At 45.7% G+C, this 72,089-nt stretch overlaps 2 protein-coding genes and 1 long non-coding RNA gene across 16 annotated transcripts; 2 read left to right on the forward strand and 1 right to left on the reverse strand.

The window, feature by feature from the left end:
• The first annotated feature begins 2,193 nt into the window (after positions 1-2,193).
• LOC135368014 (uncharacterized) lies at positions 2,194-15,733 on the forward strand. 14 transcript variants are annotated; one of them, XR_010414622.1, is made up of 10 exons: positions 2,234-2,548; positions 2,618-2,685; positions 2,758-2,795; positions 2,847-3,016; positions 3,075-3,145; positions 4,009-4,207; positions 5,448-5,648; positions 6,224-6,366; positions 12,441-12,536; positions 12,942-15,733. It is a non-coding gene; the product is annotated as an uncharacterized LOC135368014 (long non-coding RNA). The 14 variants fall into 14 exon arrangements; XR_010414625.1 differs by lacking the exon at positions 2,234-2,548 and having other exon boundaries at positions 2,563-2,685; positions 12,942-13,043; positions 15,218-15,733; XR_010414624.1 differs by lacking the exon at positions 2,234-2,548 and having other exon boundaries at positions 2,562-2,685; positions 3,075-3,182; positions 3,971-4,207.
• Positions 15,734-20,332: 4,599 nt separating this feature from the next.
• On the reverse strand, positions 20,333-23,432 carry LOC135368015 (protein RFT1 homolog). The gene has a single exon (XM_064601098.1). The coding sequence runs from the start codon at positions 23,191-23,193 to the stop codon at positions 21,559-21,561; it is 1,635 nt and encodes a 544-aa protein (XP_064457168.1). The 5' UTR covers positions 23,194-23,432; the 3' UTR covers positions 20,333-21,558.
• A 17,899-nt stretch (positions 23,433-41,331) lies between these two features.
• On the forward strand, positions 41,332-46,833 carry LOC135369174 (glycogenin-1-like). The gene is made up of 2 exons (XM_064602823.1): positions 41,332-41,698; positions 45,717-46,833. Exons 1-2 carry the CDS (start codon positions 41,484-41,486, stop codon positions 46,705-46,707), a joined length of 1,206 nt encoding a protein of 401 aa, XP_064458893.1. The 5' UTR covers positions 41,332-41,483; the 3' UTR covers positions 46,708-46,833.
• The last annotated feature ends 25,256 nt before the right edge of the window (positions 46,834-72,089 follow it).

Here is a 72,089-nt window from a genome sequence, read left to right on the forward strand (position 1 = left end):
GCATTTTGAAGCGTCGTGCTCACTGCCCGTTGTGGGAAATATGAGCAACAAACAAATCGTGATATATCGTTACCTTACGCCGCGTGACAATTTAGTATGAAAAAATAAGCGACGCTGCAGGAATGCTTTGGTCTGTATCTTGGCACAAGCTTGGCACAGCGTAGGCTGGCCAATGCGTGGCAAACCATTGGCCAAGGTACAGATCCGTATCAAGAAACAAGCTTGTTCGCGGATGATGTACCAAGCAAGGCCAGGTAGGCCAGCCTAACTATAGCCAAGCTTGGCCCAACCTTTGTTCGTTGCTTGGGGGGGAGCTCAGCGTCGTGCAGTTTCGTTTCTACTCTTCGTAGCGCTAGTTTCTATGAGCTGCTTGCAGTTTGCCCCTTTTCTGACGCGCCGCTTTGACTAGACGCAAGTTCCAAAACGCGTCCTGAGCGAGACCAGAAGTATTCCGCAAGAGCTTGGTGATGCTGCAAGTATTCAATGGCCAGCTGAGTCCAGTCAGACTGTAATACAAGGGCCCAGTGCATCTATTGCAAGTGTGAGATTTATGCGACGTTGTCATACGTAAAGCAGCTAGGTCACAAAATAGACGAGAAGGCATTGGAACCTTTTGCAAGCAATAAACAAACCACGTTCGGTGTTCCCGATGACAAAACCAGAAAAAGTTCTGCAAAAGATGTTCAAGGTTCCGAATTTCATTTACTTTCTCTCCTTCTTATCCACTCAGACTCATTTTATTATGTCCTATCTTGGCCATCGAGCATACTCATTCGCTGAAACATCCTGGTAGGTCTGTCACCACATTGTTACATTACGTGCAACGAACAAAAAGGGCATAGTAGCAGCAGCGACTTCTTTAGCGACTTTCTGTTTAAAGGGACGGTCTCGTACACCCTGGCCCATCCACAAAGCGTACCATTCGATTCCTCATTGCTGAAAACGTAATACTGTGAATTCGCTCGTCCAGAATCGTCACGGTTATTAAATAAACGAATTAAGTTGATAAGAACAGTGCCAGCACATTGCGATTTCTGTTGGCAACAGCGATATCCGCTACGATGGCAGACCGCCTATTGGATCAGCGCCTCCTCGTCTGCTCTCGCGCCTTTTTGCAGCGGTGAGAGCAGACGACTTCCAAAAGGTGCTCGAGGATCACGGCGACGGCAATAAATTTGCTGCATGTGATCTGGTCAAACGAAAGACGCGTATTGTAAAATGTGGCCGAACAACAATGTCAATACGTCTCGCATCTTCATTTCGAGCGGGAGTTTACGTGGATGACTCCACGTAATAAAGGCAGTTGACGCTTATTTACTAACTTGTCTCGTATCGTTCGGTATTTTGAGCACTTCTAGTTCGTCTTACCTGCGAAAAGAATATTCCGTATGGAAGTGGTGGAAACGTAACCCGGTTGTATAACAACTCTTTTGTCGACGACAATGTGACGAAAGTGGATATAGAAAAGCACCTGTTTGGAGTCACATACTCGAAGCATCTTCAACAAAAGGTCTGATTGTCACACGCGTGCGTGTACTCCGCACGTTTCGTTCACGATGCATATGAGGTAAAAGACGTTCTGCAAACACGATATGTACGGACGCAGCTCAAACTAAAAGATGTCGACCGTCACGCAGTCAACTGTTAGCGGCAACGGTGTCCAAAGAACTGGATACGCGCAGTATTGAAATGTAGGTATTACTTTGTTGATAATAGCCAAAAGTGATGTGTACAGAAATTGTCGGCACCGCACGAAACGGCAGTCCCGCGTACCTCGGTAGTATTGCGAGAAGGAAGTGCTTGATCCAGCAGGCTACATCAGTTTGTTTTGCATATAGCCTCTCTAAGGTATTCTCCCTACCGGAGCAGTATATCGCCAAACTATGCTCAATAATGTTGTCTTGTACCCCTTCAGTAGCTAGTAGCGACTTTTCGGGTCGCTACTAGCGACTTCCTGCGAATGAGATTTGGCAACACTGATCCATATCCATCCCAGCGAGTCGTATGGTGGACCAACGGTGATGTGAAGTGCGAACGTTTCCTTTTATTAACCGTACTCTTTTACTAACGTTAGGTGATCTGATGTTTATTTTTTTTTGGCTAGGAAGCGCGTGGTCAAACGCGCTATCCGCCCGATACAAAGGGTATAGCCCCCACTATCATCATCATCATCATCATCATCAATCCATCCAGCATCTTTCAAAATGGCAGCTCCCGTTAAAAAAAGGTATTGTTTTCACGGGAGGCGCTAAATCCTGAGGGGTATCATTCGTTGTGTTCGTACGCCTCGGCGGCGGTGGCTATGAATGTAGTGCCCTGGTCAGCGCATGAAGACATCAATTGTTCTCAGTCGTCGGTTTCACGCTGTCGTAGGTGGACGTGTGTGTGTTGTGCTCTTGTGTTTGCAGGCGCACTGTCAATAAAGGATCATCATCATCATTATTATTATTATTTATAATATTATATATATATATTGCATGTTATGAAAGTAAAATAATAAAATGTGGACGACAGATTACAAGAAAGTTAAGAAAAACTAGTTTATTTGGTGGGTAATCTAACACAAAGATTATAATATGCTATGAAGAGTTTAAAAGAATGGTCGACGTTTTGACAGTGGCACAGTCTGCATCCGGACAAAAAGGACCTTTTTGTCCTGAGCTGTGAGCTCGTCAAGTCACCAAGGTGACTTTTTTTCGTAGTTCCCGCCACATGTTATGCTATGTTGAAATTAATTATTATTATTATTATTAAAAGGCAGCAGGCAGGAAAAAAAATTGTTTCCTAACACTAAGGTACGCCTTTCCAGTCTACATTTTGAAATCTTTTGGCATTCAGTCAATCAGTTTTTCAGGTTTCAGGTTTACTGCTCTATCATCAATTGGGAATAAGCCAGTCAAGCAAAGAGCAAACAGGTGATGCTTGCACTATAGCTGCACCTGCGTACGATACTACAAGTCAGGTTGAACCAAAGTCTGATGCCATTCAGTGCACTGGCGTGATAAAAACCGAGCAGGTACGTGTGTAAGCGTCCTAGGTAATGTGTCACTAATATTCTAGAACATGTTCAGCAGGTTGAATGCATTGACGGCACTGAAGCGTATGGTTGTCCAAAAGATGAGGTTCCATCACCTGAAACAAAATGGTCAGGGCTCCAAGTCTCGTGTTTACCTTTTAGTAATGTATGTTTCACATTGAACCAATCTTGTATGGCATTGCACTAAATGGAGGAGAGCCAGCAGCGGTGGCATTTTCGGAGTATTTAACCAGGAATATTCGATATGTAGCATTTAATTTCAAAGGAAATAGTGTCTCGTTCTTGACGATCCCTTCGACGTAGTTTCCACTGATATGTCTAAAAATTTATCAGTTTACAAATCACGTCTGCGAGGATTTAGGGGAAAAGTGATTTCTGACGTAATATTGTTTTTGTATACAATATGCAACAAGCACGTAGCGCCGCTACGCATACGAGTGTTCCCGCAACATACAAGTTCGCCAAACCACATGTCAGAAGACAGATCTGTGTCATAAATTTTGCTTACACCCACGAGGGTCTGTACGTGTAATAACCAAGATGAAAGACAAAATTCTAAGCATGGCAGAAATGTTAACAAGAACAAGTGGCAGCACCACGTCCTGCATCACATGGGAGTGTGGGCAGTTGCACAGTAAAAGTATAAAAGGAAAAAAAAAAGTGTATGTGTGCAATGGGTAACACATTGAGTCGTGTATAGTGTATGTTGTTGGGTATGCATACATGTACAGCTCCCGTCAACCTTAATATTAACACTGAAAAAGTTCAGTCTCATTTCCAGGCGGGATTACAGCCGCACTGGGGAAATTAACACTAATTTTGTTCAACTGAGATTTCCTTATGTCCCCAAGGGTTGCTAGAATAGCACCCGGTAGCTTGACTATATTGTTTCCAGTGTTATTATTAAGGTTGACGAGAGCTGTACGTCTGCAGATGCAATGCTGTATTTCTCAGCCTGGGGATCCAAACAGGTTTACGGCACAAAGCACATTCCTGGTGCAAGAAGGAAGACCTCACAGGTGACAGATCGCACATGCAGCTATTGTGCAGCAGCTGTCTCCAATCTGTGGCTGAGCACTAGTTCTGGACCCCAAGGTGTGTCTCCACACGTCTACCTTTGATCTCACTGCGCTTGGAAAAAAATCCCGCAAGTCATCTCTTGGAACCAGTGTGAGCTGACTGTTGTAGTTTTTGTGACTTTTGTGAGGCAGCAGCCGAGACAATTAAAACGAGGGATGTGCCAACCGATTCGGCGAATCTACGAATCCTAGGCAGGGATTCGAGATTCAGGAACCCCAATCCGAGTGCAAACCCCAATCCAAGTGCCCAAAACGGCGAATCGAATCTTTGGAATCCACCAACCATGCTTGTTCCTTTCTTTTTTCAAATTGGCGCCACTGGAGTACGTCGAAAGCCTCATTGGCTGGTGGGTGTTTTCTTGTTTGTTAATTTACATTATCTGAACCGCAAGAGTTCAGGCAGGAACTGTTACATTAGAAGTTTAAAAGTAATATTGTTTTGCTTTTGATTGTCGCTTTACCTTTCTCGAAATAATTCAGACTTAACGTATTTCTTGTCGTCGATGAACAATATGGTAAATAGGTTCAGTAAACCGTATGGGTTTACTTTCTCCCGAAAACCCCAAAACTGAGCTTTTTCTCATTTTTTCATTAAACGAATGTATATCATATTCTGCTTCAAGACACTTTACAGTAGGAGTTTTTTTTTTTTTTTCTTGGCTTTTCAAACTCTTTTTAAGGAATGGATTCGAAAGATTCGAAATTCGTAAGATTCGTGGATTCGCAGAACCTTCCTTGGATTTGGATTCGGATTCGCAAAATTCTGGATTCGTCCTATCTCTAATTAAAACATAGGATGATGAACATTACAACAGAGTGACAGTGCGGGATAAAGCAATGCTGTTTCTTTTATGTTGTATTATAAATGAACCTCCCTCAAAGTCTCGCCATGCAAGACAGAATGTGAATAGAGCCTGAAGTTTCTGTGAAGTATACATATTTTTTTCTAAATTTGGGGGGTAAGAATTGGGTAACTAGATGTGTGCACTAAATTTGTGCGAATTCGCGTGAGAAAACCTCCAGTATGCTAAATTCGAGGATAAATCTGGCTCGGTTACTCAAACTAACTGTAGTGGACTTGTACAAACGGTGATATAACTGCATTTGCAGACAAACAAGTAAGTTCCCTTCAGTCATTCCTACAGGCATCCCAGTGAGGGCAATTCGCCGGGTAAAAATTGGGTTTCACACTGAAGAAGCAACCTTCAATTCGGGGTGCAAATTCGGTGAAGAGGCGGGTAAAATCCTAAAACTTCAGGCTCTAATTGTGAATGTCACGTGAACATTACTCCTTTCCACGAATTCTCGAAACAACTCTCAAAACTTGATAGTTTCAGATTCTCAAGGAGTAGATGCTGCCATCGCGAGTCCATCCATTTTTCTCCCAGGAACAGTGAGCACACCTTCCCGGTGTCTGTTACACTTGGAAGACTGCCGGCAGCTGTGCTGAGGAGCAAGGTTGCGAGATGAGAGACAGATTGAGGATTCCATCACACCATACTTCTCAGGACTATAAATAGGGCTGAGTGCTGGTAAGTACATTTGTACCTGCAGATGTTCCTCTGTGAACCTGTGGTGTGCGGTGCAGGTATATGTAATATCTTCGAAAGCTCCGCGTGTCACTGTAGCTGTTCAAGTATTCATGTTCGTCAGTGTTGCCTCAACATAAAAATTGTAGCGTGCACAACCCGCAACCGCTTGGTGATAACTTATTTTGATGTTGGGAAAAATTCCAATATTTGAAAAATGTCGAATATCGGCTTTTGAATATGAATCAAATACTGGAATATTGTACTAGTATTAGTATTTGAAATTTCAAATATTTGCCCTTATTTTGATGTTTGGAAAAATTCCAATATTCGAAAAGCGTCGAATATTGGCTTTCGAACGCGAATCAATATACTGGAATATTCTACTATTTGTATTTGAAATTTCAAATATTTGCACACCTCTGCTATAATTTAATTTGATGACAGTTCTGCATCACGTAAAGAAACAATATTTTCGATAATACAGACACATGGATGAGACACAGTGAGGCACATGGATTCTAATGTGGTTGTGGCCACACTGGGATAAGAACAATTTTTTTTTTACTCTACCGTAGATAAACATCGTATAACTGGCCACAACATCTGGGTATCGGCTGTTGCTTGTAGCTACACATCCTGAAGATTACATCGTCAACTTGACTACCAGGGCACCTCCCAGCAAGCTCTGATGTCCAGTGTTCAGCTGCCACTTACGAAGGTAGCTCAAGGCCTCATTCTTGCAAGACCCAAAATTGTGGTCTCGGAAGCACGCTCTTTTGCCCTATAAATAGGCTTGCCGTAGTTCCTATGAGGACGCCCACAAATGTGTGCACATGTTCATTTCGTGGATACGGAAATGTTTTAAAATAAAGAGCCACGTGCTGTTCATTGGACCGGCACAAACTTGCAGGGATGACACGAGCTCAAGTTCATATCGGCACTTTAATGAGAAAAAGGTCCTCAAAACATCTGTAACCATATGCAATGCATTCCTGGCTACCAGTACATTCACCAAAGCTGGCTGGAGTAATTGAAATATGAAAGGGCCACTAATACACAAAAACAACTTGCTCTCAAATGAAAGTCCGTGTTTCAATTAGTATAATGTAAGCAAAATTAGTTCACATGGCGCTACCATTTAGAAGAAAAACACAATGAAAACAGAGCTATCTGTGGCGGCAATGAGTGGTATCCCCAAGAGGCAAAGATTGGCAGCATCCAATGACACAGCAGGAGAAGCGCGCGCATGCGTATCGTGGGCATGTAGATTTGGAACGGGTCCGACCATTGTGTTTCGTATATGCGTGCAGCATAATGCGCACTGCTGATTTTTCAATACCAATTCACTGAATTGTTGCGCACAACAGTTTTCGCGAATGTTCCACTGAAAACATTTATCTTGACATCCTTCGGACGGTGATGCCAGTCCGCTTCGCAAAGAGCACATGTTTTTCACAGCGACTGCTCCACGGCATCGCACGCGCAGTATGGACTTAAAACATGGATGCACGAGCTGAAACGACATTCACTGCTTGGCACCGAAGCGAGAAAGAGTCCGGTATAATTTCGATTGTTTCTCAGTAACGGAACCAAAGTTACGAATTATGATAACGAGTACGAAATTAACACAGTGTGTAGCGTATTTTCAGGTGAACTTGTTTCTGCATTTTAGTGCCCCAGTAAGTCCATATCGGTAGTTTAACGGGAAACAGGTTCTCAAACATCTGTAGCCATATGAAATGTACCTCATACCTCGTACCTCATTTGTCATAAAAAACAACTCCAGAGCGTGCAGAGAAAAGCAGCTCGATTCATTTGCAACGACTTCCATTCAACAGCATCTGCAACGAGTTTGTTTCACAGATTGAGGTTGCTCCCACTTGAAGAACATTTTAAGGTACTCCGTCTAAAACAGCTTTTTCACTTATTTCATTCTCATTATCCATTCCTGGTGGATGATGCCTTAGACTCAAGACATAAACATAACTTTGCGTTGCAACCCTTTTTAGTTCACACAGAAATTTTTAAATTCTCATTCCTTCCACGTACAGTTGAGGACTCGAATGGTCTCCCAACTGCGATCACAACAGAACAAGACTGCAAAATTTTGGGACGCGAAAGACAAGGACTGAAGGGAGCACACAAACACAAGCGTCACTCACAACTGAAATGTATTGCAGGTAAAGAATGCATAAATACACAACCGGTATCAGGCAACACGTGCCGAGTAGCAGAGCTTAATACATGCTGATGGACGCATGGCTCCCATTAGATAATAAGGTGCGTAAATTAGGTATTCAGGAAGGCAAGTTCTTTACCGAGGCGCCCTTGCAGCAACGATCGCGGCTTCAAATCCACCAACATTACTGGCGAACTGTTCAGGAAGTCCCTGTTTTCTGGCAAACTAATCGATGGTATGGATGACGTCCAGTTTCTCCTTGGTGTTCAGGACACGGTGGCATGGCACTCTCCCACAAGCCAACACAAGTGACAAAGAACTGAGAAACAAAACAAAACTATAGAAGGGGGAGGGGGTTCGGAGCCTACTTACCCTCTCCACTCTGCGGGAGAATGACCTCTCCTCCTCGCAGGAGTGACGTATTGGCGTCGCCCCGTCTCTGGAGGAGCCACGGGCTTCCAAATCTTTGTTTCTGGGTACGGGAGGAGCAAGTTTTTTTTGTTCTGCACGTTCTGTTTCAGGACGAAAAGTACGCATTAACCGATATTGAGGCTGCGAGCAGCTACGGCTTAGCGGGTAGCAAATACATTGGTTTCAATGGGAGTCGTGACGGGGATTCAGCGCAACTATTGCTTAAGCGGGTACGTATTAACGAGGTTTCACTGTACCAATAAACATGACACCCCTCGGCTTTTGGACTATGTTCAATTCAACAGTAACAAACAAAGGCAGGGCAATCTTACAGAAATCAAAGAATGTATACGGACATTAATATTGGGAAAGGTCATAAGCGGAATGACGATAAGTAAATATTGAGCTTTGTAAAAGCAAGCCCTTGTCCCAACTGGATTACTTTACCCCTTTATGACTTCTGGTTCTGGTACAGTAGACCGCAAATGCTCGGGATACTGGTTATTCAAGAGGTTATTTGGCATTGTTGCAACTGTATCACCCATGTTGATGGTGCTCAGTTTCAAGGATTTGTCCTGGTCATCTTAATTTGATGTTACCACACTGTCAAGAGTAGAAGGAAGCTTTAGTGGCACTAGGATTGGTTACTAATTTTTGCCGAACCGTGCACTTGGGGAAAATGAATAAATGTTTCCGGTGGCTAGATTGAGGACATCCTTTTTTGTGTGTTGTGTGTGTCTGCGAGGCATGACCTGATGATGGTCGAACATAAAAATGCGCCTGTTACAGAACGCCAGTAACAAGTTTGCTACAGGGTTTGAAGTTGGGCTAGTTGTTTGTTGTACATTGGGGGTGCCGAAGTGAGATTGCTATGTGGTCTATGTGGGCCCTGAGTAAAAAATTTAAAAATATTTGGCCCAAGTCTCATGAACTGTCGTGGTATCGATACAGCAACGCAACGAGGACAAGAAGGATCAGACAAATACAGGTGCTGACGAACAACTGAAGTTTAATCTGCAACTTCAGTTGTTAGTCAGTGCCTGTGTTTATCCGGTCCTTCTTGTCCTCGTTGTTGCGCCGTATCGATTTGATTATCATTGGGCTCTGTAGTCATGCAGTTTATCTTGCGTTACTTAATGATAGGAAACTGTTACTGCTGACCTGTGTAACAGCCTAGGAGTCACTCATTAAGAGGCGAGCGCAGCCGATTGGCACATGACGACAGCGAAGACAACAAAAGCAACACGGACAAACGGAGGTGGTCAGATTTTCAGCTTTTAGTCATAATTAGGGTGTAAGATTTTCAGGTTTTACCCAATTCCCCGAATTGCATATTCAGTGATTTGGGTAAATCCCGAAACACATGGGACGCGAACAAAGCGAGCGACACACGCCAATGTTGCCACATTCGTCAACTGCAAGCTGTTGCACGCGAATATCAGTAGTCGGCAGACTCCGGCGTACAGTCGTTGTGCGTGGTTTTGCAAGGTCACACGCATGCCGAGCAGTGTGATATTGTCTGAAACATGTGAATGGCTTCCAGTAGTTCCGCATCTGTCGCGCCTGTTCGGAATGAATGCGGCGGCCGAAACAGTACCCAGCACCAAGTTATACAGTTGAAAGAAGTCGGGAGTCAAAATAAACGGAATTGCCAATGAATCTCCTAAAGTAACGAAACTTCAACTCTCTTTTCTCCTGCTAAACGGGGAAATGAAAACAAAAAGTGTTTCTCATATGAAGACTCGTAACAGCATCTTGTTATGCGAAGTAACCCATTAATCCATGTGCAGGTTTTCATTACCATGCAGATTTGAATTGCCATTCAATTCAGTGCAGTGGCCTAGCCAGGGGGGTTAGGGTGTTCAAACCACTCCCCCCTCGAGATCATACCTTTGGTAGTGCATTTAGGAGAGGGAAACAAGGGTGGAATCATCCTTCCCAATCTAAAGTACCCATGGAACCCCCCAAAATACCCCATTGATTCAGTGCAAGTTTGAATTGCTGTTTACCATCATCGTCATTTTGTCACAGACAGTGGTATTACTCAGTTTGGTAGATGTTTTCATTTACATTCGTGATAAGTGTAACAAGTGTGATAAACCTGATTTTTTGCCTGTGTCACATCATTCCAGAAACTTCACACCCAAATTCACCCGAATTGGGTGCCGCTGTTTTCCACCTGGCTTTTAGCCCCCAAATGTGGCAAAAAGTATTTCCCGAAAACCTCAGACCCTAATCATAAGCAAGCTTTAAAGGGACGGTCTCGAAGAGCCAGAGTGATTCAGAAGCTAACCCAAAACTATCTTCATGAGTACTGTCGTGGACAAAAAGCCGGTGCTTGAATAACAAGTTCTTTGTTGAAAGCACTCTTGTAGGAGTCATCACTATGCCGTGGGATCTTCTGTCGTAGTAATCTATTCCACGGGAAAGCAATCGTTGCAAGTCGCAGCTCAAACTTGCCATAATAGTACACAATACCCAAAACCGAACGCAACAGTTGCTTGTGTTTTCGGCCTAGGAGCGTCCGCAACTTCTCTAACTTTAAGTGGTGAAATATGTACTCCAGCTGTACTGATCAAGTGACCCAAGTAATGCAAACTGTCCTCGAAAAGGTCTCACTTTTCTCGTTTAACACGCACACCATGTTCCACCAGTCTTTCTTACACTGCACCAAGGTTCACTAGATGTTCCTCAGGTGCTGCACCTGCTACTAAGATGCCATCCAGATAACACAAACCTTTTGGTAAACCTTTCAAAATTCAAACACCTCCATTCATAATGTTCTTTCCACACCGAGTCTGGGAGGTCTGGGAGGTTGCCACCTGCTGATCATGCTTGACATGCATGCGAATGACGCCTTCTGGTACCGCGGACTGGCCCGTGTAACTCTGTAATGTTAAAGTTGTGGATCCCAGGGTCTGCAAACAAAATGCGTCTTCAAAAGCCTTGTCTCCTAAAGCTTGTGCTTTATCAACTGCTTTTTTAAATGTCACGTTCTTGTCTTCCATAAATAGCTCTTTCTGAGCATCCACTCGTTGCGAGCTGCAAACAGATCTGTTGTGCCACGTCTCGTCCAGAAATGTGCTGAAATCGCGAGTCTCGGCAAGCTTTCGTAATGTGGTGGCCAAGTCTTTGATACTTTCACTGTCCGTCTGGGTATGCCTGTGAAATTTTGCTCATTTTCCTATTAGTAGGATAGATAATTTTGGTGCATAATAGTCACGAAGTAACTTCTCTGAACGACTTTGATGAGGGTGCATCAGGGCTTGCGAGTGATTTCAGGATTGCGTACATCTTGGCTTATATTATATGAGAGCATGCACCTTCTCTGCATCTTGGATGCGATTTACTTTCAGGTAAGATTGGAGTCGATCTTCATATGCCGGCCAATCACTAACGGAGTTGTCGAAAGGTTCCAAGTAACTTACTCGAATGCGTGTTTCCATATCCTTAAGCCATTGTCTGTGCCCCAATGTCCTCCTTTTGCTCTGCTGTCGTAGGATTGGTCGTACATCTTTCTTCCTGTCTTTATTTATTTTCGAAAGCACATTTACAGAAGGGACACAGATCTATAACAGGACTGTGAGGGCAAAGCCCTGTGGTACAGTCCAAAATGAACAATCAGTTAACTAGAGCAGTTACAATAAGAGTAAGTAGAGTGGAACCAGAACACTGAATCCCCCCCAAAAAAGAAGGGTAACAGTACGACATTGGGGTTGAAGTGAAAGAAGCAAATGCAGTCAAAACATCGCAACAGGACGCTAGTATCATGTACAAAAATACATTTTAACATTCCTCGTGAAGCAAGCATGGCTAGCAGTAGAGCGTAGCTCAAATGGTAGTCCATTCCAGAGTAGTCTTTTGTTATAAGCAGTGAGATTATCGCAAAAGAAGACAAGTCTCGTATATTTAGAGCTGTCAAGCGATTTCAGCCTCTCCTTCCTACCAAGCCAGGAGTCTCTTGTGAACCTTTCCTTAAACCTGATCTAGCTCGTCGCCACTATGTTACATCTCAGACATAGCACATGTAGGCTGTATCGTAGAAGGATCTTTATTCTACAAAGAGCGTGGTGCCCTCCTTTCACGGGATTACCATCAACCTGCGTTTGGTATCCCGTCAGCACATGTTTTTGAGGGATTTTCCAGTCAGTCTCGTGCTTGCTACATGACATGTCTGTAACCCCAACACTATTTTCCTGAAGAATGCTGGACCAAGAAGAGCAATGAGATCTACAATAACAACGGAGGGATCATGGGAAAGTTTTGGATAGTCTTGGTGAACTACGAGTCAATCAAAGGTCAGTTGCTGTAGATCATGTAGGGGAGAGGGAAACCTTTGTGATGTGGTACGTACGCACATCGTCAAAACAAAGTTCATCGTTTCCACGCTTTACTATTCAGACATTATAAAAGCAGAACTGGCCCCAAGAACATGGAACAGATACTGAAATAACAGAATATGCGGTGTTAGTACTTTTTGTCGCTTTGTGCCGACTCGACGGAGTGTGTCTGGACAATACAGTGCCTCTTTATTTGCACGTACAATTTTTCGCGATTTTTTAGCGGTCGCGAAATAAATTCGTGAATGTTAATGCGTCGCAAATAAAAATATGTTGACAGTAATGTCAGAAGTACAAACTCTCCTTCGAGTCCTTTGTTGAAATGTCATAATTAATCCACAAGTGCTCTTTTCTTTCTTATAGGCTTCATAGGCACCGGAAGCAACCTTCTCATCGCTGACTAAACAGGAATTGCAGTGGCCATCCACGGAGGCAACGTCCAAAAGAGGCTGGAGCAGTATTTTTGTATTTATTTATTTATTTTACCCTCAAGGCCCGACGGGCAATACAGAAGGGAGTGGTTAAAAATAAACAATAAATACAATGTGGAACATTAAGAAATTACAGGAACGATTAGTATATCAGTAACACCAGAAAGCTAGGTTACATAATAACAAACTAAAAAAACAACATGATATTACACGTGATAATACAGCTTACAATGAAGAAAAACCTGCTTTGCATTATGGTGCAGTGTTAGATATGGCACGATAAAATTGAGAGTGATCCCTGATGTCCGTACGCGATTCGGAAAGGCGGTTCCACTCTCCTGATGTGCGAAAAATTAAATGACTGATGACGCGCTTCCGTTTGACGTGATGTAATTCCAACCTGTGCAGGATGATATGTATGATGGTGAAAGTAGTAGATCATTGCTTAAGTATGGTATGTGATGAAAGATTTTGTGAAACAACGAAAGACTCAGAATCTTACAGCGAGTTGCGAGAGGGGGAAATTGTCTTTCATTGATGTCACGCTTGCTGCGCGATTATAATTTCGGTGGATGAAATGCGCTGCATTATTTTGGATGAGCTCGATTGAGTTAATAAGAGAAATGGAGCAGGGGTCCCATATTGATGCAGCGTAGTCAAGCTTACTGCGTGTCTTACACAGTGTTAGTTTTATAGAACTGAGGGCGTTTGAGAAGTTGCGACAGAGGTAACCTAGCATACAGTTGGCATTACTAATTATTGTACTTGTGTGTTGTGACCAGGTAAGAGATGAATTTATATTGACACCAAGGTGCCGATATGATGAAACAGGTTCAAGTATGGTATTGTTAAGGTAGTAGGAAGGTGCTAAAGTATTAGTTTGAGAGACACTTAAAGCTTTACATTTGCTAGTATTTAGTTCCATTAGCCACGTGTTACATCAGTTGGAGACTGCTGTTAGGTCATTCTGCAGCATAACAGAGTTCTGACTGTTGTTAATTTCACGGAAATTACGCAGTCATCAGCAAATAGGTGGGCGTTACGGGAGACACAATCCGAGAGATCATTAATATACAGTAAAACCTCCGAAGCCAGATACCTCCCTATGTCAGACAAGATTTTATTGCATCGGCGGGCTCCCATTGAAAATACATGAAATTCTCTATGTCGGACACCTCCCTATCCCAGAAGTAGCACAGGGTTTTCCCTGTTAAATCGAACGGAAGCCTCGCCCAATCATATCAATCAATCTTTGCACCGAAAAGACCCAAAATGAGCGTGTGCCCTAGATTTTCACCTTTTTTTTCTTTCCTATACTGGTCTCAGCATTTTGTTGTTTTAGTTTTTGGTGTCCAAAAAGGGATACTGTCAGTCTACATTCTAACTATTCTTTAGTAGTGCGAGCACTTGTCTTGGGTTTGTCTAGAGCCTTTGCACGTGCAATGCACTAATCAAAAGTGAGCTGACATTTCAGAGACAAGTCTTTGAGCTTCGTTCCAAGTGGGTTTAGACTCTCAAGCAAGTTACACGCTGCTCGAAAAGCTCCAAAGGTAATGCCATTGAGTGCAATACGCCTGGAATTGAATCTACCAAAATTAGCAATAATTATCAATGAAGAGTGGGTAGAGAGGTACCAGGTACCACTAACGACCGTAAATTGAAGAAGGGGGACATTTCTGGCAACACAGCGGTGGTCTTTTCCATTTTTTGTTTCCCTCGTATTCTGTAACTCGGACACCTCTCTAAGTAGGACACAATTCGGCTGCACCACGGGTGTCCAGGATAGGGAGGTTTCACTGTATATTAGGAAAAGAACAGGGACGGAGCCTTGTGGCACACCGGAGCAAACAGGAGGTAACGAGGACGCGTAGCTATTAGCGCTGACAAAGTGGGAATGATTATAAAGAAAGTGTTCAATTCACGCTACAAGATTGAGATCTACATTTAGGTTACTGAGTTTTAGAAGTAAGAGTTTGTGACATACCTTGTCAAAGGCTTTTAAGAAGTCAAGCCTTCAAGCCATCTGCATATGAGCAACGGCCCAGAATCAGGTGCAGAACACATGTTGTACGTGAGAAAAAAAAAGAGAAAAAGAGTTTGCTTCAGGGAAACTGGCTAGATGTGAATAAAGTATGTGTTCAAGTATTTTGCAGGGAACGCTAGTAAGCGATATGGGTCTGTAATTGTTGGGTGAATCTTTGTTACCAGATTTGTCAACTGGGACCACATTTCCCGTCTTCCAGTCCTCAGGAACTGTGTGAGTGTCGAGTGATTGCTGGAAGAGGTTTCCAGAATAATTGAGGAGTGCAAAGTGGTGCTTTTCAAGAACTTTGAAGTGATAAGATCAGCGCCAAGGCTTGATGACAGCTTCAGTGATTCAATTATATTAATTACGCCAGTGAGCTTGATTTGTATGGGACCCATTGGAAAGTAGATCCGAGGCTACATAACTGGAAGTGGCGAGTTAGCGGTGGTGATGAAATTGTTACAAAAATACAAAAACAGAATTCAGCACAAATGGACAGTCACTGTCGGGTACTGTTGACCCATCAAGTGAGGCTCAAGCTGTAAAGAACACCTGCACTATATCAGCTCCAGCAGAAAAGGAACAACAATTGTTTGTGTACATATACACAAACGGTATATCCCTAAAGCTGTTGACTTAGGATCTGCTTTCTGGTTCGCAAAATCGTTGCTGTCATCAATAAAAACTAATTTCTAGTACCGGAGATGTCAGCACCATCACATGTATGCTATTCCCCACAGTACAAATATGGACTTTGCCAGCATAAAGTACTTTATTTCTCCCACCATGTAAAACACACTGGTAAAACACGCTGGTACAACAAACCAAGTAAATTACGTATGAAGTGTGAAAAAATTGTGTTTGAATTTTTTAGTTTCCAAGTTTGTAAAAATATATGTAGATGGTAAGTACCACATCTCATGGTTCAAACCAATAGAGAACTATGCAAACCCTGATACACACGAGGGAGGCAGTAGTGCCAGGTGGTAGGGGTTCCAGGGTTCTGAGTAGTGGGGAAAATCTGCATCTGTGAGGTGCCTCATGTGGATGGAAGAAAGTCTGCTATAATGTCTAGATACTCATCACAGTACGAGGTGCACAGTTTGCTGTGAGCTATCTATCTTTTTCTTTTTGTAGTAGCACAGATGTTGTACCTACTATTTATAAAAATTACCTAATCTAAGTAATTTTTAAATCCATTCTTTAAGCTGTAAGTCTAGCACTGCATAGCAAACCATATATATATATCTTCAGAATTGTTAAAAGAGCAATGAGGGGATGTTTAACATGGCTTGAAACCCTGCCTCATTCATCAAGCTGTGCATCAGGGGCCACCGTGCAAAATATTTTCGCTGTGCTGTGTATTCTAACTGGAGTCTGACATTTTCAGGTTAAATGTCTTTACTGGATTTGGGAGAGAAAAACTGCGTGCTATCTTTGAATCTGCAGTGTGGGGTGAAATCTGGTGCAACAGCATTCGGGCGTTACCGGGTTATTATGGTGCTGCTTTCTGTCCACCAAGCCGTGCAGGGTTAAAGTGCATATGTTGGTGAAACATACAGGGTGCCCCAGAAAACGTGTCATTGAATTATAATTAAAAAAACAGGGATCGGAACCGGAACTGAACACGAACTGAAAACCGGAAAAAAACGTTATTTTCTAACGAACACGAACCGAACCAGAACAATTTTTTTGCTTGTCCCGAACCAAACCGGACCTGAACTGAAAAAAATTCATGTCGTTACCAGTTCGGGAATCGGTTCAGAGGTGAAATAATTGTACTACCGACCGACCTTTTTTTGACTCACCTGAAACGGTTATCTCACACCTTTCTCAACCGGGTACGGGGAGCGTAAGCTCGCTTTCATGGAGCAAAATTACTGCCCATGAACCGGTTAAACAGAGACCGAAAAAGCAACGGTTCCAATCCCTGTAAATATCCCGACCGCTGACCAATGTTTTTTTTTGTCTGTGTACGTGCGGGGGGTGTTCTCCCTGACCCGAACCAAACCGATATACCTGAACCGGTTCAAGCTGATAAATTAGGTTCAGGTTTAGCTCCGCTGAACCTGAACTGAACCAATATGCCCGAACCCGAACCGAAAAAAATACCACCACCTTGAGTCATGCGGTCAACGGCATTTGTTCCTACTAGGTTTTTGCCACCTCCTGATGTAAATATCATGTAACCTAAGCTTAATTTTTGCAAACTGAAGTAGGAAATTTGCCAAGTACGGGTCACTTTTTTACGTCATCACTGTGAAGAGCGTGTCCAATTTACTCAAATTAATGATAATTGACAGGGATATTCAGGAGCTATCGCATCGGAAAAAATAGCCGAACATCATGATCTACGGAGCTCCGACAAGACTGCGCGCGCCAAATTTTTTCAGCACAATCGTCGTCAGTTCGAAGAAAGGAGGTTGGAAACCTAGACCACCCCGGCATTGCAGAAAGAGATAACACAGGAATGGCTTATCGCATCCGACTTTCGCTGGGATAATGCTTTCCCTCACCCAATTTCAGGAACTGTTACTTTTTCTACAATCACACTGTGGACTGCGTTTGGAACCTCCTTTCGTTGGACTGAGAGCGATCGCGTTCAAAAAGTTATGGTGCGTTATTGTCCGGTGCCCCGAAAAGCATGATGTTTGACTATTTTTTCCAATAGGATAGCTCGTGAATAGCCCTGTCAATTATCATTCATTTGAGTAAATTAGACACGCGGTAACACGAGGTAACGGGACACTGGAAACAGCACTATTTACGGAAGTGCGCCTCTAGGTTTCCGATATGACACGGCGTGGTGCCATCTTCGGTCTGGGCTCGATGGGCATCCATGTAAACGGTGGTGTATAGTTGGTATGGTCTGCTCTCCGGTTTCGACTCGATGCGATACGCTTGTGTCGTATTCACGTCAACGTGGCGCTATGCAAACTAAAGTTGCAGTGTTGAAGGGGGAAAACAGAGGACAAACAAAGACAGGAAAGCTGCAACTTGCAATGTACGTGCAAGTGCAAAAAAAAGAAAGAAATGAAACAGGACTAAGGAAGCGTACATCTCTCGCTTAGTCCTGTTTTTCTTTGGACTTGAACGTACATTGCAAGTTTTTCATCCTCAAAATGGTGGGATTACTGCCCTAACTCACGTACCATGTACTTGACAAGTACAGTAGAACCTCTGTCTAGTGAACCTGACGATAACTCTAAATTCTTAATAATAATAATAAGCCTCCCGAAACACTGATTATGCCCAAAAAGAAACTAAAAAAACCAGGACCCCTAGTTATTTGTAAGGGCAATTCGAGGCCATATTCGTATATTCTGTTTTTGGCACTTGCCAATTGGGGTGCTGCCCTTTTTGTATTTCGTCCGAAACTGTGCAAACTGAGTACAGCCCCCAAAATGTTGCATTTGCTGCTACGTACAACTCACGCAGTATGTGTTCCAAAAACACTATTTTAACTGCTCCAGAGTCCAACTTTTTCTGCTCAAAGTGCAAAAGCTCAGACCCCACTTTCACCCTTGCAGGTACACTGTTTTCACAAGTGGAGTGTGTTTCACACATGCTCTGCAGGTCACTTGTGCCCATTGTTCTTTCACAGGGGCTCATTTTATTTGTTGCAGAACACATCACGGGAATACACAAAGGAAAAATATGAATGTCACCTCAGTGCTCGTTTAAGCTGTATTTTAAAAGTTCACGTGTCTTTGAAATCCAGTAGACCTAAGGAACATCGTGAAATCGACAGATGGAGAATGTCGCCATTTCTCTAGTGGAATTCCTCCACGTAGGTTATGGGTTGCTTGTTTGTATTGACAGTACTCACAAATAAGTTGGCAGTTGTAGTTGCTTGGTGTCTTCGAGAACATGCGCGTCACATTCCCAGTCCACCACTCAAACAAAAGACAGCTTCCACTTAAGGGTTGCATCATCTTGGAAGTCAGTGTCATAATCCCATGCGGAATGTAGTTTGTGAGTAAGACATAGTTTTGTGTAAGCCTTATGGAGAAACACCACATGTACTTCCCGTGCTCATGAACGCGGAAGAGTTCAGTAGCTGTCCTTGGAAAAAGCGTCAGAAAATATATGGGCTGACCGGTAGACTGGAGTTTAAGAAGGCCATACGACTACCAAGCAGGTGTGTCTGATACAACAAAAATTTGTGACTGAAAAACAACTTGACGAGTCATGAAATTTGAACCACGACAAGAACACTGCTCTCAACGGCCACTACTGTCATCCCTGAGGAAGGAGACGAACTGACTCCAAAAAGTCTGACATCCCCTTGTGAACCTTGGTCGGAGATTTTCACTACTTGACTACGACTTAATAGTTGTAGTAACGAAAATCTATAAGAATAAATCTGTAATATGTAAGCAGTTATACAAAACTCTTAAGATATGAAATGCTGTCATTGTTGTTACTTTGATTTTGTTACTCTCTTAGTTGCTACTGGGTGGTTTCACAGGACATAAAAAAAAAATTTGCTTCAGAGATGGTCGAAATTACGTATCGAACGACACTGAGTTACGAACGTAACTTCAACCATCTCTGAAGCAAATTTTTTTTTATGTGCTGTTTTGAGTCGTCATGAAGAACGTTTGTGAGTAAAATGAACGATGTCATGAGTGGGAATATATGGGACACACGCTGTCGAATTTACGCATTTTCCGTAGATACCCTTCACAAAAAGACCGTTGGGGGCGTTGCCCTAATTCACAATACGATGTACTCGCTATGCGGAGAAAGGACATTTCGAGCCAAACACAATGATGTAGCCTACGTTCGAGTATCACAACTGGGGGCCCGAGTTGTGAGGTTCCCAAAATGTACCATATTTTACAAATGAGACAACTTAGCAATTTTTTATCTCCTCAAAGGCAAACTTAGGATCCTCAGAACATAGGGTGCAATGCAACCCACACCAGACAATATGTGAAAAAAAATTCAGCTGAATATGTCGAATAGTTATGAAGATACGTGGCGTCAAACTGTGCAGGAAGTGCAATGGTTGAAATGCCCACATCTAAATGATAATTCATTAAAAAATAACCACCAATTATTTTGAAGTACTTTCAGTGCCAATATACCTCCTAGGGACAGGCTTTAATATGTGTTTGAAAGAAACAAGTTGGAGAGGTCGACCGGAACCACCCTGCCTGATCTGGTGTGAGATAACCCTACTCTATTCTCAAGTCCTTTACTCCACTGCTGTTGTTGCTTGCAGCGCCGGTGTACCCAAACGTCTGCATTATTGATTGCACCAAAAAATAATTTGTGGCCCTGGAGTGCAGTGGAGTAGAGTGTGTACAATATAATTAAACAGATATTGGAGTAACACATAATGATCCTAATAACTGCTTTGTATACACAACAGACAAACACACAACAGTCCCTAACAGAACATTCTTGCAGGCCAACCAGGGAGATGCATTTCGTCACTTTTGAAATTGTGATTTAATAACCAGAGAAGGCAACATGGAATGTAGTTTACTGACTGAATAGGTGTCGATTGTGTGGGGGAGGCTGGAGCATCACAGGGGTGGATGAGAAATCTGCCCAGCTGAAACTCAAGATGAACGTTTCAATTGATATCCTAAGAACCATAAATCGAGAAGTTACCCATCAAAAAGAACTCGTTACGAACTAAGCTACCGTGTGAAAAATATAAGTAAGTAACGAAGTTCTTCAGCCTGAAACGTAACTCGCAGTTACGAAGTTACTTGAAAAAAAGAACGAGTTACTTCCAAGTTACTTCGGACACAAAATAGCACTACACAGGTGCAGCGCGCATGAGCAGTTGAGTTCAACGTCAAGTTGCCAGTGGAGGAGTGCAACACTCTTAGATCGTTTTCGTTGATGTCCAACAATTCGAACGCTTTGCATCTTACTCCCTGTGGGTGCAAAATGATTCAGCTTCTGAATAGAACACTGTCATTGATTGACATCACATCTTATAGCATAAAATGCCATGACAGATCCATAGAGAAAGCAAGAAAATATGTGGACGTGAGTGAAAAGCGAATTAAAAGTAACTTGGAACTTAGCTCAAGATACTTTGGCAAAGTTACCTGAAAAAGAAGAGAGTCCTTTCATGTTACCACGGTGCGGAAATATCGAGGTAAGTTACAGAAAAAAGAAACTTAGTTACAGTAACGAGTTACGTCGAACTCTGCTAAGAACTGACAAGATGGTGTATATGCAGGCCAGTTGGTGGGTCAACTCCATAATGTAAAATAAATGTAATAAAATGTTACGATAATATAAAATGTAATAACATAAGAGCTTTTTCGTGTCTTCCCTCTGTGTGCCCAGGCTCGGGCTTTTACATTGTGGAAGCCTAAGAACTGCATATTTCGTGCGTATGAACGTCGAAATCCTTCAAAAATTTGTCTCACCATCACAACATGCAATGCCCGACACACTACTCCATTCAGCAGATTGGAAACTCACCACCTATGCTGATCAGTTTATTTTGTGAAGTCAGTTTAATATCGTGGCTGTCATGAACAACAGCATATCACTTCATTTTTGCCTCCCTCTGATCTTTCGCTCTACCTCGATAAAATGTACTTAAGAACGTAATCAGAGGCCTTTCTTTTATAAAGATACTGAACATAACCAGCAGAAAGCAAATCGCTCCGAATGCCACGTGGATCACCCACATTAACGCGCCTTTGCTGCAACAGAACAAGAGCTGCGATACTGAAGTTACAACGAAAGCTAAGGCGCACGTCAGCAACACAGCTCGATGTGGAAATATCCCTCTCAGCGGCCTGTGGGCAGTCTGTTTGTAATAACCTTTGATGAACAACAAACCATGCACGATGCGTGCAGCCATATTGAGGCAGTTTGCCATTATAAATCCCACGCTTCCAAAATACAAAGTGAAGCAATAGGAGGCTGCGAGAAACAACACAGAAAACATTGCCAGTCTGCGGCTGTGCCTGTCTAGGTCGTTTTTTGTCATGGCTGCAAACACAAAACACTCCACGATGCCGTTCAACGCCAGGAACAGCACGTAACCGCAGTGCCACCTCATCAACGATGGCCCGACTCCTTCGCTGAGGACGGTGCCTCCGTACAGGTGCAGCAGCAGCGTGGAGTAGGACTGCCCAAAGGTTAGGATGATGGTCCCAAGAAGGGTCATCAATTTGAGCAGCTGCTCGAGGACGCTCGCGCTCAGCGTGACATCTTCCGCCTCTTGGTTCGATACGTCCACATCCCGTTTCAGGACCTGGGCAAAGAACAGGTAACCGCTCTCTTCGATGGGTTGAAATATAAACCTCGCTGCTAGAGATCCAAGGTTGTTGACGGCGTCATATACTCCTTCCTCTGCAAACGTGAGCACATTGAAAAGGGTCATCACGTATCTCTCGCCTTCGGTGAGCACTTGCTTGATGACAGTTTGCTTCATGAAGCTCCAGGTAAGTCGTGCAGTTGACGACTCTATCTTGTATTTACTCGGACGATACACAGGTACAAGGCTGGCGAGCGACTTGATTGGTAACGGGTTCGCCTTTTTCTGTGCCGACGAGCCAATTTCGACGTAAAAGTACACGTAAAATGCGCACGTGTAGAACATCGACGCTGCTATTTGTGAAACACTAAAAACCTTGATAGCTGAGCTCGGGTATAATGTTATAAGAACGGACATTAGGATGCAGCGTAACGCTAGAGAACCGCCTTCTATGAACACCTTGAGCCTGACGTAATGGAACGCTTGGCCAATAATATAGAGCGGCTCGGCAAGCAGCTCGATCATAACACATGTCACAGTCGTGCACACTCCCATAGTGTAGTTAGGCATAACTTCAGGGTCCGGAGTACGAAGCACGAATATCCACAGGCAGCCCAGCGGAACCCCGATGACGGCGGACACTGGCAGGCACAGCCAGACGAGGTTTATCACCGCGGACCAGTCGTGTGCTTTACTGTTGCTAAGGCAAGCTCGTCGGAATCCTTCTCTGCTGAGGAATTGCACGGTAGTGTAGAGAAGTACGAGGCGGACGTTTATAACGCCCAGGACATTTTTGCTTATGTGACGCAAAATATAGGCGTTGAGAACGAACGTCAATATCCTCGTAGCCACCTGCAGTATGATATTGTACGACGCTGATTTCGCAGCAGTAGTAGCAAGGTTTTTCGCTGACATTGTCACATTCGCAAGAGCGACACTTGAGCACAAGGGTGAGTCGACGTCAGCGTAATACTCGTCGTATTTGTAGGCTCGTCAGCATTTCCTACGAATGTTTCATGGTGTGGACAGAAGAGGACGATTGCTTCAAAATGCACAGCAAAATTTCCAACTCATGTATCTCAAGTTCTGAAAATATTTGTTATAAAAAGTGGAAATGAAAAACCCGGTAAAAACACACGATGGGTGCCGCCATGTTAGCACCAATGTTATCAGCAAGGTTTCAACAGGTAGCTACATCTAGCGGATTATGAGTGGCGGGGGCGGAAGATCGGAACCGAAACTGAACCTGAACCGAAAACTGCTAAAAACCCGTATTTTTCGCTAAACCGGAACTGAACCGAACGAAAATATCATTTTTCTCGCCTCGAACCGAACCGGAACTGAATCGAAATAAATTTAAGCGGTTACCGGTTCACGAAACGGTTCAGACCACTGATCTCTATGGTTCAGACGTAATGTGCTTTGCGAGAGTTCGGAAGTACGACTTACACAGCGGATTGAGCCGCGTTGCCAAACAAATACGAAACCGGAATTGAAGAAAACAAAACTGCAACCGAAGTGCGCGAGGTATTTCCTCCTTGGAGCTATGGCGTTCATTCGGTTGCGTAAAGGCCTGTTCTGACATATTCGCTCCGAGATCGAACGGTGTCGGCACGCTGCGGAGAACGGGTAGTGTGGACGCGTCGTCTGCTTTAACACGTTTATTCCGCATTAACTGCAGTAGGTGGAACATTGGGAAACCGAACAGTATCGTACCATCGCGGCACAAGCGATGTTCCGATGAATATACACAAGAATGACGGAAAAGAACACTAAACTTCAAACATCGGCCTGTTACGGAATGCTGGTTCCATTCGTTGCGTTAGTATAGCCCAGATATAGAAACACAACTACGTCTGCTCGGTATGAAGGTGAGAAACACACTCTGACTTTACTGGATACAGAACCAGAAACTCTCACAAGGAGAGAGAGAGAGAAAGGAGGGGGGAAAGGAAACGCCAGACTAAACAAAACACGAAGCAGAGATATTCTTCGACTCCGATCCGATTTGGCATTGGCGTGATGGGTCTCGGGGTCATGCACACAAACTCGGTGCGAGATATATGGTGTCATCGTTCGCAGTCCCCTGAAGGGGCCTCACACAACAGGCCCACGTGTTATCCACACTAGAAAGGTGTCAGTGTCTCCCCCTATAGGCCGATCTCGCAGGGAATAGCAGCGCGCTAAATAGCGCTACAAAACAGCGCGCAAAAACAGCGCTCGCTGTTATCGGACAGTTCACACTTGCAAAGTGGCGGAGATTACTGAGTGCAAGTTCGGCGGTCGTTTATGGTCACTCCCATCATGGCGTCTCCAGAGTTCGACAGCATATGGACGAACAAGTTCGACCAACTCACTGAACGAAAAATTACCAGAGATTTTGGATGATAGACTCGCCGGTTCCAATGTGGTCGCCGTGCCGTGAAATGCGGAAGCAAAACAACTCCACGACTTCCTCGAAGTCATCGATGAAAGGTCTCCCCATTGACCAACAGGAATATAGTGCTAATATTAGTGCTGAAAATGTTGACACGAGTTCAACTCCAGCGGACGCTAATTTTTAGCGGTTTGGAGCACTGCGAGGAGGAAAATATCGCGCTATATGGAAAATCGCTTTATGTCTGAACTGGCCTTTAGGTCTTCCTTCTGGCAGTTGCAGGCTTTCCTTCAGTCATCACCACCACCGCCACCTTGTACGCCAAGTTTTTATTTTGGGCTGTGAAAATAATGACCAGTCCCTGAGCAAGTTGTAAGAGGGTGTATACGATGAGTGAACATGAGAGCATGCAAGAGTATGCTAGCGGTGGCGTCGCTATAGGGTACGCGTCAACCGATGCGGGGGCGTCACCCCCGACCCCCATGCCTCCATTAACGGATCCCTTTCCGTGCCAGGCGATTCACGATAAATAAATATATTACACAACACTCAGAAAAAAAAAATAATGTGCCTCGTAGAGGGCTCCTCATGTTGTTTTTGGCGTCATCGTGCCGCAGAGAACGGGAGGAAGCGGCAGTATTGGTGCGGCGCGTCACCCCTTCCGTCGCTTCACCCGGTGCGGACCGCACCCCCCGCACCCCCCTTGTGACGCCACTGTGCTACCGTAACGTTGCACCTGAAATGCAGGTCTGTAATACGGAGTGTTGCTGTGACCCACTGCTGTGCCGGCAGCAACAATAAGGAAAAGTACATTTGTGTTGCTTATGAATCGTAAGTATGTGCTTGCTTTTAAACCATGGTAATCTGCTCAAAATTAACTTTCCTGAGACGGTTAGAACAGGTATTTTGCGGTGCTGCGGAGCGGAACTGGAAACGAACCATTGTACCCGAACTCGAACCCGAACCGAACCGAAAAAAATAACGGTTCCGATCCCTGCAGGGAACCACTTTCTTCTGTACGATGATGGCAGTGATTTATACAGACCCCCCTATACTCCTAACCCCCCCCCCCCCCCAAATCTAGAGAAAACCCCCTAAAATTTTGTGAGATTGCAAAATATTTTGTCAAAAGCATGTAAATACATCCCACTGTAAAGCTCCCCCTCCCCCCCCCCCCCCCCCGCCCTAAGGAAAACCGCTTCTGGGTAAATTACTGGCGGTGATAGGGACAACCAAATCGGCAAAAATGGGAAGTTAAAAATTGTCTAGTGACAATAATGGAACAGTCTTTGTAAAATTCAGGGAGACTACCGGGTATAACGATTTCCTTTTGCCTGTTGTCATTTTGCGGGGGAGGGGGGGGGGGGCGAAGCGGGCTTCGGTCCAAGAGCAAATGTCTGAGTGTGTGGGGGGGGGGGGGGAGGACATGAGCACGGTTGCCCCGATGAGCTCATCCATGTTATGCCTGTACACGGCACTGTCGGGTCATGATCCGTCTTCCTTCTTGCAGGGCGACTTTTACGCCTTTTACTTTTGCCGTGCGTGGAATTTCTGACAACTGCGCAAGCAAAATTTTCTTGCATACGTTTTCTAGCGTTTTTGTTACGCTCATTGAGTACACTCATTCTAATACTCACAGTGATCTGTGTCTGATTGACATGGGCCAGAAAGAATAGATGTAATTATTGTATAGGCAGGTTGTATAAAGTAACTGTCCCTTGAAAGACTAGAGACTGTTGTGTGTGCGTCTCACATTTTTTATTCGATTTCGACTCTGAAATCACGAGTGAAACAAAATCAGATTGAGAACAATTCCTACGCCGTGGTAAAAAATATGTCATTTCGCACTGCGGACCGTGTTATGAACTCTTCTGCAATGGCATCAAGGTGTAATTTGTGGGCGAGCTCTTTGTGGCCGTGCAGAAACGTCACATGGTTCAGTCGGGCTTGGGCCATTGTTGATCTCAAATATGTTTTGATGCGACGGAAGGCAGGAGAACGATCTTTCTGACGTGCACGACGTCAGTGGGTCAGTGCGACTTTTAATGGTTCTGTCAATTCTGGTAAAAAGGTGTCTCATATGGCAGCCGAGAAGAGTTCAGCAACATCTTAAAGTGTTTTCAAGGGCACGACGCAACGCTGCTTAGCAATATCGATCGCCATGTCCCGGTGTAACTCAAGACGTCCCGCATGAAAATCTGCACCGTAAAAGTTAGATATGTACGTATGATATATGAACGATAACGTATGAACGATATTAGATATGATGAAAAGTTAGATATGTACATATGATATTAGATATATGTGTCGTTTCTTCCTATGACGAAGCTCTCAACGCGAACCATATGTTGCCACAGAGCTGGTGGGTATCTATCAACTACCCATGATTGCACGATGCCAACTACATCGTAGTAGCGCTGTCGATACGTGTCTTCCGCTGGCTGGAACGCGTGAGCGTCCGCTCCCGCATCATACTGCCATGGCACCTTTCTTTGCCTCGAAACCGCAACACGTAACTCTTCAATGTCAAACTTCTTCGCCTCCGTTGGCGTTTCGTTACAGAAGCGCGAGAAGCCGTGCCTAAGTTCAGTAATACTCCCTTTGACACTTTTCACCATTTGTTCTGCTTAGTAAAATCTCAATCCCGGTTCCTGTCAAGCTGAGCTCGCGGTCCCTATAGTCTCGAGACGTTATTAATCAGATATCGTTCCACCGGCGTGCGACCTCTGGCACATGTAAAACCAAACAAGTCGCGGTTACACTACATCATATGTACCTCGTGTAGCTGAGTCGAGCTAGAGAGCGCCACGTCTATAATGACACCATGTCGTGGCGATTCATAAAAACGCATCGGACAGTGGACTCCTGCCACTTAATAAATTTGAAAAAGTAGACAAATGTATGTTGCGCGACATCCACGCTATCAGGGTTGCCTATCAGGAAGGCAGACTGCTTAGTTAAACAACGACCACCGCCACTACCGGGCCGACTTTGTGTGACTTGTAGGCCGATGAAAAAAAAAAAAAAACTAGGAAACTTTTTTTAGACACCGTAGTGCCACTGTGAAAATGCGAGTATTGGTGGTGATGGTGAAAGGGCTTGCCGTTGTCGGCCTCACAGAGGTGGGCAACGTCACGATTGACGCCCTGAGGAATGTGCGTCCTGGGCCGACTTCTAAGGGAAATGTGCCGACATAAGCCTGAAAGCGTCTGAGAAAAACCCAGGGAACACCACAGACAGCACAACCGGCACCAGGATTCGAACCCGGGTACCTCCCAGTCTCGAATCCTGGCGAGTGGCAGTACAGCCCCCTTATATATGACACGGGCATGCTATAGCGAGTTAATAACGTGCAGTGAGGACGACTTGTGGAAAAGGATCGCACGTGACTCGTGATTCCGTTTAATTTTCATCCTGGGGCAACAGCGACGATTTCGCCCCTGGCTTCTGCTGTTCTCTTGTCAGTGAAGCATTTATGGTTTCGTCACAAACTGGTGACGCGAACGCTCCTCTCAGCCCAGTTCATAGTAGAGCCAACCTCACTGCGCAGAAGTACTGCTGTCGAACACTCAAACATGGAACGTCTCGACGGCCGTCCAATCACGCCTTCCATCCTTCTGGGCACATGAGCCCGTACTCTGGTTTGTACAGGTGGAGAATTACTTCGCTATGCGTCACATCGCTTCCGAGGCTAGCAAGTACCAGCACGTAGTAGAAAGTCTTCTCCCACGGGCCGCCACCGAAGTTCGTGATATTCTGTCCTCTCCACCTCCGGGCACACAATATTGAGCTCTCAAAGACGCCCTCGTTAAGCGGCTGATGGCAGTGTCGGTTACAGAAAGTGCTTTCTTCGAAAGAACCGCGTCAGCGCTGCGGACGCCCAACACAGCTCCTCCGGCATTTGCAATAGGCGACAAAACTACTTCAATTGACCCTGCCATTTTCGAGGAACTCTTTCTTCAGGAACTTCCCTCTAATGTACACGTTGTATTGATAACCGCTGGTGATGAGCCCTTTACAGAACTGGCGGAGCTTGCCGGCCGCGTTGGATCTCACTCCACCAACAGTCGCTGCATTGCATGGGGCTAGCCCAGCCTGCGCACACAGAAATAAGTCAACTTCGTCAAGAAGTTGCCCAGCCAGAGAGTCGAACCCACCGGCGTAGCCAGAGGAGGGGTTGGGGGTCAAACCCCCCTGAAACTTTACCTTTGGTAGTGCGTTTGGGAAAGAAAAACAAGGGTGAGATCCTCCTCCCCCATGTCAAGGTTCAGGGGCCACGGGTGGGAATGAACCACAACAGGCACGTTAAAGCACACTCCCGTTTTTGTGGTACCCCAAGCACCGCATTGTACTGAAAGTCGAGTGCAATAGGGGTGGGCGGGTAGGTGGAAGGCCTTGAACAGACTCGTGAAACTAAAGAACACTGATAAGACACATACCGTCCACCCCTATTGCACTCGACTTTCAGTACACTGTGCTGCTTGGGACAGTGCTTGAAGTGGACTGGAAGATGTCAACGGTCGTTCAAGATTCTGAAAGATTTTTCGCGATATGAAAGACAAGATTAGTAGTTGTTACGACAGGAGGGCATAGCCATGAACTAGCGGTTTGGGTTGACTGTCCCCGCACGTGTAGCTCATGTTGCGGTGGTGAACCAACCCAGCGGGTTGTTCGCAGAATCTCGGCAGGGATATAACAGTCAACCAAGCCTTCTACCTTGGCCTAAGCCATTTGAGTCACTGAAATTATTCATTACCAGTGAGGAGACGCGAATACACTTTAATTAGCAAACGACGTTTCATGGTAGTTGTATTCGAATGGTGCGATTCTGAGCCCGGGGCCTTTATGTAAAAGGCGCGTTAACCTGTCATCACTGACCGCCGCCGTGCTACCATGTCGCGTTACACAGTAAATTCAAAAACACCCTTTCTGGGTAAAAAAAGGAGTTTTTCAGCAAATACGCCTTTTTTAATTCCACAAAGATAACCAAAGGCCGCAAAAAATGTGCTAAAAAAGGTGTATGAGAAAATACACTCTTTATTACACCAAGTGCTGTATCAAAAGGGGTGTTTTTATGCGTTTACACCTGTCTTTACACCCTTCAAGTAACACTGGTGTCGAAAAAGGTGTTTACGTGATATACAGCCTTTCTACACTGGTGTTGAAAACGGTGTTTTCATTCGTGAGAGAACAATTACATTGGCTTGACAGCTCCGCTCATTTGAAAATCACATTATAGACGATAGCTTGAGTTGAAAACACAATATTTGACAGGGAGGGATGTCAGGAAGCTCGCTGATATCTTGACTCGTTACAGGCGTACGTGTTAATTGCAAAGACACATGTTCGTCACCGTTGCAGACGAGTTTTACCGCACTAAGCTTAGCGAATATACTCCAACGAACTGCATTTCAGTATATGATCAATCTGGAACACCAATTTAGGCTATCGAGAGTGCTCGGGCTCATTACAGGCATCGTCTCAAGATGGCAGCATCGTAACGCCGCTCATTTCACGAGCACGGACGGCGTTACGATGTTGCGATCTTCACGTCTTCCCTTACATATGTCCAACTGTTTTGTTTTCATTTTATTTGAATTGTTCTTTTTTTTTTTTTTTTTTAGGGTTGCCAGTGACGCACTGCGCTCCAGTTTAGGTTCTGCTGTGGAACCACGGCTGGAACTGTGCCGTCGCTAGGGTGGTTGTTGCCATACAAGCAAAAACGTCGGACTGCATGGCTCGGCATGCTGCCGCGGGAGCTTACACCCTTTCGAAAGGGTGTAAGAGTGTTGAACAGCCTCCTAAAAGGGTGTTTAAACAGGTGTTTTTTGCACAATACACCTTTTTGAATGGGTGTTACAGTTGATGCGGTGTAAAAAAGGGTGCCAGCCATAGCACAAAAAGGTGTAAGCGGTTTATACCCAAAAGGGTGTTTTTGAATTTACTGTGTAGAATGAAGTGTCTGTGGCGATTTTAAAATACGATGTCAGTATGGTTGTTTTTACCTCTTGTATTTCAAATACACAAAGAAAACCAGCTTGGTATGTTCTATTCATCCTGACCAGCACGAGGGTGGCTGGCCGTTTACTTTCTGAGCGGCTTATACAAGTTCATACACGGATGTTGGGAATTTATCCTGCAGCGTCGCACACACGGACGTATGCTGTAGTTGAGCTCAGATAGTTTGTTTTCGCCCCCTGAAGTCGGCCCAGGACGGATGCTAACCCATTGTCACTCACTCGTTCCAGCTGTCCTCTCTCCACCTGTCCACACCTGTACGCCGCTCATTGCCACAGTTGCTTCGCGGCGCTAACACGGAATAATAATAAAAAAAGTGCTTTCGGAATGCACTTTACAAGAAAGTCCAGGTGAAGAAAAAGGAAAAGAAACAAAGTAGAGAAAATTTGAAAGACTGAAAGTCGCACTGCCGACGACATATCCATTGGTTGGTCCGCGTATGCTCGCCTTTATACACGTGATGCCCACGACAACTAGAGAAATGGTCCCTAGCACATAGCGCTGTCAAAGAAAAAGTGACAGCTCGGCTATCACGTTTGTGTTACAAACGGGCTGATTTTACGATGCAGCACCTGTTTGAAACATAAATGTCATAGAAGAGCTGTCAGTTTTTCTTTGACAGCGCTTTAAACGGTCTTGTGGGGCATACATTCCTCGTGCTGACGCATCTGTTTGTAACCACTAGGTCCCGGAAAGGCTGACACGTTCCAACCGTCTACGCTATCTACGCTATCGCCGGTTACCAAGAGGGAAGTTCGGCTCGTCGATACCATTCTTCTGGGATGCTCGCTGCGCCATCTTCAACAACTAAATGTCTGACTCCAGCGGACTCTAAAGCTATTTAAGCGTTGACTTCGGCGACTGCATCACGGTCTTGTGGGGCATACATTCCTCGTGCTGACGCATCTGTTTGTAACCACTAGGTGAGCACAGTCAGATACTTTCTACACATCCTTCCTCCCACAAGACCGTGATAAGTGTTTACTATGGCCAGCTATGGCGATACACCATTGATCTGTTTGTCTTGTATGCAAGCGGTTGCCACTGATTCCAGTTCTTCCATTCACTGCACGAAATGTGAGAACTATTACCACTTAGGTAAATGTTCTAATGTTACAAAAATGTCCCTAAAAGCCTTTACACCTAGGGAGCGAGAATTGTGGACGTGCCAAACGTGTAATGTCCACTCACGTCAGTTATCCAAACAAAGAGATGAACCTTCCCTTGGAAGTATCCTTGCGGAAATAAAACGAAACAGCAGTATGACATCGGAAGTTCTGGAAAAAGTAGCATCACTTGAGACGAAATTTGAGTCTTTATCAGCTAGTCATCGTGAACTTGAAGGTCGTGTGAATAGTAACTGTCATGCTCTATCCAACGTTGAGGACCGTGTAACAGCTTTGCAAGATGAATTGAAAAATGCAGATACTGAGCTTATGATGCTTAGGAGAACAGGCAATGACCTTGAGCAAAATAAACGCCGATTTAATCTAGAAATCCGCGGCGTTATCGAAAAACAAGATGAAGTTATTCTTGCTACTGTGAACTACATTGCCGCCGCTTTAGAGGTGCCTTCATTGTTAACAGCCGACATATAGAAGCCGCACACCGTCTTCCCAAGAAAAGAAGGGCGTTGTGCGCCCATTATCGTCAGATTCAAGGACAGATTCACGAGGGATTCCTGGCTAAACAAGCGTTCCATGTTAAAGCAAGACCAATCAGTGGTTGACAAGCATGAGGGTCACCAAGTGTTTATCTGCGAGAATTTGACAGCTTTTAACAAAACTCTGTTATGGGAAACTAGGAAGACTGCGAGGGAAAAAAGTTATGCGTACGTCTGGGCCAGGAATGGTCACGTATGTTAGGCAGGCAGATGGTTCTAAGGCCATGCGTATAACGAACAAACGCGACCTCACTGGACTGTGATGCAGGACCGAACGTGTTATCCTTTAAATTTGTTGTAATTTCTCTTCTGTGTTTTTTATATTCATTTTATACATGGTGTACGTAACACTAAATGAGTTCAATGACATAACGAAGTCATCATCTTATTCCATTGTCCACCTAAATGTCCGTAGCCTTGCTAAGCATTTTGAAGAGCTGCGTTGTACTCTTGACACATTTAGCAAGGATGTCTCATTTGTTGCTCTATCAAAAACATGGCCGCATTGTTCAAATCAGATGTATTATTCCATACCTGGATACAATTTTGAGTACTCCCACAGAAAGGCAAGCCAGCATGGGGGTGTGGCTCTTTATATTCGTGATGGAATTGAGTACAAGCTACGACAGGACGTAGTATTTAACACTCCGTTATGCGAAATGCTCCTTATTCAAACATCACAGACGTTCAGCAGTACTTATGTGCACCGTCACACACCTCTTCTTATTGGTGTATTTAATCGTTCGCCTTCGGGAATATTATCACAGTGTTTGGATGAATTCGATAGATTCCTATACTGGTGTTGGCAAACGAAGCAGAACCTGCTTATTATCGGTGATTTAAGCATTGATATATATATATAAAAATGATTGTCTAGTGCAGAGATACAAGGAGATATATATTGGATATGGCTACAACCAGTTGATCGACTCTGATACGCGGTTTGGCATGTCAGCCGGCACCATTATAGATCATATAATTACAAACCTCAGAGAGAATGAAGTGTTCAGTGGAGTTTTAGCCTGTAACATTTCTGACCACGAGCTTACTTTCCTAACTAGCTCATGTGAATCCCCAAGGCACTGCATCGTGACATCATAATTAATCGACGTATAAATTATAATCAAGTCCGGGAGAAGTTATCTGCTGTAGAATGGACGTTCTCGGAGCTGGAGCGTTGCTCTGATAAGTTTACATATTTCTACGAGGTCCTACTGAATATCGTGGAGACCTGTTCAACTACAGCCACGGCTTCTAAACGGAGTACCGCTAGGCAACCCTGGATCTCAAGCGCACTAATAAAGAGTATCAAACATAAGAATAACATGTACAAGAAATGTCGCAAACATCCGTTAAACCTGTCTCTGCAACATAGGCATGCCAGATACAGTAATATGCTACAAAAGCTTCTGAGGGAAGCAAAGGAAAAACACTTTCAGAAGGCTATTTACGAGGCGGCAGGGGATGGTTAAAAAATATGGAGAACAATTAACGCCGCGCTCTTGGCAAACAACGGACCAACCGCCAGATTAACGGACTACAGGGCGGCGGAGCCGACACTAATACCAGAAAAGTTCAATTACTACTTTTCCCAAATCACTGCCCAGGTTTCGTACTTGCCATGCGTACCATGCTCGATGCCGGTTCCGCGTTACAACCCCATTTCCTTCTTTCTGGAGCCCACAGATCACCAGGAAATCGAGTCTACTATTGCAAACTTGAGAAATTCTAACTCCAAGGGGCAGGATAACATTCCCATCGCATTACTGAAATATATTGCTGCTGCTATATCATCCCGACATATTTCAAAAAGGCACCTTTCGAGATCAACTGAAAATCGCCAAAATTATTCCGGTCTATAAGAAGGGAGACACACAGTCACCGGGAAACTATAGACCGATTGCTATACTCCCTGCTCTAAGTAAAGTCCTTGAAAAACTTATTTTGAGAAGATTAGAAATATTTTTTTAATAATTACGACCTCCTATCGCATTCACAGTTCGGGTTCCGCAAGGGAAGATCGACCATCTCTGCACTTGTAACCATTACGGAAAAGATAAGAAAGAATATTGACTCAAAATTATATACAATGGGGATCTTTTTAGACCCCAGTAAAGCGTTTGACTTGATTGATCACCAGCTTCTATTAATGAAACTAGAGAGATACGGCATACGAGGTGTAACACGCAACCTAATTGAGAGCTATCTCAGCTGCCGGGCTCAATATGTTTAAATTGGCAATACACGCTCTGTTGAACGTTCTCTATCTCTAGGCGTCCCACAGGGTTCCATATTGGGACCCTTCTTATTCTTAGTTTTTATAAGCGACCTCCCTCAGTACTTAGAGCCTACATCTACGTCAGTCCTTTACGCCGACGACACAAACATTCCTATTGAATGTAACTCACTTAATGCTCTTTTTGACAAAGCAAATTCCACTATGGAAAGATGCACTTACTGGTTGTCTACGAACAAACTTGTCCCTAACATTACGAAGTCAAACTATGTCCTTTTCACAACGCTCTCTGTGCCCATTAACATCGATGGCCTCAGTGTTATGCTTTCAAACTTTAGCCTTGCTCGTGTCTCGTCAACAAAATTTCTAGGCGTCACACTTCACGAGCAGTTATCATGGCGCCATCATGTAACCGAAGTCACGCGCAAAGTTCTATCGGGGATCCATGCATTATCAAGAGCTAGAACTTTTTTTTTTTTTTTTTTTTAATTGCGTGTTAGCGCCGCGAAGCAACTGTGGCTATGAGCGGCGTACAGATGTGGACAGATGGAGAGAGGACAGCAGGAAGGAGTGGGGGGACAGGGGGATTAGTATGAGTCCTGGGCCGACTTCAGGGGGAACTGTGCCGACATTCGTCTGGAAAGTCTTCGGAAAACCCAGGGAAAACCTCAGACAGCACAGCCGGCGGTAGGATTCGAACCCACCACCTCCCAGTCTACAGCACGACCTTGGTTACCGCCAACGAGCGGACGCCTTAGCCCACTCGGCCATGCCGCTGGTCAAGAGCTAGAACTCTCTTTTCGATTCAGACAATACAACTCATTTATAGGTCATTGATTGAGTCACACATCATGTATGCGCCAGAAATATATGGGTTAACTTATCAAACACAGTTACAGCCTATTTACCTGTTACAAAAGAGAGCACTACGAGTAATTCTTTCTCTTCCGGTCTGTGAGAGTGTCACGTTTGCATTTGATGCGTTGAGTAAATTGGATGTATACAAGCTTACCCAGCTGAGGCTATGCATACTATTATTTAATATTATCCATGGACATCTGCATGTACAAAATGTTGACCTCTCATTTTATTCGTCTCGTTATTTGTTACGGAAGGATGAGTATATCCTCAAAGCTCCCACTCCACGAACAAACTTTATGCTACATTCAATTTCTTACCGGGGTCCCAAAATATGGAACACCCTCCCCTATGGTGTAGGTGCAATGCAAGCGGCTACTTAATGGGTACACCTATATAATGATACTATACAATAATAATCTTTAGAGAAGATGTCCTTTTATAACGTCTGGGTTGTGCTGAATGTATAGGCATGTTTTGCATATTTATTGATATGTAAGCCAGTGTCAGTTTCTTAGCCATGTAATGACCTTTTGTAAAAACATTAATGCAGTTTTTCGTTCATGAGTATCCTTCGTTATAATCTTTGTAGTATTTGTATCTTCTCTTTTTTGTTTGTTTTATTGTTTGTTATCCACAAGACCATTTCTTATATAATGCTAATGCTGTCTAGCTTACAGGGACTGCTTTACAGGCTTGCCCTCGCAGTCCGCTTGAAATCATGTATCTTGTACTTTCTTCCAAAATAAAAGAAACTGAAAACTGAAACTGAATGTGTTAGTGATCATTTCTGCAGTTAGGGTGGATACCCTGCATTACTGAGGTTGATTAGTATATTATTATAATATATGTCACTTCATGAATGCTACCGAAAACTGTCGTTGATCCCTAATTCTTATACAGGGTGTCCACGCTAAGTGTGAACAGATTTTTAAAAAATATATATAACACTTTTTCCAAGATGAAATCAGTTGCATTATAGCATATGCTAAAGGGCACTCCCTAGCAGGGCATTAGCAAAGTCCAAAGGCAATGTCTTAATTAACCTTCATTAATGAATTTTTTAATTATAAAAGCTACAAAGTTGTCCCAATGAGAACATATGTTCCTTTCGGTCACCTGATATCGTAGCCGTTTTCAGAACAAAAATCCGATCGGTAGATCGCTCGCAAAAAATTCGTGAAGGAACGCCATTCTTTTCTTTATTTTGTTCATTGCGCTTCTTAGAAGACGAGTCTTTCTTTCACCCCCAATGTGAGAGGGAGAAAGAGCACACTATCGCCTCTCGCGTCCTGGAAAAAGATTAAAAGGAAACAGAAAATGCAACCCAAGATAAGGCCAGTTCCGATAGAGTCACCCGATACATTTGTTTTCGTTTTGTTTCCGCAAGTTAAAGCTCATCATCAACGCATGAGGCGGCATTGTGCTCCTTCCCCCTCTCCCGTTGGGGATGAAGGAAATACGCGTCTTCTAAGAAGCGCAATGAACAAAATAAAGGGAAAAAAATGGCGTTCCTTCACGAATTTTTTGCGGGCGATCTATCGAACGGATTTTTGTTCTGAAAACGGCTACGATATCAGGTGACCGAAAGGAACAGATGTTCTCATTGGGACAACTTTGTAGCTTTTATAATTACAAATTTAATTCATGAAAGTTAATTAAGACATTGCCTCTGGACTTTGCTAATACCCTGCTAGGGAGTGCCCTTCAGCATATGCTATTGTGGCGGCCCGTGGACGACGATGACAACGACGTGCCTCTGCTGGCGCGCGCCACTGCGCCTGGCAGCCAGTTCTACCGGCACCGTCCTAGCGTGAGGCCACGCACATCTGCCCGCTGGGACATTCCATCATCGCCGGTCAGGACTCATGTAGAGGAACTCCACCTCCTCTACACTATATTGCAATTGATTTCATCTTGGAAAAAGTGTTATATATATTTTTAAAAAATCTGTTCACACTTAGCGTGGACACCCTGTATGTATTCATGTGTATGTCTTAGACATTAATAGTTATAACAGTTTTCAGTTGCCGTCTTTGTTGTTGGTGGTGTTGATTTGTTGTTGTTATTTCGTGACTCCAGAAAATCCAGAGCACTCCTGCAAGGCCCGACTTTTTCGGCAAGCAAGAGGATGGCTACGAAGCTAATAGCAAAGACGAAAAAATCGCTTTTATGCTCATACACAACAGGCAAAGTCCCGCAGTTTCGTATGAACCGTTATTTGAACCGGTTACCGGTATTTTTTGAACGGTTCAGTTCCTGTTCAGCTTCAAGATGGAGTCGGTTCAGTCGGCTCGGTTTAGTTCGGTTCGGCCAAAAGTAACGGTTAATAACGGTTTTCGGTTCGGGATCGCTTCGACGCTCCGTGCCCAGCTCACTGAACTCGTGGCCCGCACTACGGAACGGCGTTCTTCCCTCATTTGTCGTCGACAATCGCAGGGGCGTCAATATATTCGCAGCGCCCGTGGATCCCAGCCACTGTTGGTAGCATAAATCATGCGGGCGGTTTGCCCGCCGATGCCAGCAACCCTGTACTTGGACGCCGGGAAACTAGAGTGCAAAGTCACTAGCGGCGACGAGTGATTTGGAGCAATCGGAATAATGTCGCCTGTTCTTCACCTCCGACAAGCTTACCGGTACCCGGTTTCTCGTTGGCACCGCTACTGAGGTGAGTATCATTTCGTCCCGCGCCCGTTGATAAAAAAAATCGGAACAGATTATCCCGCTTCGGGCTGTCAGCTCTTCTTCGACAGCGGCGTATGGCCAACGCTCCATCACCCTCGGCTTTGCTCTGTACAGGTGATTTCAGTGGTTATTTTGGGTCGCAGCCGTCCGTCATGCCACATTCGGCATCAACTTCCTCGCCGGTTTGGACTACTGTTCGACATCAGCCGCAGACGCCTCCTCGACGTCACCCACACTACCAAGAAGAAGCAAGAAGCTTCCAGACACATCGCCTTCTCTCTGGCAAACGCACGTGCTGTTCTAGACTTTTCGGCGCGACGCTTAAATGCTTGTGCGCTCCAGGCTGGGGCATTCTTTCTTTGGACTCAGTTGTGTTCAGAGAGCTATCACTCTTGTGCTTTTGCTACCAAGTAGTGTAATAAACCGTTTGCTGTTTATTCGACGGCTCGACGGCCCATTTCGCTTCGTGACAATAGACAGCGCGAATGTCGAGGAATACAAGATACATCTATATGTGAGCTCTTCCAACGTCTCGACCACGGAAGTTGTGAATACATAACAGACTAACCTAACTAAACTGATCTAACCCGATAGAAGTGTTGGTGCCGTAGTTGAGCATTACTTCCAAACACGGAGTGCAGCCGCTTACGTTGTACTGGACTTCGCGAGAGGCGTCGCGGCTCGCCGGGGTTCAGTGGCACTCGGCGAGGGCTCCCAGTAACCATGTCACATGAGTCACTCTTGTCGACCTCAGATCAGGCGAGACAACCCTCTGAATTTAAGCATAGTAGTAAGCGGAGGAAAAGAAGTGTAAGAGTTGTACTTTTTAGAAACCTCGTGAATATTGTGCATTTCCAACTCAGTGCAATAGCCACCCGACAGAGACTCGGGGAAGGCGCGTTGGACGGGGGACACTTGACACCTCAGGGGGTCTTCGCGACCAGATGCTCGCTGGCAATAAATCAGTAGAGTGGGCCAAGGAAGATGCACTGTCCAAAGTTGCATGGTGCACGGATTGACAGCTTGGTCCGTTACCCATAAATACCGAGTAGTGGGCGGACAATTAGGAGGTGCCTGGTTCGGTCTAAATTCAAACTAGGCCAACCATGAGTTGGAGACGTTTGAACCGGGCTTCTGGGATTGGTTTGTGCTGGCGGGGGGTTGTGTCTCCAATGTCACCCTTTTAACCGAAAATTCGTGTGTGGAAGCCGCAGCGACTTGATGAAGGCGAGGCGAAAGCCCCGTGACTTCAGTCGCAATAGTATTGTCTTATATATAGTTATGTAAATAACTATGTAAATAAAGCCCTTGTTCGAGAATACCGCCTGTCGGACGTCTCTTGGGAATATCTCCGATCTGTGAGCTACATCAACGGACCATCTTCCAGCAACAACGGAAGAAACTTTACTAGAAGCCAACAGGGATTCCCTCAGTAGCGCAGCCATGAGGTCAGTATTAATATGTCAGTATCAATTAGTATAAATGTTATCGACGTTTCGTTGTTAAGGTCATGAACTTCCACCGTGTTGTAAGGGATGAAATTCGCACGTGTCAAGATTTCACCACCTACTGTATTGTAGCAACCCAGCCAAGTGTCAGCTTGGTGTTCCCGAACACGATTTTCTTGGACATCGAGTAACACATCAACGCATTCGACACGTGGACATAAGGTGGACGATATGCGCTAATTTCCTCAGCCCGCTACGAAGCGAAAGCTCCGTGAGTTAGTCGGGCTGATCAACTTCTACAGGCGATTCATTCCACACTGTGCATCCATCGTCCACAGTTTGGAAGCTCTGCTTTCCTCTTCTGCACTGCCTACTGCTCTCTACTGGTCCTCTTCACCTTCCAAAGCCTTCGCGGATATCAAGGACTCCTTAGCTCACGCTTCGCTCCTCCTGCACCCCGTTCCTGACGCCTCCACGTGCTTGATGGTGGACGCATCCAACATAGCCATGGGTACTGTCCTGCAACAACAGTCGAACGGCGTCTGGCCGCCCATTTTTTTCTTTTCTCGAAAACTGAAACCTTCACAGACACGGTACAGCACGTTCGGAAGAGAGCTTTGCGCCGTCTACAGCGCTATGCGGCATTTCCAGCGCTTTTTGGAAGGCCGGAACTTCAGTTCTTTCAACTTCTTCGAAGTCATCAGCACTTCACCCTTCAGTTTCATAATCGACAGGATGTTGTGACCGAAGCACGACTCAAACCTGCCTTTCTGGAACCCCCACAGTCAGCTCTCGTAGCAACACTCCCTCACCAAGCCAGAGCGCTGCCTCTTCCTCTTCGCCACCAAAACGTTTACGCCGTGTACGTTGGGCGCTTCCGCTTTCCCTTGAAGGAGGAGCTCATTTGGTAAAGGAGGATAGCACGTGACTCGTGATTTCCTTCATGTTTGTGCTTCGGATTTCGGTTTAGAATTTTGACGTGTTTTTATCTAACGTCTAACCTGCAAGCCATTCTGGTGTACTTCATAAAAGAACAGTTTTTTTGTATTTATTTCTATGCCATGTATTTCTGTGTTTATTTTGTTGCGTTGATAAACATTTGAACGCGAATTGATGGGAATCCGATTCCGTTGTGTATAGGACTTTCTCGGAAAATGGTTTGCCCCTAGCCTGCTCTGCACACAAACGCCCTTCTTCCATTTCTTCCTCCTCACACTTTCTTGCCTTGACCTATAAAGAGGGCCGTGGTGACATAAAAGTTGTGTTCAGACTCATTCTCAATAGCCTTTGCAGTGCGTAGAGCTCGCGTATGGTGATCTAGCACGTGCTCGGTGCGCGTGCAGGAATCGCTGGCAAGGCTATTGAGAATGAGAGTGAGTATGAGACTCGTACTTAACTTTTATGCAAACGGCCTGTCCAAGATAATCTGTGCGTGTGACCAATTAGGATGTTGGATATGTATACTACGCTCAGTAGCGAGCATTCTGTTTCTGTCTCTGGAAGTATCATCTTATGATCTGTGTGTCATTTCCTCTGTTCCTGAAGGAGGACATTCTTCCGAAACGCATTCTCAGAAATATTCAATTAATCATTTCCCGTTTAAATATTTCCTATAAGTCCTGTTTTTTTCTGCTGTAATCTTTAGATGAGAGTCTCGCTCATCATTGACTGAAGCTTGCCGCTATCCTAGCTGTGGCACGCTGTGTAAACAAACAGCTCCATCACGTGCAGATGTAAAGGTTCGGCTTATATGTGCCATACCGTAGTGTGAAAGCCCTGCAGAGTACCCTTTCACAAAACATATGTGCTGGGGTACCCGAAGCGAGCACCATTAAACAACGACGACAAAGAGGTTCTAATGGAAGACGCGTTTCCCGTTCTGCGGTAGCGACAACTGTATCTACAAAGGTAGCAGAGGAAATGTCTGTGTCCACTCCGCCAGGGCTTGACGAGGCGTACGTCACATTGGCTACCAATGACACTTACGCATTCGGAGCTCTCGTACTGGCCTACTCACTGCGCGAAGTCAAGGCCACCAAGCTATTGGTTGTACTGGTCACCAGAGACGTTGGTCCCGTCATGAAGCATCTCCTGTCGCAGGTTTTTGACAGCGTTCAAGTTGTCAATCTTCTGTGGTGAATATGAATATATGCACTTTCTTTCCTGTAGGTATGTAGTCAGCCTGTTACTCCGAGGTCGCGTTTTGCACGACCTGTATAGGTGGCGCATCTAAACTCCAACATGGCGGACGTATCCGGGTTGTTGCTCGGTTTCGATTTTGAGATTTCTGAACTGCAATGTTGATTCTCGATGCGTTGAAGGCGAACTAGAATTACACGCTGCTCATATACTTCTGCCGGGCGTAACGGAGTTCTTCAAAGAGAAGGCTATAGTTGTCGCGTTTTATTTGCGAATGTCTGGCGTCTTTGATCAACCACACTTCGTGAAGGTGAACTTCATGTTTACCGGTTAGGAGGCCGAACTAGCAAGCAGCTATTATCCTGCGCCGCAGGAATGCGAGAGACATGCAAGCACACGACAGCTGTGCTGCTGCTCTCTTACAGCTAAGATATTCTAAGTGTGTAGCGCGTGTACGAATGTAGTTTACAGTTTATACGATAATGTTGCGGCAACCGTGCGTCATTGGTGCGCATGTTTTTGGGAAACCTTAAGGAAACTTCGCATTCTTTCTGCATTCTTTCCCAAGTGATTTAACCAAATGCAGAGTTACAAAACTGACTTGGTATGCTTTCGCGCTATCCCTTGCGCTTTCTTACACATACAGGCTACTCAAGTTTGGATCAAACTTGTTCTGTTTTGCCTAGACAATGTTTTGCTTCCCTTCCTGATGTGAGCTGCACAGATCTTAAATGTGCTTTAGAACAACAACAAAAAAAAAAGTTCATCAGATATGTAGGCAGTTATACCGCTCCAAGAGTTCTGGCCCATATACAAACAAGCATTGCTGATGTATCGCAGGTTTGGCGATTTTGAGACGCGCAATCCATCTCTTCCGACGCTGCGTCAAGGTAGGAAAGGTAGGTCTTTGTGGAAAGAAGAAAGCGCGAAAAGACAAACTGCTGTCCCTTCAACGCGCAGAGCCGCATTGTGGCACGTTTGGGTTCATTTGCTGGTCGTTGTCTGCACTGTTTCCTTCATCCATGATTTCAGCAGCAAAACACATGTGCAGCTCAGCGACCCACGCGAAAAGCAGCAACTTCTCCGCAAGTGAACGCGGGGTCGGTCGTGTGAACCTGGAGCGGCCAGTTCAGTGTTTCACAGCTGTGCGGCATCGATTTGGCAGAAAACGTAAATACTGTCACAAAGGTGTATCTTTACCGTGAGCCATCGGAGAGGCTGGCAGATGTTAGAAAAACGCGCTGTCGATTCACATGTTTAGTTAGCGTGAACATTTTACGTGGTTATGTTAAAAGCGTGCATACAATGATGGGCCTATACTTGAAATTTGTACTTAAAGTACAAAATGCCTTACATCAATGGTAGTTGAAGTACAAGGTACTGGGAATTGTACTTTAAGGTTCTCGTCACGTATATTGCAACTGATTCACAAGTAGCTATGCATTTCAACAAGCAAGTTGGCACTTGCGTTGGAAGTGCAAACGAAAAAAAAAAAGAATAAAAGAGAAGAACTGGGACTAAAGAAGAGAGTATGTTGCGTCACATCCTTAGTCCAGCCATGTCCTCTCTTTTTTACATTGTAGTGTTAGTTTACTAGCGCCACGTGTCGTTGTTTGGTGGTGACATAATTGTTTAGACTGGCTAAATGACAATGTAAGATCTTTTTTGTTCAAATTCTATTTGGAATGCCCAGCTAGTTTGTGCTTACCCCTGAATATGAACTGAAACAGATGACATCATTCCCACTTACTGCATAGGCGACTAGCCGCTCTTGTGGAAAGTATGTTTCTTTCCTGATTTGTTCATCCTTGAATATTTCGGTATACTATAAAAAAGAAGGACAGCAATCTTACTTGTTACTTTCCTTTGTGTGTGTCTGTGTTTCCACTCGGGTATGGAAAAGTACTGTACAGAATGAAGTACTTGAAGCAACAAAGTAGACAATTGTATATGTACTTCACTACTTCAAGTACTGCTCATCACTGCATTCAAATATGCTGCAACTACGTCGTTTCTGACGTGTGTTCACAACATTGTACAGGACGCTGATAAATATGTGCTAAAGAAAAAAACTCCCGAAATATTCATGCAACTTTATGCACAGAAAGTCTCGGAATCTTTGCAGTAGAAACTAAATGTATGTAGTGTTCTACGTCGTTCTTGGTGTGAGGACGATGCATGTAATGAATATTTGACGAAATTTATTATTGTAATAACATCGTATCAGTGATGACACGGTAAAATAAAGCCGACTTCGTTCACCGGAGTACATAATAAAGAAGGCTTGCGCCCCAGACATAAAACATGCAGCTGAAGGCTTTGGTGTCGGAACTGCGCAGATTGAAATGCGCTCCTCTTCATGATGGTAAAGAAAGTGAGGCACTGTCCACTGACCACATACGCGTAGCGAATGCACTCGGACGCAATGCGATGGTGTAAGCGCGCACATTGTTCGGTAGCATTTCGCGCTGTGGGGGCCGCCGTCACATCTCATAGAAACGTGGAAAATATTCTATTTTGATCGATACTCTTGGCCGAAAAAGACCCAAAACCTTGTTGGAAGCCAGCCAAACTTTATTACAAGAAGAAGGAAGCTCGCTCCTTGTCACCTGGAAATATGGCAAAATATGCACTATGTATGCAGGGTATGCTGTATAACGTCCAAAACATGCATTTATATGCATCATAAATACAACCCTTGTAGTCTGTCCCAAACTAAGAAAAAAAATCGTGAAAATTCGCGCTCTAAATTGGTCAGTCTGCAAAGACTGTTTCAAGCATACCTGCGTCGAAAGATGAAAGTCACTGAAAGGGTTAGCCAGCTGTAGGATCAGTTCTTTCATGTACATACCTGCGTCGTTACTCAGAGGCAACATGTGCCGGCCTAAGACAGTCACATATGTCTTTGGATGTGCGAGCGAAGCTGAGCTGTACGTCTCAACTTCTCCCGAAGCAGGAACGCATTCACTTATTATTCAACTCCTAACGCGAATTGCGCTAGTCGTTGCAGTGCGGAAAGACACTACAGTGATTACACCATCGTGAGTGTGCGCGTTGCACTGTTTTCAGTGAGACGTCCAATACGTTTCGCTGATCGTTCGAGAATGTCCGCGCAGCTATCAGAATACCGAAAACATGGGCGGTGTATAGACCAGAACACGAAATGCATTAAATTCACTTTTTAGCTACGGTTTCGCTTAGAGTGCCTGACGTACTCGAGCAACATAAAACGAAGGGACGTCGACTACTTTATGGCTAGGGTGAGGGTGACTGTAAAAACCCAACTTCACCGCACTATGTAGTTAAGTTGGCTCGTTAGAGTGTCGGTTAGTCGAAGACTGCAGGGACAATATGTCAGGTTGCGGAGCCTCCCTCGCATGTTCTATACGCGGTGCCGGCATGAGACTGCGCTGATTTCAGACTTTGAAGCTCTGAATGCTTCACTGTGGGGTTGCGTGGTATCGCCCCCCCCACCCCCCACCGCCCCCTATCTCTATACCCTCCTTTCGACTACCGTTCCAGGGCGTAAACGGCTCCCAGTAGGTCCTATTGAAGTGAATAGAGTTCATGTAGGATTTTGGCTCGTTTGCTATCTTCGCGTATAGGTATGATGGAGGGCGTAATAGGGACGATTTAAATGATTTTATTTGTCTGTTTGTGCCCGACACTCGTTCGTCTGGGCTGGCATCCCTGACTGAAAATCAGGAATCACTATAGGTCCGAGTACTGGCGTCCGCGCATTTTTCCTAGGTTGTTTAATGTGAGTTGGAGGCTTACGTGTTTGTGTTGTGTCGTCCATGTTTATCGCCTGCCTCGGCTAATTCCCGATCGTTGTTTACGTTGTATACACGACATGCATAAAGCTAATTGGTCCCGTTTTGTAGATAATACTTTTTATTAACGTTAATCATTCATCGACCCAGAGACACACGGAACACGTCTAAACTACTATCGCTTGGTCATGCGATTATAACGAGTGCTTAGAAAACGTATGGATCTTTCTCTTTGTTCCAGTTGCAGAGATCCCTTGGGCTTCCCGGAACGGGAACGCGATAACGTCCAAGCGTCTTACACGAAGCTCCACTGCTGGTGTCTAACCGCCTACAGCAAGTGCGTCTTCCTAGACGCCGACACCATCGTTCTATCCAACTGCGACGAACTTTTCGACCGCCCCGCATTCTCGGCCGCCCCATTGCGTAGCTGGCCCGACATGTTCGACACCGGCGTCTTCGTTTTCCAACCTTCCCGTCGCACACATGGTCTTCTCATGAAGACCGCGCGAGAGAAGCCCAGCTTCGACGGCGTTTTCCGAGGCCTCCTCAACATTTACTTCGGCGAGATCTGGCGCAGTAACATCACCCTACACCTCCCTTTCACGTACAACCTCCAAGCTGCTGGTGGGAGGCCCTTCTTCGAGGAAGCCTATCTACATTACGGCTTTTCGACAACGAAGATCGTTCACTTCACGGGGCTGGAGAAACCCTGGAATCAAAACTTTGACTGGGCAAGTGGACTGGTTACTCCATGTCCAGAATGTCCTCATAAGAGCGATCATGTTCAAAAGTGGTGGGATATATTCTCGACGTACGTACAACCGAAACTCGCGAGACACCCATGCGGTGATGGATCCAGGCGTCCAGGATTGGTTTGCCGTGAGGAAATCTGTGCATCAAAACCCGAAACATCACCTCCGGACAGAGATATGATGCACGAAAGACACGTCAGTTTGGATAGACTTTTGTGCATCTTAAGCGACACATCCATTCAGACTGTCTGTCCTGATTCACCACTCCTGCCTGGGCAACACAGCGAAGAACGAGAAGAGCAGGAAAGGTTTGAAGACTGGGAAAGAGGAGAGATGGACTACAACGGTAGAGATGCCTTTGCGAACATTCAAGCAAAGCTCGACGCTGCCATTCAAGGAAAATCGCGTTCGCCGACCCCACCTCGAGTTCAGAAGAGCTTCTGCGAAACTGGGATGTGCGGCATGCTGTCAGATGTTTAAAATGGGCGGGCTATGGGTTATAAGGCCGCATTACTAAGGTACTGCACGGTTGCCTTCAAAATGTGTAACTATGGCTTATATTGTCGTCATCAAAACAAATAAAATCTGGATGTGTATCCCCCGTAAGACGTGGATTCGAAACATACCTGCAGACAGGTGGGGGATCCGGCGTCCTGGGACAACTTCCTGGGTAACTGGGTGATGGTAATGTGGCAGCCCGCATCAGGCACCACCAATGTTCTTGACGCAGCGGCCCCCTAAACCGTATTCGCTACTTGTTGCAGCAGCGGAGTAGCGAAAACGGACCATTTTAAGTTGGTTGCGAAAAAGAAAAAGAAAAACACTCTACACATTCAGGTAGGAAAGTTCAACAATCCGTCGACAGAAACTGCAGGGAGAAGCTGGTGGTTGGCGACTGCCAACGAGATGACAAGACGACGAAGAGTAACGGGAAAATATCGGGAAAGTATTTGCGTTACTCTTATTTGGAAGCGGCATCTCGTTACTTTTTCGGATATGTAGCGACGCTGTATAGTGTTCCGCTACTTTTGAATGATGTAGCGTGCCGTGGAGCGATATTCCGTTACTTTTTCGGTATCCCCGTGCAAAACTGTGTTGCACCTATGGACCCTGTATTACCGGTAACGTTGGAGGGATATTTATTTGTACCACGCACGTTATCTTTCTCGGCACTAGGAACACATTGTGAAATTATACACGCATATTGCGCCGCGGGCGGGCTTTATTGATTGGCCACATGAGTACGACGCAGGCACACCTGCCGTGCCGTCTCAAGGAAACTCCAGCCAAGCGTTAGTGAGTTTTAGCGTAAGGTGCCCATGCACTTTGTGGCCCCAAACAAGTGAGCACTCGCCACTGCGCATTGCGCAAAACACCGCTTGGGTATGCGCAGTGGCGACGCCTACAACTGCCTATTAAAGGAGCATGGAAGTGATCGTAATAAAATATGACGGGAGAAGTAGCAATTACGATTCTGAGCCCTGTGATACATATTCGCACAAAAAGTATGAGCGTAGTGCGCAATGCTGGCGCGCAAAGGAGCTTTGAACCTCGCGGCAGAAATGCCCCCTCACTCGGCTGCCAGCCGCTGACGTCATGTGGCCGCGCCGTCTTTTTCTTTCTTTTTTGCAATTTCTGCGGCCTCGGGGCACCGGCAAGCCGACCGAGCAGGAAGCGTTGTTGTTCATCGGACGTGGTGGAAAGGACAGGTGATGAGCTGAACACTCTTTAGGCGACACGTCTGCTCTTCTTGACGAAACGTTTTATGGAGTTGGAGCCTAAGCTCCGCCAGCTTCGATTTCGCCACACTAATGTACCGGAGGCTGATAAGTGATGCTGCTAAGTGTTAACGAACATTCGGATTGAAATATAGTGCTTCTTCTTGGTTACAAGTGCATACTCGTGAAGACGCGGCGCACTGACCAGTGTTTTCATTTGAAGAGGTCGTCGACCATCATTACTTCTCCGTGTTGTGGTCAACACTATGGGCTCTGAACCGCATGGACACTGGCATCTCCGAGGCGAAAGAGCGGACCGATGAATGCATAGCTGTGTAACATTGCGCTTACCATATCTTACTGATACCAGGAGCGCAACGTCTCCACAAGCACAACTACCAAAATAAAGTCGGTAGAGTTCATCTGCTAGCGATCTGTGGGAAACGTCAAAACACATGGCCAAATAAGCGTTTCCTTTTTTGAATGGTCATACGCAGCATACAACAATGGCACATGGAATAAGTCGCGAACTGACAGGAATGTATTTAGTCGTATCATATATGTATGTGCTGTACACACAGGCACACTACTGTTCACTAATTAATGACACCACGGCACAATCGGAACGGAAACCACAACCGCGTACGATCCACCTTAATCCGTGCCATCACGGCAATACAGTGGCCACACCTTTTACACCAGTGTTTTACACTGCCCACAGCCGCCACCTGACGTCACCACACGCCAGACTCGGCTTGGGGGAGACTGTCGCCGCGGAGCGCATCCTTGCAAACTAATTTCCTCAGGGAATTGGCGCTTTTCGAATGAAATATTTTGCGTGACAGTTTATGAAGGTAGTATGTTCATAACAAGCGGTGAAAAATATATGTTTCAAATGATTTCCATGCTCCTTTAAAGTGCAGTTCCGCCCATATTTCGAAAACTGCAATATTCTAAAACGGAGTACATATCCGCATAAGAAATACACAAGCAAATATGATTTTTACAGGGCCACTAAATTTCCCCTCTCGGAACGAAAGATCCGTTTAATATCAGCACAAAGCGAACTGGGTTCATTGATTTCGCCATTCGTTATTTACGATTGAAAGAAATAAGCCTCTCCTTCCCAAGAAGCGCTTCAATGCGGAGAGGGCTCGGATTGGTCTCACCGAACGATCTCCCGCTATGATTGGACATATCGGTGACCAATGAGAGGCCGTTCCGCACTGTGGACGTGCTTGAGAAGGAAAGCGGAAACCGCGGTTCTTTTCGCTCATAAATCGCCAATGACGCGTTCCCTTTGTTTTCATATCAAGATAACGTCATCGTACGAACAGAAATTTTTGTACTTTGGCGCCTTTTTCTTTTTCTACTTTTGGCCTTTAATCCCAGGACAATGTACAAGTTTGAATTTGAAAGGGGGAGCGTCGGTAATGACGCCATGCAATGGTTATGTTAAACTTGGATAGCCATGACCCTGCCCTCGAAACAGCTCACACCTCTCTGACCGTGCATCTGTCCAATATCAGTCGCACAAAGCGTTGGTATTTCTTTCGAAGCTTTTCTTAGACTAGGGATTCTCTCCCATGGCTACAGAATGTGTTCTTTGCGAAACAAGCGAGTCGGATATCATCTGATTTTGTTAGATGTAGCCCTCGCCATAGCCGTGCAAACTGCGAGAGGCCCTCCACGACATTTTCCACCCCAGTGGCACCTCTCCACGAGACGCATGACGGCCCATAATTAGGTTGCTTTCCTTGCATAACAAGGCTGCCTTGGATGCCTCTACAATGCGCAGAGAGCAGATTTTTAGGCACTAAAATTTACTTGAAACACCTAAAAGGACAGTGAAAAAGGCACGTATTTTCTAGAAAAAGGCAGTTACAAATATTGCGATATAACTTCTGTGAAGGAGTTATATCGGACACATCATTCTGAATGTAGGGTGTACGCTAGATCTTTTCTGTTGGGTGGTGTCCTCATCTTTTGTGGTAATAACTTACGCAAAACAAGATGCTCAACTTTAGTTCATAAAGTAACTGTTGACGTTAGTTCGTACAATGGACATTTCAAGAAAACATCGAAAGTTTGTACTCTGCAATAGAAGTAACTGGAGCCATTATGGTAATTCATCGCCGAACTTCGAAGAGGTTAAGAACCACAGCAACTTGTAGGGGACGTGGGGTCTTAGAAACTGCTGTCTCTAAGTTTTGATTTTGTGAAAAGTAAAAATGCCCGTATTGGCATTTATCGGCACTTACTGATGAAAGAGGCACAAAAGTTCCAAAAGGCGAAAAAGGCACGAACGATACACGTTTAAAACGCCCTATCCGACCTGATTCGAGAAAAGGCACTTGCCCGAAAATCTGCTGTCTGGTAACGACTCAGGGCTAACTCGAGTTTCAAATTGGAAGATGCACAAAGCTACCAAGCATGCGTGATTCACTTCCTTATCTTCTTGTCATCAATATCATCATCTCATCATCATCTGCAGCTACAGTCGTGACGATGCCCACAGCTGTGAAGCCAACAACGGCCCAACCTGCTACCTTTAAAGCCTTTAGTTACCATCATCACCATCAACACCGCTTACTCACTTTACTTCATTATACCATGCTTACGGGCTTCCGAGCGAAATTGTCGAGCAAATTCAAACTTCATTTTCTGCGTAATTACAAATTATTCTGACTCCAAGACACAAAAGCTTCAATATTTTTGCCTCGCAAACAATCCGAGTTATTTTGGAACGGAATTAACTGCGAGACGGCATTAAGAAGGCATTTCTCCTGGCGGGGACTTGCGCGTTGCAGAACCGCTTGCCTTTGCGCTCACAGTAACCGAATTCCAACAGTAATTTGCCCCATTGTTTCACATTTACGGTTCCATGATTCCGTGTCACACGCGCTCTCTCTCTCGTTTTATTGATAGCGTACGTATTCTGTTTCCTTTGCAGTTCGTCTATTCGCTCTATTAACGCCTAACGGACAGCTTTTGTCACAATGGACACATTGAACTCGTGTTGACTTTCCCATCTAGGGCCCATACGTTTATTTTACAACACAGCTGTCGCGTTCGACTTGGTGTGCATACTTTTTGTTCTTGAAAAGGCCTACGTAGTTTCCGTGCACGAGTGTGTTGATTGCGACGCTGGACGCAGAAGTCTGTAAAAGCGAGAAGGTGGAATATGCGGCGGGAAGACAGATGAGGTGAGTCATTACCACTGGATCGCGTCGAGAACTGATACCAAGTTCAATGCAGGAACGAAAGCATTACCGTATATTAGCTAGTTTTAGTAGACGGGAAGGTGACGATAACGGTTCCGATAACCCTGTTTGTTTGCAGTATGCGACATCACCTTAGTATGCTTGGATCCTGGTGGCACGCTATGTTGCCGAAATGTTTCCTACAAACGTTGCCTAAACGTCGCTAATGTCTTCTTTAGGCCACATTCTAGTGACGTTGTTAGAAAATGTTCTTACAACATTGCTGCAACATGACAACTGCAACATTCCACAAACGGCAACGTTATGACGACATTTAGAGAAGATTGGCAAGAGGTTGGCGGAGATATTTGTGCGGTATTTATTTCTTCTTCTTTCTTCTTTTTTATGCGTCGGAACATACATACATGCTTACTGCAAGCACTTGTACGCTACTGGCGTACGACTTGAGTTTCGCAAATCTCCACTTCACTTACTGGGATGGGGTTCGGGGAGGCTGCTAGAGTATATCGTTTGGATATAGAGGTACTGTCATCAACCAGTAGCCTCTATTTGCGAATACGACGAAGCATATACTAAAATGCAAAAGTGTTGGGGCATGCTCATTAAGTGTAGCAGGGCGTGCAACGTTTACAACGGTGACTCTGTAGCCTATATTGGCGTGTCGGATGGATCATATACTGAAACAAAATTTGGGTGCATGTCTAGTTTAGGTCCGCTACTCGATTTGAACCTTGAAATCTACATACGTGGATGTAATTATGCAAGGTGCATCGTAATCTGTAATTAATATGCGGCGCTCGGTTCCACAAATTCCTCTAGAGACCCGTGATTCACGGAAAGTTTCAGCAGCGGCGACCATGTCATCTCCATGCGCCCATTGTTTACCTATGACAGCTTACGGACACCTCGCACTCTTCCCAGCATGCCTTTCGCCTGTTCGTTGCGAAGACGCACAGGGACTCCGCTAGCGGACGACAGTCGGCCTCCTACTCACGCAATTGCTCCGCGCCAAAATTGGCACCGTCTTCTGCCAGCACAGTCTCGAACAACTGCGGGGGGGGGGGGGGGGGGAGCCCCCTCCCCTCCCCCCCCGCGTGTAATGTGTACTGACCTAACGTGACCTAACCGGCGAAGCGCAAAAGGGCGTATTTCATTGGTGTAATTCATTGGTGTAATTCATTGGTGTAAGGACGTAATTCATTGATGGATAAGGGAGTGAAAGAGCGTCCTTTTGCGCTTCGCAGCGACAAGCCGCGACAAAATTACGTAAACCGAAACTAATTAATTACTGCAACAAATGACCCGCTTCGGTGGCAGATTTTTCTCTAAAAGGTGTCCACTGAAGGTCCCAAAAGGGGTAGTACCCATTTTAATGCCGACAGCGCCCTGCTTTAGAAGTTACGCTTTTTTACTTAACTCATTTGCATTTTTATCTTAATAATGAGCGCCTCCCACTAATCCACACGGTGTGCAGCTTGTAGGTGGTATCGGACAGATACTTGTAAAAAAGAAAGCTCGTGGATTGGTGCACCCGTTCGCGAATTATTTAGCCCGGGGATTTAACTGAAACACCCGGTATACCAAGAGAACAGATGCAATAAAACAGGTTTCCAGAACTAAGTAAACAGAAAACAACCAGACAGTAATACAATGCATCACGTGAGGAACCGTCACATAAGAATCAGGAATCTTTTGAACCAAATCTTTTGAACCCCAATTCTCCGAATGTCTCGTTTACCCGTACACTTTCTCTTTCCTGATTCTTATGTGACGGTTCCTCACGTGATGAATTGTATTACTGTCTGGTTGTTTTCTGTTTACTTAGTTCTGGAAACCTGTTTTATTGCATCTGTTCTTTTGGTATATATACTTGTGTCGCACTTAGTTGTGTAACCTGAAGAAAGTTCTTGTTCAAATGAATCTTAGTTGCTCCTAACCGTTTTTCATGTTACGTGTGTGATTCCCTCTTCGCGGGCTCCTTGACAGTGTTTCTCTCTTTTTTTTTTTTCCCTTTTCGACGTGACCTAACCTCAGTACACTTCGTGTAGTGAGGAAAGCCAAGCTCTATGGCTGATGCGTAGGAGTACCACAAATGATACCCGTCGAGATCTAGTGCTTTCATTGTGCATTCTTGGCAACGAGCGAGAGGGAACAGGCGAAAGGCATGCTGGGAAGAGTGCGAGGTGTGCGTAAGCTGTCATAGGTAAACAATGGGCGCATGGAGATGACATGATCGCCGCTGCCGAAACTTTCCCGGGGAAACTGATCTCTGAAGGAAATTGTGGAACCGAGCGCCGCATATTAATTACAGATTACGATGCACCTTGCATAATTACATCCATATATCATTACCATAATTACATGCGTATGTCGATATTACTCCTTTATATCGGTTCGAAGGGGTTCAGGACATCGTATTTTGAGCATATTGAGATCGATTCAAAGCAGATTGGAATAGACGACTTTAAAAAGACGCCCGCGCCACCAAGCGCGCGGCGCACAGCATCATGGGAGCTTTGAGGGACACTTCTCTGTCGTCTGCTTCGGTTATATGGTTTACCACGGCTGACGCTGTTGCTGCGCACACTGGGACGTTGTTGTTCTTCCTGTACTTCCTCCTCCGGCAGTCTCATAATGTTTCAAAACGCTCTAAGTTCCCATGAGCCCTTGCGTGCCACAGGTGGCGCTTGCTTTGCTAAAAAGGTCTCTTGACAACAGCAGCGCGTGTTACAGATCTGCATTTCAGGTGAAACATGACGGTAGCATACTGTACTCGCTATGTTTACTCATCGTATACGCCCTGTTACATCTTACTCAGGGACTGGTCGTTATTTTCACAGCCCAAAATGAAAACTTGGGGTTCCTGGACGAAAAAATCGCGTATAAGGAAGCTTTACAACTGTCGAACGGGCGACCTCAAAACGAACACGACTGAATGAAAGCAATAGCTGCGAGGAGGAAATACCTCGCGCACTTGAATTTTAACTTTGTTTTGCTCCTTGTCTTCGGTTTCGAATCTGTTTGGCAACGCGGCTCAGTTCGCTGTGTAAATCGTAGTTCGGATCTCTCACAACACACATTATGACTGAACCGTTTCGCGAGCTGGTAACCACCTAAATTTATCCAGGTTCAGTTCCGGTGTGGTTCAACGCGAGAAAAAAATATTTTTGGTTGGGTTCAGTTCCAGTTCAGCGAAAAATACGGGTTTTTAGCGGTTTTCAGTTCAGGTTCAGATTCGGTTCCTGGGCACAACACAAACGCAGCACCCAGGTGGCGCAACCAGACAGCGCTTAACACAACACTGTAGATTTCAGTCTTCACCGGAGCGGACAGAAGTCTTTCTTGTTCTTCATTCTGTCACGTTCGTGCCACACTGATTTCGATCTGCACTGACGTAAACCAAACTTCAGTGGCCAGGAAACATTTATGTTGAACTTGGCCATGTTCCTCCTCGCGCGACGTCATTATTGAACGAACTTCAGCGTTGAAGAGTCTTGCACCCTAGATTGCCACATGCCTCGTGCGGAAACACGGGTGTACGCCTTCAAGCGCGTTCACTTCTTTTCAAACACACCGTACTCTTTGGTACGTGCGCGTTTCTGAACATCTGGCTGAGTATAATTGCAGGAAGACCACATTTCTTTTTCCTGATAAATGTCACTACCACCAGCAGCACCACAAATTGCCGCACGCTTTGTCCACAATGCGGCTTCTCTCAGCAAGAAAATGTAGTCCCTAGTATCCCTCGTACTGAAGCGCAGTCTTGTAGTCTTGACTTTGGGCACAGTCGACGAGGTGTTGCAGGCAGCCATCTTGTTTTGTACGACGAAAACAACGTAGACGACGGAACGCAAAAACATGAGCCGATCGTTCCAACGTAAAACACGGAAGCCGCGCTTCAGTTCCCGCGCGTGCGCTCTTACTCACATGGAAAATAGCGTTCCTTCCGAGACGCCGCTTTCTGGTTATATCGGCCCCACGCGATTTATGTTCCACATTTGCACAAAATCCACGGCTGCGGGTCCCGCAGCAATGACGGTGCATCTGCGCACTCTATAGCGCGCGAATGCTCCGCAGCAAATCGCCTACACTCTGACTCCGAGGCGTCCATGGTAGAGCCCTGCGCGGATGGGATTTTTGGCATCCGCATCCGACCCGCATCCGCGCACACGTTATCCGCATCCGATCCGCACCGCAGCATACACAACCGTTTACATCTGCATCCGATCCGCTGAGCAAAACGCAATATCCGCATCCTATCCGCAAAATCCGCACGTTTCGAAGAACGCGTAAAGACCGCCGGAAGCATGTTGGTATAATTTCGGATGCCACCATGCTGTCACGGAAGGACTCACGACGACAAGCAAAGGTAAATCTTTGAAGAAACGCGATATGGAGAGACTTCTGGAACGCGTGGAACGCTACCTCGCTGGTGCTCGCGTGGTTCGAGACGCCAGAATGCCTCCTCTCCCGTCTTTGCCGTGCATGGTCAAAGGTGAACCCGAGGATGCGCTCGCTGTCGGCGTGCAATACAAATAAAGTACTGGCGGAAAAATTACAGCACGCGGTATATCCGCATCCGACCTCGAGCCATCCGCATCCGATCCGCACACCGCAGAAAGTGCAAAATTTTCATCCGAATCCGCAAGTATCTTGCGGATATCCGCGGATATCCGCTTCCATCCGCGGATGGTGCAGGGCTCTAGTGCCCGAAGATGTGGACGGCATCGCCCGTGACGCACTGTGTACGGGGGTTTAGCACATGGGTAGCGCTCTAAGGGGGGGTGTCGAGGTAGCTTGCCGTTGTTGGCCGCACTCAAGTGGGCATCGTCACGACTATTTGCGACTCCAGCGAAGCCGTAGCCACCTTGCGGAGATTTCGATAAGCTGCGAGTGCAGGTTCGAGATCGCGTCGGGGCAGGGAAGCAGTACAGCGGAACACATTTCGCCTGCTTATGGACAGAAAGCCGGCAACAAAGAATGTATCGAAATCGAAAACAGGAATGTTGCAGTACGAATTTCTTCTCAGCATGTTGGGAATAGGCCACGCTTTCTTTTCATCATTTCCTAATCAAGGAATTCTCATATGTGTTGACCCATCGCACGCCTTCGTGATCGCCTGTGTCGCCGCAGTTTCATCTTAATATTAATCTTCGGAATACAGAACAAGGAACCGGCATTTCTTTGTCTTGCTGACATGTATGAATTTTCGAACCTCATGCAAAGTAAACAATATCACCGTACTAATGCGGCGTTGACAAGCATCCACTATGTGTGTTCTCTGCGAGAGAAAGCATACGGTGTCGCACACGTATCAACGAATGACTCGCAAAGATAAAAGTATCAAGCAAGTTGTACGTGAATACCAAGAGCAGTGCAGAAAAAGAATACTTCACTGCATGAGCATCCAGAGCATGTTTGCAGCGCTCAGATTTTCGTCGCGCAACATATGGCATGTTAAATAATTGCACACGTATGGTGTTAAGTGAAGGCAAAGTGTCAGATATACGCGTGTGTACCACGGGATTTCAAAATATATATCGTTCACGTATGCATTTGACATGCAGTCAGAGTTATGCAAACGTCACGTCATATGAGCACGTTTTGTCATCACCAAACCAAACAAAGACGTGATCTCTTGAGTTCTTGCAAATGCCCATGTGTGCGTCAACTTGTTCCATCACAATTTTTTACGATTACTTGAGCATCAAAGCGGACAAAAACTATCTAATTCCTAGAGACACTACACTTCGAACGGAGCTGTTGTTCATTTGCAGCACTCACATACTACGGGACTATCGGAGGAGAAACTCAAAGATGGCTGTAAGCAATCGGACAACTGGTCACAGACGTTGTGCTTCTTTAATGGTCACGAACCGAAATGGAAGATGCGTGTGGTCCGCGATACAACTTCGTCGTCGTCGTTTTTTTACACTCCCGGCGCCAACGGTGAGACGATATCCACGATACAATATACATAAACACGCAACGTATAACACAAAAACTTAAAACCGATGTACAAAAGCGAGTGGTCTTCAGTCAGGCTCTAATGGTAGTCCTACAAGTCCCGTACAGAACCACATAGGCTGAACGATCTTGTCTGGCGCTGTTAGCTGAGGCACTTGCGAAGAATCATGGCTATTTGAAGGTGCTCCCAGTATCCAGCCCTTACGTGAGAGATGTGCGTGGTGGCCCTGTGACTTCACATGAATGTTCCGATGAAGACGTAGCAAGACGAAGTGACGTAGGGAACAGTTCCTCCTACGAAGCCTGATAGGACGTAGACTGACATAAACAAACGTACGTGTATTGCCTTTCTTGTTCACAAGGATGGGGTTAGTTGCAGCAGCCTGAGCGGCAATGTCACTGGAAGAGGTCGTAGGATGTCCGCCGTCGTAGACGTCGGAAGAGTCTGCCAAAGTCATAGTTGGATGTAACGTCTGCTTCGCTGATGTGGTACAGGAGACTTCATGATTTCCCTGATACGTGAGGTGTTCGCATTCTTCGCAGGTTCTTCCGTTACCAGTCCAGATGTCATCAGCGGAGATCTTGAGACTACACATTGTATCCCCGTGTTGAACCTGGCCTACTGCAGCACCTGTGATTTTCTTTCCACAAGTTTCCATGGTGTGACGCTCAATCTGAGTTGCGGAGCAGTCACTTGATGCCAGTACAACGAATTCAGGGTTGTCGCTATATTGTCTTCTGTCGTTCAAGCGTTGAAGAGATTCCTGAAAAGTTTCTGCTGTGGATCTTTCTGGATCGTCTTGCGCAAATCGTGTAGTGTTCAAGGTAGGCCTTTTCGCAGTCATTGAGGCACCTCTTGAACATTCCAGAACCTTGCTAACGCGCACTTTAGCAGTTACTATCATCTCCAGATACATGTCGCAGCCCTCTGCTTCGGTTTCGATGTCGTCCAAGTCTATAATGGCTGGTATCTGTTCGTCCAGATAACGGAGTTCTGTGGCGTGACGGGTTAGTAGTGCGAGCTTCAGCTGCAGGGTCTTGTAGGAAGGAATTTCTTGGAGAGATGCTATGATCTCCGAAGTAAGCTTCGCAACCCTTTCACGGACAGGTTCTCTTAACTGATTGAGACGATCCATGGGGCACGGTCCAGTTGCCAAATGCTTTCCTGAGTAGTCTTCTGCCCGGGTTTCGGCACCAAAATGTGAGCAATCGGACAACTGGTCACAGACGTTGTGCTTCTTTAATGGTCACGAACCGAAATGGAAGATGCGTGTGGTCCGCGATACAACTTCGTCGTCGTCGTTTTTTTACAATGGCATTACCTTGCAGACTACTAATCCGCATTCCAAACCACATGCTAAGTCACGCTTCTTAAGAAACTAATCCCAGCTTTGCCTTCTTAGATTCTAAAATGCCTCATTCGTTCGTTCGACCCATGTTTGTAAACAAACTCCGACAACGGAAACTTTTTTGCCTACTTCTCTGAGTTGAACTGGCACAGTATGAGATAACCAGAAGACAAAATTAATTCCTTTGTCATGAAGCACGTCAATTTATGCGTATGAAAAACTGAAACAGATTAACATACTTCGGTCGACACTGCAGTCCCTGCGCTCGCTTTGCTCGGGAGACCTACACTCGTCAGGCCATCTTGGAATTTCGGAGCGCCACCTATAGTTCACTGGAACCGCGAATAACAGAAAAAAAAGGGGGAGAGGGGAGTTGACGATTTCAAAGTGAGGCATAGGCAGGATGACCGATACTCATGGGACGGAGGCGCACTGTAGATGAGAGGTGCGCTCGAGTGGTCTTTCTGCGAGGCCCGTTTCTTGAAGAAAGCGCACGAGGCCGCGAGTTTTTGAAAGGAAGAGGATGTCTGTCAGTATACCAAACCTTGCGTGGGGAAGATGAGTTTCCCGCATAGTATGGTATGCAGTGCTCTAAGAAAAATATACGATACAGGAAGCTGTCATATAGAGATCAGCAACGCGATGTCAGTGACTTCAAAGGAACCAGGTGCTTGGTTCATCATGTTAATACGGAACCATGGATTTCTCTACACTTCCCTCGGTCTGTTGCAACCCCCCCCCCCCCGCGAAATGTCTCAGATTGTCCAATACAGCTCAGTTACAAATGCACATACTCGAGACAGAGACTTTCTGACTTTCGTGACGAGACTTTCGAGAAAAACGAGACTTTCGTGCAGTAGGCTGCAGTTCAGGTTTGAGGACCTGTTACAAGTTGTGAATATACTTAGTTACCCAGAGGGAACAAAGGGATCCATGGGTCGTCCCAGAGATATCGTGCTGGGAGATCAGGGATATCCATGGGGTATCATCATTTCAGAATTCGTTCGTCTACAGGACATCCTGAGGGCATCCAGGTAGCCGCAGTTCTTGAATTTTGCGGATATCCTGTAATAATCCTTCCAGGAACACTAAGTCTAGCTCCTCCATATCAAATTAGTGTCTGGTGCCAGCTTCACATACTCGACATGCTTTTTTTTTTTCACTTTTTGTCTCGCAAGAAATGCTCCGTGTGACATCCCAGGATAGGGTCCTGGACCTTACCCTCGAAACAGCAGGCGACGATGTCCGACGGATATCCATTAGCGAATGTGAACATTGGGATCTATTGCGGACGTCCACAAGAGAACGTGACCCCCTCTGGGTAACGCCGGTGAGCGGGCGTATCTGACATAGTCAGCGCCATCAGAGCTGACAGCGTGCGCGTGTTCACTTGCTGACGCGCCCTGGGACTTCCCTACACCCCCCGAGGGGGTGGTGGTGTAAGGAACCCAGCTCCCCAGCCCACCCAGCTCGGCCACCAACACGTTCTTGTAGTGAGTCCGGCGCAGCGAATTACATCCTGTACTGTCAAACTTGGGATGTAGGACCACAGTCATGCAGATGATCGTACCATGTATTTGTCCAAAATCATTTGAAAGTGTCTGTTCAATGCATATATTGCGCGCATATACGAGCAAAAACGCGTGCGGGCACGCAAGCTCAATGCGGATCATCAAGAACCATTTGCGCCCAACTCAACCAAGCGAGGTATTCTGCTTTTTTCGTCTAAGGTTTTCACCGTTTGTTGCATGGTAGTCATTGGGCTTCGTGAGACAAGATGCTAGTCACTTTTCTTTGTCGGTCGTGTGATTATGCAGCTTAATAATCCACCAGTCTTCTACGTTAAACGCTTCTGCCCCAGCGATCCAATTACCCGATGCCAAATTCTTCTGAACTCGCTTCCCCCCACATGTGATATTTTCCACGCCTCCAGCGCATCCCTTAAACGCGACGTTATTTCTTTCCTTCATCAGTGAATTTTCAATCGTGATATTCTTTCCTTTGTTTTGTACAGTATATCGTCTCATTCCATCTTATAACTTATGTGCTGCGCGTAATCTATGTATTGTAGTTTTGTTGCTGATATTTCATTGCATGTACTGCCTGGTATACTTGTCTGTAAATATGTAAGTACGTATGCGTGTCATGTAGTTTTATTGCTGATGTTTCATCGCGTGTACTGCGTGGTATACTTGTCTGTAAATATGTAAGTACGTATGCCTGTTATGTTTGTAATGTACCTCTGTTAGTATCCCACTGTATATGTATTATATATATGTCTGTACATAATTATTTCTGCGTTTATGTCGGTATTGTATCCACTGTGAGTTATGTGTATTGTGTGCGCCAACACCAAGGCCTTAGCGGCCGTTCTTGGGCACTAATAAAAATTATTATTATTATTATTATTATTAATGTTGAAATGCCGGTTATAATGAATCTGTATTCTAATGTACTGTGTCCTAACGTAATAACATGTACAAATAAAACGGGAAAGCTGTGCAAATATGTCACCATTGTGCCAAGATACTTTCTGTGTCTAAGAAAAATTCCGTAAGTGGAACCTTGACCAAGCATACCCCCCCCCCCCCCCTGAAAGCTCGGCACCCTCCCAGCAGTGAATTTCTGGGGAAATCACTGAACACGCGCCATCAGATCGTCACCCTATATGGATGTGTGTGTGAAAGCTGGCAGGCAGTAATCAATTACAAAAGCATTCCACAAGCAAGAGAGAACACAAACCTCCTTGCGTGAGAAAGAGAAATCAAACATAGGTCAATTCCTCAACTCCACGTTGTGTCAGAAGAAACCAAACCGCTGACGAATTTTCGAAAGCATCAAGTGCATGCATTCTCAGTCTACCGGATATCAAGGATATCACGATTTTATCTCCTCTAGTTTAGTCACGACCTGTGTGTTTGCTTACATTAGCGGCTATTACGGGTATGATTCGTGCATATCCCACGACCAATCGCCAATGTTGAAGCCAACTCCCACTACTGTACAAGTTCCGTTAGTTCGCGTGCTTGAGCGACATTAAACGAGATGGCGGCACCAGACAGTGCTTCAGGAAATACGTTGTCGTGCAGCGCGTTCGTTGCATAATTTTTCTCAGACCGTTAACAACTGAAGGCTTATTAACATAATTTCAAGCTCTGAAGGACGCATCATTGGAAGACATCTGACTCAAAGTATGGGGCTCCAGAGATGGTGCTAGTAACGGCACTGCGTATCATCTCAAGCATTTTTTCTGCCATCAACACGGAGTGCTCGGAGTATACTCGTTGACCCCACTCGTGATAGCAGTTGACCTGTCATGACCTTTTGGATGTGTCCGATAGGTGAAAGAGGATGATGCACTGCATTCAATTGAAGTCCTTATAGTACCCCCCCCCCCCAACAAAAAGAAAGAAAAAAGAAAAGAAAATAACGATGGAAACAGACCCGGATCGGGCGAGTACGGGACAGTGGTCTATGGTGAATTTCACTGATAGTAATTGTGGTGCGGATAATCTTACACCGGCTTGAGTGTGCGTCTTACACGTACGTGTGTCGCTTCAGTGCAACGTCCGTCGCGTTTCATTGGTCGTTCCATTTGCACTGAACCCACACCGGCGCATGACACTGCGCCGCGCAAACCCGAATTCGCCGTTAGCTGTCGTTACGCGGATAGTGGCGGGGTAGTGATCGTTATGCAGGATGTTTTTCTGTTTTGTTTTTAGTAAGCTGCGAGAGTAGAGCTGCTGTCGTATTTGCGGGCGGGTAACTCGGTCAGACGGACATTCTCTGGGTGGTAGTGGTTATGTGACGGTCAGCGTCACGACTATTGAAGGGATGATCGTGTGTCCTGCACCGACTTCACAGGGTACTGTGCCGACATTTGTCTTAAAGCGCCCGAGACAAACCCAGGGAAACAAACAGAAGGCACAGCCGGTGCCCGGTTTCGAACCCGGGTCACCTCCCGGTCTCGGCGTGGAATGGTATCATCGTCGCCAGCCACTATAGGCCACGGGAGCCGTTGGTCGTTCTCTGGGAAATAGCGTGTGACATTTTCGCGAAAACGGCTCAGACAGCTCACCATGCAACAGCTCAGCTGCGGCAGAAAGTGCGCTCCCCCACTGATCCCGCATGGTGGCGCTGCAGTATTTCTACTAGCCCGCTATTGCGTCTCCCTATTGGCTTAGGTTAGGTTTAGGTTTAGGTTTGCCTAATCCCTTTTGAGTCAGGGCAGGTGACGTGAGGGCACCACAGGCAAAAGAAAAAAGAGAAAAGAGAAAAAAAGAAACAGAGTCTATGAGGGTTGAAGCGGTTGTAGGTGGGTCGGTTCCAGGAATGTCGCTGCTGTTGGCGCTTCCGGTCGCTCCGGCTCGGTCGGCAGGCTTGTTTGCCTTGGCTTGGCTCCGATGGCTATCGCTGGCGTCGCTGCTGCTTCCGGTGTTTTCGACGGCGAAGGTTTGCTCGGCTTGGTTCCTGACCTGGATTTGTGGTCGTTTCTTAGGGCACTTTTAGTCAGCCTATCCCAGTTCACGAGGTGTTGTTTACATCTTTCGGCGATGTCGCTGGGGTTTGCTGTTTCAGATGGAGTTGTCAGTCCTAGCATTGTTGCGATGTCAAGGTTTGCTGGGCGAGTCGCCTTGGTGGCTTGGCACCTCAGCAGGACGTGGCTTAAGTCCTCTTTCTCCGCACCACATAGGATGCATAAGTCGTCGTTGTGGTTAAATAGCTGGGACAGTCTCTCTCGCGTCAGGAGGGCCCCCGTTCTAGCTTGGAAATATAGGCCGCTAGCGCGGTCTCCTCTGTAGAGGTTGTATGGGCTAGGCTTGTCTCTGTATGTGGCGTAGAGGTTCATGCTCTGTTTGTTTCTTACGCGTTGTCTCCAGTAGTCGTTCTCAGTTTTCTTCATTTCTTTGTTGATTTGTTGATTCCATTCTCTGGCAGTGTTTGTTTTATGGCGACTGGTCCCCTTGCTGAATTTGGAATCTATTCGGTTTATTCGTTTTATCCAGTTCGTCTTTATGCCTGTGTATCTTACATGGTGGAAAATTATTTTTGCTAATCGATTTCGTGGTAGATGGATCAGTCTTCCCAAGTATCTTGTTTTTGACCGTGCCTCTCTGTATTCGAATGTTGACCATGCGACCTCCCCTTCTATGGCAGCATTCGCTGTGGCTAGGTTCCCTCCCAAAATCCATTTGCCGATCTCCCGTTGTTGGCGTTCAAGGATTTTCATGGTACTGGCGCTGTAGCATAATGCTTCATTTGCGTAGGTGGCACATGGAACTGATGTAGTCTTCCATAGTAACTTACCGACGGAATATGGGTTGTAGGAGTGGCGGGCGAGGTGCCACACGTGTCCCTTCTTTTTGTTTGTTGTCGCTACGATTGTTTTTTCATGTTTCTCCAAGTAATTTAGTTTGTCTTCGATGAGCACCCCCAGATACCTGTAGTGGTGGGTGTGTTGGACGGTGGTATTTTGTAGTCGGAAAGTTTCGTTGCCGTTGTTGTTCCCCCCAATCTTCATCCATTGGGTCTTTGATCTGCTAAACTTCATTCCGTGAGCCTCTGCCGTCCGAGTACATATGTCAAGGAGGCGATGCAGGTCTGTTGGTGTCCTGGCGATGAGTAAAATATCGTCTGCAAAAGCCAGCGCAGGGATGTGGGTGACAGTCTCCTCGCCCAATGTGTCCCGGGTACTAATCTTGATCCCATTGTGGCAGTCTTCAAGTTTTATCAACAGCTCATTAAGGAAAATATTAAATAGCGTAGGTGACAATGGGCATCCCTGTTTCAGTCCCACCATCTGTTTCACTTTGCAAGATTTGTAGGCATCCAGTTGGTACGTGCAGTAGCAGTCAGAGTACATGTTTTGTATAATGTTGATCATGCGTTCCGGGACTCCAATCTTTCTGAGTTTTTCCCAGAGTACTTCATGAGGGACGGCGTCATACGCCTTTTCCAGGTCGAGGAAAGCTAAGAATATTTCGTTGCCTGTTTTCAGGGTGAGCTCGATCAGTTGGGTAAGGATATACAAATTATCGCTTCCTCTTCTGTCTTCGCGAAAGCCATTTTGTAATTCGCTCAGCTTATCATCGAAGGTTTTCGCTATTCTTTTGTTAATGACAGCTGCAAACAATTTGGCGATGCTGTTTTGTAGCGTTATGCGGCGAGCGCAACCTACAGGGGGCGCTCTAAAAGTCGCGTGATCCGCCGGTAGTGTGGAAACAACGGGATGGACGTCTGCAGTAGTGACCGCGTTTGGTCGTGTTTATACGGTATTGCGCTGTTTTTAATTGCAAATCGTCATCAGCTACACTTGGAATGAGCTTCCAGAACTAGCCGAAACATGAACAGTTTATAATATTATGATTATCTTGATAATCAAGCTGCGAAACGGAAAGCAAGCGCCAGAAAAATTGGTGCACTATGAGGCATGTCCGGAGCATTTCGCCGAAACGTACGTCGGAATGAAATAAAATGGTAAGGTACTACTTGGTTGACAGAAAAGTGCAACAATATGGTGCTCTTGGCTTCCCGTCGAGATCCGAAACGTTGTTTTCAAGAACGAAATATTGTGCCGTCTAGAAATCTACCCACGAATGCTCGACAAGCGTCCATCAAAAAGCTGGCCTGAGAGGAGAAATCGTTATTGTGCTGCACTGTCAGATATTTCAGAGATTTTTTTTTTGTGTGTGATTTCGTTTATTGTGCTATCGATCTTCGTAGGGCTTTGCCGTTGTCGCAAGATACAGATTAGGTCTCACACCTGAAGAAAACTTGTATCACATCAGTCACATATCTCGAGCTAGTTATGTAGGAATAAAGGTGTTACACTGCTGTATGGTTTCCACTGTGGAGTAGTTCATGGACTTTGACATCACAATATGCAATATAACAATAATAATGTTAATGAAACAAACAAACACGAATACATACAAGTTCCTGTTGGCGTCCGGAACGAAACTACTACGCACACACAAATAGTAGCACATATGATCACTGATGACAGCGTTTAATGTATGCAATATGGAGCTGCTTGACCACTCTTACTGTAGGGCTAAAGGGGGCGATCAAGTTTGCAGCTCACATAATTGCAGACCTGTCGTTATTTGTTTAAATGAAAAAGGATGAAAGCTGTTAACATATAGTATTTCGAAAGTTTATCTGTATTGAATAACTCTGTACTAGCTGCTAATGTCCACGATCCTCAAATGTCTTGTTACACGTTGCGCTCATTCTATGAGGCCACGCTTTTTATCTTTCAATTCAGTTCAAACTTTACGGTGCCCATGAGCAACCGGATTGGTCTGAGTAATTCCGCACTACACCAAATAATTGTAATGAAACATAATACACTGACGGCAACCAAGCACGACAAACAAATAATTGTGTGTGTGTGTGTGAATAAAAATATTCGCATCTGTAAGCTGGTGTGGGTATCGATAGGAAAACTGGAAGGCAAAGTCCGTCCATAACAGCACTTCATCGCACGCGCACCTTTCTAGCGCGCATAAATTTACACAGGAACATACTCATTACGAATTTAATGTTCATTTGACTCTCTCTAGCCACGCTTCAGGACAGGCAACATTCATGGGGCTGTCCCTCCGCAGAACACCATTATGAAACTCAACTTAACGTGCGTTGGCAAGCTGGCGAACGGCGTTGCATCCACACTACGCAGTTCGCTCCGCCGCCGCGGGAGGGGCGCCACTCTTCGCGCTCGTCCCTAATATCTTCAATGGCGTGTGTAGTTTAACGGACTAGATTTCTGTTCCTTCTTAAGTTGAACACGACTAAAGTCTTGGAGTAGGGACGTTCCCCGGGAAAGAGCATTTAACTACTGGACGAGTGATTACCCAAGATTCATTATTTAACGTTTAATGAGCTATTTTCGCGAAAATGCGAGAAAGCAGGATTTTTTAGGCGACCGTTATTTCAATCCCCCTTCTTTCCCAAAAGCCCCTAAATCAGCACGTACTTCGATAGATCAATCGCCAAACTTTGGAATGCAACTGAGGCCAAAACAAGAACTACGCACTTGTCGATTGCATAAATGACATCGGCTTATCTGAGTCGGAAAGCGGTCAATCTGGCCAACAGATGGGCGTTTATTCCAATCAATCCGCCTTTTCAGAAAGAGCTGGCGCCACAGCGCCTCTAACCCGTAAAATAAAGTGGTAGTGGGCATAGAAGGCTATTTGGGTTCTAATATCAGGACCGCGGAACCCCAGAAACCAGCGTCGTCTACTTATAGGACACTCATTGTTTCATGACTTTCTCGAGGAAGATCGTAAGCAGTTTTCTGCGCCGCAGCAGCGAGCAAATACAGGACTTTTTGCGCGCGCCGGATCTGCTACGTTCACGGCAGGCGAAGAAGCGATTTCCACTTGCGAAAGGAGGAATACAGTCGCAACATTGATGTCAGCGAGCTGCCAAATAACAGTGTAGTGCGACTTTTTAAAGTACTCCATTTTTTACGACTGCCACCGCTGAGGAACTACATAAGCCGTACATTGCCATTAAGATGTGAAGCCATGACGTCGACGGTGCACGACGGTTTTTACGGTGCTGCGCTGCTTGGACATACAATTATCTCTACGGTTTACCAGCGTTGAGGGACAAGAAACGTTGTTCGACCTTCTGCAGTTTTGCATGATTGTTGTTGTGCTCGGCAGTTTTCAATCTCAGGGAAAAAAGGGACGGAGCAGCGGGTAAACAAAGGTGCGTATGTTCCGTGTCAGTAGGCGAGAAAATGTTATTTTGTCCATTTTCATATGATGTCTTCATATATCGTCGTCGTCAGATATGATAATACAGTCAACCCTCGATTTATGAACCTTCGATTTATGAATTCCCTCGTTTTATGAACAGGAGCAGGAGGAACCAAACTTTTTTACATGCATTTTTACCTCGTTTTATGAACCTCGGTATCCGAATAATGAATGGAATTTCTGATAACCAACTAGGAGTAGCCCAGCGTTTTTGCCCTCAATTTATGAACGGATTATTCCGTGGTCTTATGAATGATGCCGGAGCGGACGAATCTTTTTCCAGGTATTGCACCCTCGGTTTTAACCCCTCGAAATCCGAACAACAAACGGGTTTCCTGGGGACGCGTTAGGGACGGCCAAGTGTACAGCAGAAGGCATGGCAGGCAGGACTCATGGTCGAAAGCAAAATTACACAATATATTGCATTATAAACACAATCCCAACTCGCAAATACTGTTTCGTCCGCTCGATAGTATTGACTTAATGGAATTTTCGATTTATGAATCCCTCGATTTATGAACGATTTTTCCGGGAACCGAGGGTGTTCATAAATCGAGGGTTGACTGTATGTGCGTACCATCGGCAAATAAAAGTGAAAGTCCGTACTGCCTTTGTGCCGCTGAATTAATGCAGGTTAGTAAGGTTCTAGAGATGTTGAACGAGATCTGTTAAAAAGCTGTTTCACGCGTAAAACTTGTGTACTAAACTGCGAAACAAAAATGTGCAACAAAGGGGTGCGGCCAAAGTTGAGGAGAAGTTGTGGCGGCGGGTGGACAACGACGAGGATGGACACGCGCCTGGAGCACCCGCTTCTCAGTTCCACCGGCGCGGCCATGGAGATAGGCCACCGTCATCGCCTCTCCGTGGCATACCATCACCGCCGGTCGGGACTCATGTAGAGGGACACCACCTCCTCTACATTTGGTGACCCGAACAACGGACACCATGTTCGGCGTAATTCGGCCCAGTACCATCCCAAATTTCCACAAGACCGCATTCGAAGCCATTTCTGAAGGTCCGGTGCATCATTCTCCCGAGGAACCGCTAGGCGACGCCATCAATTCACCGCGGCTCACTCAACGTACTCCATCTCAACGCCCGGCCGCTCAACATCATGGTCGGCCCATCTTTCTGCTCATTTCGCCATAGTCACGAACTCTGCGTCACGTCGCTACACGCTTCGCGATGGCACTCCTCGAGCTTTCACCAGCGGCACCTTCCCGAGCATCACGCTCCCATACCGGTCGCGGTACGCCGCTGGCGACTGCACGGCCCCATCCTCATCATCATGCCAGTCCCAAGAACTCTGCCCGCCTTGCCTTCCCACCAGGCTTCGATACAGGGTGCTGGCAGCCCACCCAATGGCGCTCAAGAGGCACCGGGACCGGGACCAACGTTCCACCGGAGACCCGCGCGGAGTTCTACTCCCAGTCTCCCCGTGCTTCGTGATGGTCCTCCCCGGCACTCTCCTTGGCGACAACACTAGGAGTTTACTGCTCACGAACCGGTCGCAGTTCTGTCGCCGCCCTCTCTGCATCACATCGGCCTACCTGGCTACTCTCCGCTTCGACCCGCTCCTGGAACACTCCCGTCCAGCCCTTGTCCGCACCATTCATCCCGCCACTTCCGCCAATTCAGCACCAGACGCAAGTCCAGCCGTCCCTGTTCCACGTGTCGCCCCTCTTTCTCCTCTTCACGTATCGACGCGAACCTCAACCACTCAACCGCAAGCGCAGCTCCAAGTCGGGGGGGGGGGGGAGTGATGTGGCGACCCGTGGAAGACTATGAAGAGGTGCCTCTGCTGCCACGCGCTACGGCGCTGGTACGACAGTTCTACCGGCACCGTCCTAGCATGAGGCCACAGCCATCTGCCCGCTGGGATATTCCATCATCGCCGGTCAGGACTCATGTAGAGGAACACCACCTCCTCTACAAAGTGTCGTGGGTGTAGAACGCTGAATCCGCGCCTAAAGGCAAAATAACTGGGATCATGTAGAATCCAGTCAGCAGGCTCCAGTTTTCTGGTGTGGGGCACGTTCCCAGACTTTATAAATAAAAATAATGACCCTGATTTTCGTGCCAGCGCTGTCCGTTGCAGCGCCCTAATGGCTTCGAATGCTAGCTTCCGCTTGACGTGCCTACCAACTTGCTTCGCCAACCCGGCAAAATTCGTTATTTAAAGGGACCATCGCATCCGGGAACATATGTATGATACTGTTAGGGTAAGCCAGGCGCACAAATTGGAGCGCTGCACAGGCGATTGTCTCCGAGATAGTCTCCTTGGCATCGCACTATACTAGGTGAAAAGTGCTGGTAAATACGCTGACTTTCGCTTACCAGTGTGAGTGCAGACGTAACCATGTTACGTGGCACATGGCGTTACACTCTTGGCTGTATGAACACGTTCAACGTTAACCAGAAACAACATTCAGCGAGCCAGTAACAGAGAGAGAAGACTCCGTCCCCTAGCATTCCGCCTCGCCCGCCCGGCTGTCCGTCGGTTGCCAAGGCTACCAAGGTCCCTCCGGCCGCTCCGTGATTGGTATTCTCTATGTCAAAGGGCGCGCAGTGATTGGCCTCGTCCGTGTGACGTTTTCAGAGAGGGAATCCAGGAATGCGTCCTCTGCTCTTGCCAAGTTTTATATCAAACTACACAGGAATAACGCTGCCAATTCGCGTCGGGTTTTCGGCGTTATTATCAGTGATGAACGCGGAGTAAAAAAAGCACTACAGTTTCGGAATCAACCGGGACGGATGCGATAGTCCGTTTAACTATTCCCGCAGCGAGCTGCTCCGTCCCAACCAAATGGTATCGACATTCTGCCGCGCGTTGTGCAGCGGTCTTGCGCATGCGCTGTACAGATTTTTAGAAAAAGCGGATTGCGTACAGTTTTTTTTAATATATAGTTACAACGCCCCTTAATCTCAGTTAGTTCTATATAGAAAAAGTCGAAGTGTGCGTGCCCGTCTCCTCGAACCCTTCCTCATTCTAGTAACAATATATCTCAAAATACGTGCTTGTCTCAGGACTAGGAGCGGATCCAGGATTTTTCAGAGAGGGGGGTCCAGCCTTAGCCAGCATGGTAGAAACACGATGTAGGTAAACTAAACTCTATGTGAAGACAGAAATGGAGGAGGGGGTCAGGACATACAGACACCCCCTCTAGATCCGCCCCTGCTCAGGATTTGTGTAAAAGAGGTTGTCGCCCCAACTTTGCTGCCTCGCATTTTCGCCAAAGTAACTAATTAATTACTTAATTAACTAGTTAATTAATCAATTTTAGGTAATTGGTCGTCCTATTGTTAGGTACTCTTTCCCAGAAGACATCAGCCTGGTCGCGTATCCCGCCCGCAAAGGTGGTATCAGAGTTGCTCTCCCAGCTAAAAAAAGAAAAATAGAGGTGAGGAAACTGTAATGTATAAAAAAAACACCCTGTACATTACAATTACGTTGTAACAGTTTTGCGTTAACTTAGACACATGATATTGCTGACATGTACTGCTTCGGACGCGGAATTGCCTGTGAATAGTTCTGCAGCCCATATTTCCTTGGTTGCCCTCGGAAATGTTGTTCCAATATTGTATTTAAAGAAAGACCATATGTTCCCCACGTTTTTATTCAAAATATGTGATCTGACACACCTGAAGGCTTCAGATAGGATAAACCACAGGGTGCTGGTCAGACAAGCAGGTCGCAAGCAGTACATGTCCTGGTATGACATGGCGTGTTCATGCCCTGACGGTAGGGGAACCCGATGGTAGACCGCGAGAGCGTAAAAGGTTGGGTAACAAGCGAGGGCCCAGGGAATTTTCAATGTGAAACTCAGGAATTACTTATGTACTCCGAGAACTTGAACCCATGATGCGCTCCGTGATAGGCCTTGTGTCCCCTTTGGCTTGAAGGTCTACCTTTTTGTGACAACTAACATGCATCCAAATTGTCATCAAAGGTGTCAAACGGAAAGAGAACGGTATTAATCTAAATGATTGTCGGAGACTTGATCCATGGGGCCGACATAGGTCAGCTGTTGCCGTCAACACCACTATATCAGCATCTCTGAGGATCCTCCCGATAAAATATCTCTTTGGGCCTTGTTGGTGTCAGTTTATCTCGGAAAAAAGCGGTAGGGTGTCGCATTGGCTTGTGAAGTTTGTCGGGAATTTTCAATCCGTGTTGCGTGTGGCGGCAACATGAAACTTTGCTCCTTGCCTGCAGCATTCAGGGAAGAGAAAAAAGGTGAGATATAAGTCATGGCAAAGCTCAAGTTCCGTGTTCAACGGCGGTTGTTGTTTACCAAATACATTTGACCTGTGAGAAATCATACATCGGGCAAACAGGACTGTGAAATTCAAAAGTATACGGAAGGCAACTTGTGGTTGTCAGTGGATTTTTAACCAAACTATGATAAGCGGCAGGTTCAAAATGGAAATGGAGCGCGAGATATTAGAATCAGCTTTCATAGGACAGGTTGGGCACGTATGCGTTAGCACTGAAAGTAGGGCGTTGTTGGCGGAGGAAAAGGAGTGTCTTTCTACTTAAAGGGTAAATTGTCTCAATAAATATTTCTTGTAAGTGAGCGCTCTGTGCGTTCTCTGTTCGTTATGTCTGTTGGTCAGTTTTAGCGCTTTTATTCCAAGATTCTGCATCCCTGTCCATTGCCAGCACTATACCAACTCTTCAGGTCCACACTCTAAATCAGCTGTAGACTGGTCCTTTCACTGCGATAAAATAACTTGGTCGAATCCAGCACCACAAATGATCAGCCTTAAAGCGCTACCCAGGTTTCTCGAAATGGCGAACTTCATGTCTTTCGGCGTATTTTCATGTCTTCA

Source organism: Ornithodoros turicata, chromosome 9, assembly GCF_037126465.1.
Source record: "Ornithodoros turicata isolate Travis chromosome 9, ASM3712646v1, whole genome shotgun sequence".
In the NCBI taxonomy this organism is placed as follows: domain Eukaryota; kingdom Metazoa; phylum Arthropoda; class Arachnida; order Ixodida; family Argasidae; genus Ornithodoros; species Ornithodoros turicata.

Coding starts and splice junctions, on each gene's coding strand:
- LOC135368015 (XM_064601098.1), bottom strand. CDS start 23,193: ATGTCAGCGAAAAACCTTGCTACTACTGCTGCGAAATCAGCGTCGTAC.
- LOC135369174 (XM_064602823.1), top strand. CDS start 41,484: ATGTCTGTGTCCACTCCGCCAGGGCTTGACGAGGCGTACGTCACATTG. Junction 41,699..45,716: donor CAAGTTGTCAATCTTCTGTG/GTGAATATGAAT, acceptor TCTTTGTTCCAG/TTGCAGAGATCCCTTGGGCT.